We start from the raw sequence: 72,089 nt of genomic DNA on the forward strand, positions 1-72,089 counted from the left end.
ATCTTTCTCTCTCTGTCAAATAAATAAATAAAATTATAAAAAATCTAATCACACATAAGAAGATAAACACAACCTTAATTAATTCTACACTATGGAAATATACTATCTACATTTTTTCACAGAGTATAATAAAACCAAAAATTTAATGAAGATGTAAACAAAATGTATCTCAACCAGTTGGAAATCTAAAACCTCTATTTTTAAGACTTGAGGGAAAAAAATTAAAGTTTATAATTATAATTACATATTTACAGTAAATATGGTGGTCCATAAGGCTCTGGCCCATTCTACCTTGGACTTAAGCCATATACTCACAGTTTTAATGACTACCTACATGCAAAAGACCTACAGGCAGCTCACTAGCTCAGACCATTTCTCTTACCCCCAGACGTGAATATGCAAGCAACTTCCTCCCCTGTAGTGCCTACTTGGATCTCCCCAAATCCCTTCAAACTCAAAAGTCTTGAGAATGTTATCTTAGCCAAGTCAGCTATAAATCAAATTATACATAGTAAAAGTAGAGATGCCAAAGACTTCTCAGAGTACATTAAAATATACCTACAAAACATTTCATATGCTGCCAGGCAGATGGAGTACCAGCAATCCTAAAAAAAATTAAACTGGTATGAGTGGGATTAATAAATTAACATTAGCGGATTATTTGGTAACAAAGCAGATCCCAGTGACATCAAGTTTGGAAAAAATTCCTATAAGGAGCAAGGAAAGGAAAATGCGAATCTACACAAGTCTCACTCCCCATGTTTGTTTGTTTGTTTAAGATTTTATTTATTTATTTCACAGACAGAGATCACAAGTAGGCAGAGAGGCAGACAGAGAGAAGGGAGGAAGCAGGCTCCCCACTAAGCAGAGAGCCTGATGCACTCACTCCCCATGTTTTATCCATCACCAAGTTCTAGAGCTTGTTCTACTTCCATTAGCTTCTTGTTTCTCAAATATCCAGCCCATAAACTCACTTCTTGAAAGAACAAAGTGGAAGGACCCTGAAACGCTCTTTTGAGTTCCCATCTTATCAACAAATTTAGAAGCAAAGGAGCCCGTGTAGCCGGTATACCTTTCTGTTAATTACGGATTATGCTTCTCCTGCTCCTATCCAAGGTAAACCCTCTGCTTGTTCACTGGGTGCCCATAATTTTAACTCTCTGCCATGTATCCTTTCTCCCCATCTCTCTACTGAATCATTCTCTTCAGCATTCAAACATGTAATTTCTCCCACTTTAAAAGCTTTTTTCATCGGCAGAGGATATGAACAGACATTTCTGCAAAGAAGACATCCAGATGGCCAACAGACACATGAAAAACATGCTCCACATCACTCAGCATCATAGAAATACAAATCAAAACCACGATGAGATACCACCTCACACCAGTCAGAATGGCTAAAATTAACAAGTCAGGAGATGACAGATGCTGGCGAGGATGCGGAGAAAGGGGGACCCTCCTACACTGTTGGTGGGAATGCAAGCTGGTACAACCACTCTGGAAAACAGCATGGAGGTTCCTCAAAAAGTTGAAAATAGAGCTACCCTATGGCCCAGCAATTGCACTACTGGGTATTTACCCTACAGATACAAACGTAGTGATCCGAAGGGGCACATGCACCTGAATGTTTATAGCAGCAATGTTCACAATAGCCAACTATGGAAAGAACCTAGATGCTCATCAACAGATGAATGGATAAAGAAAATGTGGTATATATACACAATGGAATACTATGCAGCCATCAAAAGAAATGAAATCTTGCCATTTGCAACAACGTGGATGGAACTAGAGGGTATTATGCTTAGCGAAATAAATCAAGTGGAGAAAGACAACTATCATACGATCTCCCTGATATGAGGAAGTAGAGATGCAACATGGGGTGTTTGGGGGGTAGGAAAAGAATAAATGAAACAAGATGGGATTGGGAGGGAGACAAACCATAAGTGACTCTTTTTTTTTAATTAAATTAATTTATTTATTTTCAGAAAAACAGTAATCTCACAAAAGGGTTGCTGGGGGGAGGGGGCCCGGGAGAGGAGGGTGGGGTTATGGACTTTGGGGAGGATATGTGCCATGGTGAGTGCTGTGAAGTGTGTAAACCTGGCAATACACAGACCTGTACCACTGGGGATAAAAATATATTTTATGTTTATAAAAAAATTAAAAAATTTAATTAAAAAAAAAAAAGCTTTTTTCAGCCCTATTTCTCCCTCCAGGTAGCACCTCCATTTTGCTCCCTTTTATAGTAAAACTTTGCAGAAAAATTGTCTACTCTTTACACTGTCTGCAATTTCTTTACCACTTGAACCATTCCTCTAAGGCAAAATTTAGGAAGCAGAACAATATCCAGTAAAGAAGAATGAAAAGGATATGCTAGTGAAGTGGGAGGGGAATCAGGCCTGTGTGCTGTCCTAGAAACCAAAGAAAGAAAGTAATTCAAAAGGAAGAAAATAATAGCTTGATCCAAAAGCCTCTGAAAGGTAGAAATGACTTAGGACTGTGCTACCAGGGGATCCCATGGAGACAGGGACCCCAATGAAGGGGGTTCAGAAGAGAATGAGAAGTGAGGACAGAGAGTACTCAAGACCACCCAGGGACAGAGAATACTCAAGACCACCCAGGGGTTGACAATATGCTGGGAGAACTCATAGGACTCAGCACAGAATTGTACTCACATCTGTGAGTCACTGCAGTGAAGAAACAAAACAGAATCAGTGAAGGGAAAAGGTGGACACAGTGAAATCTGGAAGAAACCAGGCAGGAGCTTCCAAGGGTCCTCTCCCAGTAGAGTTACAAAGAATGCATTAAATACCCACAACACGAGTGAAGCTTTGCCAACCAGAGAAGCTCATGAGTGGCTTAAACTCAACTTCTTTTGAAGTCCGTCAGTGATTGATCATTGCACAAGGTTATTCTATTCAAACACAGACAGTGAAACGTGGAACTGTGTTACCTCCTTGTTTCCTAGGAATAAATCCATGTGACATTTTAGAAAAATAAACAATGGAAAGAGGAAATTGGCCAACAAAATGAAAGCTCAGCAAACAAAAAACAAAGAAAAAAGAAAAGAAATCCTACAAAGTGTTAGCATTAAAAGTGAAATTCAGAGTATAAAAGAAATCACTGTTATAAAAAAAGTTATAAAAGAAATTGCTGATATTCACACATCGACACTGCTGCCATTAGAGGGGAACTTAGTGATGGCCAACTTACAGACATGAATAGGGAATGTAGTTGTGGCAAAAGGATGAGAATGTACCAGGTTCAGTGATGTCAGCAAAATTCTTTCCATTAAAAAACCTCTCAGAGAGATATCTGAGGACCTAACAATGCAAAGGAAAAAGTGTTGGAAGAGAACCCACACTTAATAAGGAGTATCACAGGGGTGTCTGGGTTCCTGGGTCAGTTAAAAACCTGCCTTCAGCTCAGGTCATGTTCTCAAGGTCCTAGGATCGAGCGCAATTCCCCCTCTTCTTTTCCCTCTGCCCCACCCAATCATGCACATACATTCTCTAATAAATTTTTAAAAAATCTTTTATAAAAATTTATAAAAGGAGTATGCAATTCACCGAGGAAAGGGATGCTGACTCCATATTATATGATAAGAAGAAGCCAAGCCCTAAACTACTCTTGATAACTTTTTATTAAGAAATAAAACAACTTAAGTCCGATACAGCTAATGTATTATATTAGGGTCTTACATAGATATTAATTTTACTATTATTTTCATTTTTGAAGACACATACAACAGATAGTAAGACTTTGCACTGCTGGTTGTAGAGTTCCACCACCACGCAAGGCAAGGACTGCCTGTGTCTCCCTTGTTTATTCACTCTTTCTCTTTTCTTCTCTATCTCCGTTTCATATCAGTACATGTACTTTAACAAAAATGGTACCATAATGGTAACATTTTGAATCCTACTTTGTTGCTTCACATATATTATTTCCATGTCAACACATAGAAATATACACCATTTTTGCATTTACTGAATGCAAAATATTCCAGTGACTGGCTGTTTCAACATTCATATAATGATTCTACTCTTAAAAAACATATAAATTGTTGTTTTTGCTTTACCATTTTGAGGAGTGTACAATGTGCTTTCTGAAAGTAGAATTGCTAAATCAACGTAAGGCCAGGTGTTTTGTATTTAATAAGTTGGTAACATTATTGAACCAATTATTGAACTAAACAAGAAATTAAACTTCTGCTTTAAAAAAAAAAAAAGATGTTAAGTATCTCCATACCCAGTGTGGTCCTTGAACTCACAACCCCGAGATCAAGAGTCACAAACTCCAACAACTACGCCAGCCAGGTGCTCCTCAAGCTTATTTCCATATCAAAATGTTAAATTATAAACTTCAATATAAAAACTGCAACGTTAAGGAGTACATTCATAGTTTATTCTGTTGGGAAATGATGTCCTTGCTATCTGTATGAGGCTTGGTATGAGCATAGTAGTTTTTAATAACTGACAAAACTTGACTACTGGAAGTGTTCAAATTTCCCATTTTTTTCTGAATCCTCAGAAGGCCTGATAACATGAGACCTCTCATTCCCACATGGCAACTATAGAAAGGGGCTCAAAAGTAGCAGGTTCTTTTACAAAGGGGCAAATTTCATAGTCTCTAGCTCACCTTTTTTATTCATTTATATTGCCTGCCTACCTTTTGCTTGAGAAAGTAAATCAATCTTGAATTTCCTTATAAATTTATATTACTAGAGGAAAGAAATGAAAACTTATTATGGATTCCGATTAGCATATCCATTATACTTGAAAGGGACAGCAAATAATTTTATCACTCTTTTCAGACATTTTATTTCAGGGAATGATTTTTTCTTTAATATTGCTCTGTTATGTTCTTTTGGACTACCTGTCCAAATAGATAACCTAATGCCGAAACACTGTGAGTTAATGCACCATTTAGGGGTTACATAGATTTCCACTGAATTTTCCTCGGTCCTAATGGAAGCACTTATCAGACTTGGTGCCAGTGTGATCTGCTTTGTAGCTGAGAAACCTAGCCCTTTCATTTATCATCCCCACTAATTCTAGTCCACTTTTCTCTAAGAAAAGTCTCTAATCTATCTGAAGTCACTCTTAGTATTTGTGGGCAAATTTCAATGCCTTCTGAGAAGGGTTATATTCTTACACTCTAACTGTAAATGACTTGTTTCATAATTGACTTGCCTAACAACAAAATTCTCAAAATGTTTTAGATAAATAAGTAAGTTTACTTACTTACATCTCCTTCAAAACAACCATTGCCTAGCAAAGATGGGCACAGCATAGTGCTGGCTCAGCTGCTTCTGTAAAGATTCTAGAAGAACTGTACTTTTGAGTCTAATTCATTTTCAAACGAAAGGCATTTAGCTGGTTTTCCAGTAAAGGAATAGAATCTATTTTGGCAAAGAATAGAGACACAACAATTCAAGCTCAGAATGATACTTACCAGCTCCTTAAAAGAAAAGCTGACTAATCAGGGTCATTCATTCCTATCTTGAGGATATCAAAGTATATTGATTGATCCTTGATAAAAGTTTTTTTTTTTTTTAAATTCTGACTTACTATAGCTACTTGTTCACTGTCAGAGGTCTTTATCTTTCTCATCTTTATAGATGTAATACAGTGAATAGTTCCTTCCTCTGCCCAAAGTAAGCGCTCAGTAAATGCCAATCCACTGACTTACACAGAGCCTGACTGAATATTCTTCATGCTCCTACTGTGGGTAGGTATATCCATTTCATCCCTCAAGTCAATCACAATATTCACAATAGCATTAGTGACCTTCTGTCATATCCATCCTTCTCTCCCCACCTCTCCCTCTATGGCCCACAATCAGGAATTGTTCATCTCTCACTAGGACTCTTACAATATCACCCTTATAGTCCTCCCTGCCCCTGTGGTCATTCTAATATCAAATTCTGAACATACCACTCCCCTTTAAATTCTTCAGTGCCCTCCCCTCCCTACAAATGATAACCTTCAGGAATGCTCTAACACATGCCTACCTGTCTAACTTCATTTACCATTCCACCTATGATCCGATTATAAATTCCAGTGTTACTGGACAATCCAAACATGCTATCTCTTCAGACTCTTTCTTTACATAGGCTGTTTCCTTGGCCTGGAATGGGTACTTCTGTCTGAAGGCCTGGGTAACTCCGACTCATTCCTCTCAGCATCTAAGAGCCTTCTCTGAAACCGACCCTCCCTTCTCTAAAAGGACCTCACCTCATCTGGTACATACCTCCAATAGAATATTCCTCACATTGTAATAAAACTTGTTGGGAAGTGTTTCTCACCCCTACACTGTGAATTCCTCCAAGGGAGGCAGCTATCTCTTTTTTTCTTTGCATCCTTGGTACTTGTTACTGACAAGTTAAGGGAGGTGAGCACAAGGAAGGCATTCAATTCATTTTGACTGAATGGAAGAACGGACAACCCTGATTAGTCGTTTCCTTGAAAACTTCATTCATTCATTCATTCATTCATTTATTCATCCATTCATTGGGTGCTTGCTATAAATGAGTAGACTATTGTAATGGAAGCTTAATAAAATGAGGCCACTTCATTTGTCAGGGCCAGAGGCACTGAACGCCAAGTTAACCCACCTCAGAATTCTGCTTAGGGCCAACATGTCCCAATTATTAGGGTCATTATGTAAATATAATAAAGAGAATAATAATACACAAAGTACACGATAATTATGGCATCTCATATGTAACATCATTGAGGAGTTTATGAAGCACTCAGGTGTTTGCAAACTATTTATCACATTTTAAATCATTAGAAATATCTGAGAGGAGGGTTGGGTTCTGGATTATGATCATCTTCAATTTACTGACAACAGAACTTATTGTTCTAAATCACTGAATTTGGAGGTGGTTTTGTATAAAGCATTATTGTGATAATTCATGCAGTTAATAAAAAACTAGCACTAGATAAAATAATGAGCAAAATTTTGTTACTGTAGTCACCCTTTGCAGATATTGGCAGCCCTAAAAGACTTTAGGGGCCTAGGTATTTGAAGGCTGAACATATCCCACGTAAGGAGTCAGAATTCTCTTCATTTCCTAGGTATTATCCACCCTGAGTAGTTCTGTGACTTATCGGTGAAAGTTTAGATATACTTCTTTATGTCATGAATGGCTCATGATTTTATGACTTCCAAAGTATCCTTCCTAGTAGAAAAAATCATTTTTAATGAGAAAAAAAAATTTTTTGTAACATTTATTTTAGAGAGAGAGAGAGAGAGAACATAAGCAGGAGGGGCAGATGGAGAGACGGAAAGAATCTCAAGCAGACTCTGCACTGAACATGGAGCCCAATGCGGAGCTCAGTCTCAGGATCCTGAGGTCACGACATGAGCTGAAATCAAGAGTAAAATGCTTAACCAACAATGCCACCCAGGCGCCCCGAGAGGAAATATTTTCATAGCACATTATCCCACGCTAAGGTAAACTGCGATTTGAAGACTAGTTGTGACTGATGTGAACCGTTAGATGAGGGTACCCACTCATGGGAGCCAGGGGTATGTTAGAGGGAAATTGTCTATGTAAGTTTCTGGGTCAGAAATGGGATGGATGAAGGGGTAGGTAGAGGTCAGCGGTGGATGCTTTTTCCAAGATCTCTCTGGCTATCAAGTATAATGGCTCAAGAGAGAGAGAGGAAGGTCATGAGACATGAGCTGGGATGAGGGATTTGGCCACTTGGATCAAGGAGGTGATAGAAGTGGAAGCAGAGACAGTACTTTGAAGCCCAGATGACAAAGACTTTTATGATGGAACACAGACTCGGACTCTTGTGAATGAAACACAGCAGATGTTCTTCAGTCACCCTGGATTTTGATAGCATCTGAAGTACTGGGCAAAATCCCTCTTGGTAGAGACATAGTACCTACTTAAAAGGCTTGGCAACCATGGTACTGATTGAACCACCCACCACACACCTCTTGGACACCAAACACTAATGAACGGTCAGAGACAAAATCCAGAAGAAAGTCCCTCTGAGCTAAATGGACAGTTGGAAATAATTGCATGGCTCTGAAGTGGGTATTAAGACCCTGCGTTTATGTAGTTGGGGACAAGGGACAACAAAGCATATTTCAGTGTTAAAATCAGTGTTTAGGGGCGCCTGGGTGGCTCAGTCGTCAGGCGTCTGCTTTCGGCTCAGGTCATGATTCCAGGTCCTGGGATTGAGCTACGCATCTGGCTTCCGGCTTGGCGGGAAGCCTGCTTCTCCCTCTCCCACTCCCCCTGCTTGTGTTCCCTCTCTTTCTGTGTCTCTCTCTGTCAAATAAATAAATAACATCTTTAAAAATAAATAAATAAAATAAAATCAGTGTTTAACCTACAGGCTAGTGATAACAAGAGGCTCAGGTTCCAACTATTCGTATCTCCATGATGATACTGCACCTAAAGGAATGAATACGATGAAAAAGACGGATAATGTGACATTTTGGCGAGATTATGAAATGACGAGAACTCTCAAATGATGCTGGTGGGAGTATAAATTTGTACAACTACTGTTGGGTGATGTGTACCAGAGTTGAATATATACAAATCCTCTGACCCAGCAATCCCATATGTAGGTGCAAGTTCAACAGAAGCATGTACCTATGTTCATCAAAAGACATCTATAAGAAATTCACAGTACCACTGCTTCTAATACGAAAAAAGTAGACATGACCAAATGCCCACCAACGATCATATGGATGATTAAATTTTGAAATATTCATATACAGGATACAATACAATGATAAGGATGAACAATCTACCACCATACTTCATAGTCTGGATGGAGCTCACAAACTTAATATTGAGTGAAGAAAGACACAAAAGATATATACCATATGATTCCGCTTATGTAAAGTTCAAAAAGACAAAATAAACGAATGGTGTCAAAACAAAGGATAGTGTTAATCTGGGGTAAATGGGCAGTATTGTCCATAAGACATCTGAAGTAGGCCTTTCGGATGAGGGTTTGAGTGACGGTTGCATGGATATTTTGAAGTTGGGAAAATTTCCTTAGTTTCATACTAATGATTTGTATGCCTTTTTACATGTACTAGTTTGATAAAAATTTTAAATCTTGATATTAAGCATCGAGTCAAAGTAACATGATGTGATAAAAATTCAGTTTTGTTTGTTTGTTTACAAAGAGTCAAAACGGTCTTCATAGCTGAATCAGTAAATTACCATCTCTGAGTTTTAGCTTCCTCCTTTTAAAAGTGGGGGAAATGGTATCTGTTCTGTTCATAAGGTTGATTTAAAAGTCAAGTGAGTTAGTGGGCATGAAAAGAAACTTTGTAAATGGTGAAACTGTGTACACATGGAAGATATTCTTGTTGGAACAAAGCAAAAGGAGGTTTTAATTCTAATTTTTAAATGATTTTACACTGTTAAAGAATAACTCCCTTTGACAAATGATAGTAATTTTAAGTGTTTTGGATCAAGTTTTAAAAAGCAGGTTTGTCAATTATATAATGGTCTTTAATGTACCCAGATTGTTGCTTTTGTTTCAGAAAACAGAAAATTACATGATAGCTTGTAAATGGCACATTCAATTTCACACAGAGAATGTTTGAAAAGCGAAAGGTCCACATATAATGCAGGAACTCAAATTTAATGGCATCAAATGATACATAATTTGATTCAACTACATTTCCAGAAATTAATCACTGAGTGTCAGTATCCTTCCGTCCTTCATGACTTGGTTTGTCAAAAGAAAGCTGCCCTTTTTGCCATACCCTTACTAATGAGTAATAGTTGGTTCTCTGGATTTAGCATTTCAATCCTGCACTCAGCATCTGGCAACATTTTAGAAGGTCAGATTGCTACTCCCTTATTCAGTTTAGTAAAGTTTCATAAAACAAAATGAGCTGCCTTTCTATGCCTCCCAACGTGCTTAGCAACACCTTTAGAAATCAATGGAAACTTTGTCAATGTAAAATTTGGGAGTAAAGATTAGAAAAGGAAATTGGAAGGCATGACCTATAGCTTCTTTTCCCACTGATGTTGTTTCTCTAGATCAGAATATCTCAACAGGGTCATAACCGAACTTTTAAGATGGCTAATTCTTTGTGGGGTGGAAGGGTATTGTTCTGTACGTGGTAAAATGTTTAGCAGCATTCTTGATCTCGAACCACCTGAGGTTCCCTCCCTCCCCCAACAGTTCCCTCCCTCCCCCACATCGGTGACAAACAAAAACATCTCCAGCCACTGCAAATATCTTCAAGGAGGGAAGTGGGGGGCAAATTTTCCTCCAGTGTGCTTCTGATGGATATCAGCTAACACTGTAGTCTTCAGGTCTTCTCCAAGATGCCTAAACCTTTGTACAAGTTCTTCCAACCTTTCTAGAAACAGTCTAGAAGTAAAGTGCCTGCACCAAGGGTGTGTAAATAGCCTGGTAGTTTGGCAAACCCATGTTGTCCCATTGGCATAGTGGGTCACCATCTGGTATGAAGATTTTTTTTTTTTAAGATTTTATTTATTTATTTATTTGACAGAGAGAGATCACAAGTAGGCAGAGAGGTACGCAGACAGAGAGAGGAAGAAGCAGGCTCCCTGCTGAGCAGAGAGCCTGATGCGGAACTCGATCCCAGGACCCTGAGATCATGACCTGAGTCGAAGGCAGCGGCTTAATCCACTGAGCCACCTAGGCGCCCTAGATTTTTTTTTTTTTTAAGGTCTATTTATTTACTTAAGAGGAAGAAGGAGAGACTCTCCAGCAGACTCCCCACTGAGTGCAGAGCCCGGTGGCCTGGGGCTCCCTCTCAGGATCCCGAGATCATGACCTGAGCCAAAACCAAGAATCAGATGCTCAACTGACTCAGGAGCCTTTAGTATGTGTATCTTTAGAATATAACTTTATTGAGAGTATTGAATTCTGAGAGTATCAAAGAGGACAAGAAAATAGAAAACATGGGGAAGGAGGTATTAAAGGAAATGAAGATAAAATTCAGGTCTGCCTTGGAAGGGACTGTATGATGATGCCACTTTGTGTCCCTCTGTACCTGGTGCATACTGGTGCTACCCAGCTCTTATTTCCTTACATGTACTGGTTCAAGATGCCTGGCATACAACTGCCAGCAACTGATAGTTGTGTAGGGAATAGCTTCCCTGGGAGAAGCCCTCTATCTTGGATAGACTATATGGGTGGGTAATGATTCCAGCTCTCGTGTCCCTTGATGAATGGTAGTTAGTGGATAATGATCCCAGCTCCCTGGACTCTTGACTGGAATATCCCTGAGGCATGTGCTCTGTGCTGGGTCCCAGAGTTTTCCTTGCATGATTGAACTTCAGCCTGTAACTTGGCTGCTTCCCCTTCATTGTTTTTACTTTCCCACTTCACCACCAGCGTTTCCTTGGATCACCTCCAAATAAACTACTTGCACTTGAATCCTGTTTGGAGGTTTGGTTCTAAGGAAAATCAGAGCAAGGGGTGGGGGGTTGGGTGAGATACAGCTTTATGCTGTCATATTAAGTTCCAGAATATTTCAAATCCACAAAACTAACCTTGGGAGAATCAGAATCTATAAGGCCTCCCCTGGTCCAACTTATTTTATTAGAAAGTATAAGTTATCCAGCTTTATGAGGAGTTACACAGTAATAACCGTTTTTAAAAGGGCAAACAGCACAACATAAGTATGTGGTGTTTTCTTAGGCTATTTTTTGTCATTTACTCATGTAGGCACAAAATGTTGCATGGCAATTCAAAGCTCTATGAACTGTAATTTACTCTTATAAGGTTATAATCCAGTAACAAATAATTTATAATGCCTGTTTACAGGGAAAAAGAAAAAAGGTTTCCATAGGACTTTGAATCTCCACCAAAGAAGTAACCCCAGAGATGGAAACATAGTTGTTCTAGTTCTTAAAGCAGAGCCTAGTCATATACCCAACTGATGAAAAACGATGGCTTTTATCTCATGTCTGGGTTTATGAATCTCTCCATACATAACCCTTCAGGATATTTTCCTCAAAATTCAACCAGAAATGGTTTTATATGATGAACTGGGGAATGATTTTACATGATAAATTAAGGTCTCCATTGTAAGGAAATGCAGCGGATAATGCTTGTGTTAAGTACAAAAGTTAAATGGGTACTGAACAAGCAGGAAGTATTTACCAATATTATATGCATATGAACATTTTTATTTATTTAATCTTTCTGAAATCTGGTGGAGAATTTAGACAAAATATAGAGCATTTTAAACCTTTTTTGGAGGGTGCCTGGGTGGCTCAGTGGGTTAAAGCCTCTGTCTTCATGCTCCCAGGGTCCTAGGATGGAACCCCACATCTGGCTCTCTGCTCAGCAGGGGGCCTGCTTCCCTGTTTCTCTGCCTGCCTCTCTGCCTACTTGTATCTCTGTCGAATAAATACATAAAACCTTTAAAAAACAAAATAAAACAAACCAAAAAAAACCCCTTTTTTGGGAAAAAAACTTTTTTGAACTCAAGATAATGTAGTCTTTTAAACACATTATATCTGTTTACTGATTAATTGATCAAACATCCTATTTATTTACATTATTTATCCTACAATCATATTTTAAAAAGAGGCTTCAAAAAAGTGTAAAAATGACTAAACCACAAAGAAGAGTTCTAAAAGACAGATGCTAATAAAACTTAGAGAAAGAAAGATTTCATTTACAACAGGCAGAAATATTCAACCCCGCAGCCAAGATAAATTAAAAAATCACTGTAGAGTAAGAACTGGAAATGAAGAGAATAAAATATGATAGGACTAATCAAACAAAACACTAAACATGGCAGATTGAATGCACTAATGTCTGTATCCACATCCTTCGGGAGTGCCCTCCTGCACGGACTCTGGGCTTGCCCAGGTGCCTTGCGCTGGCCAATAAAACAGTGCCAACTTGATACAATCAGAGGCTTGAAAATCTGTTCTAGCTGAGACCATCCTAGATCAACCAGCCTCAGGCACCCCATCCACTAAATGTGGGTGCTTGAGAGAGCACGGACAAGATTAGCCAAGCCTGGCCCAGACACAGAACAGCCCAGACAGACGGGCAGACTTGGAAAAAACAAAGGTTGCATTTTTAAAGTCAGTAAGTCTTAGAGTGGTTTGTCACTGAAAAAAGTTAGATGTACCCAATATATTAGGTGCAGATGGTCAGTAATTGCTGGAATAGAAAACAAGATGGGAAATACTTGTCATGAATGTGCGTTAACTCTTATACTTGCAATAGGATACTGGACACAAGAGTTAAACATATCAAATAAATGTAGGCATCATAGAAAAGTTTTAAGACCCGGTTGTCAGAGGTGGTTTCTCTATGAGGACATTCACTAAATAAACACAATGTAGAAAATCCAGACAACATATACAGAAGTGCCACTGAGACCTAGGCTGTCCCACTAAAGTAGAATATAAGGTATAGAAATAATTATTTTAATATTCATATGACTTAACAAAACCTTGCTTAATGTATGTGTTTACTTCCTTCAAAACTGGATATAATGCTCTGTTAGAGGTTCATTTTTAAAGGAAAAAACCCCTCTGTAACCCAATACTGGATTTGTCATACTGTTTTTATTCATTGCTTATACAAAACAATTTATATGCATTTAATTTTTATGATTATAATTTGATATTTTAAATGTCACTCTGATATAAAGTTTAATATTCAACAATAAAGGTATAATTAAAATGTGTAAAAGTCAGCTAATTGGAAAGTTGTGTCAATCAATCACATTTTGTCAGTGGGATAAACTATTAGAAGGAGGTAAAGAATAACCAATGGGGCGCCTGGGTGGCTCAGTGGGTTAAGCCGCTGCCTTCGGCTCAGGTCATGATCTCAGGGTCCTGGGATCGAGCCCCGCATCGGGCTCTCTGCTCAGCAGGGAGTCTGCTTCCCTCTCTCTCTCTCTCTCTGCCTGCCTCTCCATCTACTTGTGATTTCTCTCTGTAAAATAAATAAAATAAAATCTTTAAAAAAAAAAAAAAAAAAAAAAAAAAAGTTTAAGAATAACCAATATTGTGCCATGTTATTAAATTTTGATTTTTCATGATCAAACATACTTATAGGAAGAAACATTTATATTACCATTCTCTCTACTGGTGATCAACATTCTACTTGTGATACTGAGCAAACTGAATTCATTTGAATAGCATTACTAAAAAATCATGGAGACTCTACTACATATGAATAGTGGAGAGCTAATTGTGTTTTAAGTCTAATTTTAAACCATTTAATGCTAGCACACTGGTTAAATTTTCAAGGCAACATTCCAGGGTTTGTAATTGAAAAAAAAAAAAAAAAAATCTGGCCCAGGATGTATTTTAACTTATTTCACATCTCCTATTATCATTATTATTCATCAGATGATAATTAACATCCATGGCTGGAGGCCATTCCTTTTGATTTTTATTAAAACTCTTCCTTTTCTACTATAGGGTTTTCTTTAATCCCAGATTAATTTATTTCCCATTCACCATGGCTAAGTTCCTGAAATGAATATATTCACAAATTCTCAAAATAAAATATCCTGAGTATTAACAGTTACTAAAATGCTAGGTTATGTCCCCCAAATCACTTGCTTTTGTAAATGCTGGAGTTGGTTCACCTTCTCCCATGGTGGAATATTTTGTTCTCAGCCAAAAGGAAAAAGGAGGGCACGTTATGACAGCACTGGTTACAGGACAAACATGATGGTCATCTTTGTCCACCTGTGTAATGGTTTCCAACTGAATCATTCCTGTCTTTTTATAAACCCAAACCCCCACCTTTTGTTATTTTCATTTTGGTTTTTATGTATTTTCCTAATAAATCTCTATTAGGTCAGGGAAAATTTATCTCAGTCTTTTTGTTTTTTAACTCTAAGGTTACATTCTCCCTTAAAGATAACAGGCTTGATAATAAAGAGAAAATAAAGAAAACTGGAGCTTTTACATCTTGAATGACCAGTAAATGTTTGCCCTACTCCACCATCTCTTTTTCTGGTAGCTCAGAAGTGAGTCAGTGGAATGTTATTTTAGTTGATATTTATCAACTTTGCTCAAAACAGTTTTAAAAGATGCCTGCTTCTCTACCCCTTAGGCTATGCAAAGTTGGGGGCCACAATGGAGACAGGTTTAGGAGAGTGAGTCCGCAGCATCAAGTTCCTGAACAAAATGTAATTGGCCCAATCATTCACATCCTTCCAAAGGAACTTGCCACATCCTACCTTAAATTACAGTTATGATTATTCATTTTTTCCTAGGCTTTCTGATAAATTCCCTGAGGGTAGGGATGTTGCCTAGTACATAGTAAGTGGCAGTATTTGTAGATTAAATGGAATATTTTATCCATTTTTTGCATGCTCCCAGTAGCTATGGGCCCGCCCCAAAAGGAATTTAATAAATACACTGAGTTCTTTATCATGTACCTACTCTGAGACTGGGAATTATTTCAAAAGTAACCTCCTCTTTGGTTTCTCCCTCCAAGTAGCAAGTAGAGTGAACCGAACTGAGGCTTGAGTTGGAATAAAAAGTTCAGATGTGAATTCATATCTCTGCTTTGCATGTTTGGTGTTTTAAAAAGTACAGCTAAGGGGTGGCACAGTCAGTGAAGCATCTGACTCTTGATTTCAGCCCAGGTCACAATCTCAGGGTCCAGCCTGAGTTGGGCTCTGAGCTGGACAGGGAGCCTGCTTAAGATGTTCTCTCTTTGGCTTCTCCTCCCTTCCCTACTTGTGCATGTGTGCGCATGTGCGTGCAGATGCATGGGCGCTCTCCCTCTCTCAAATAAAGTAAAAGTACACCTAAAGTCTATCTTTACTTAATAGCTCATTTGGCGTTTATTTGCAAAATTAAAATATTCATATGTATCACCTTTTAGCATGTCTGAGTTAGGAGGATCAAAATTTTGTTACTTCTTAAATTTATTACATTTAATATTATTACTCAGTGAACTGAGAAAATGCTTTTCAGTGCCAATATCCATCTTTTCTCCTCTTTTGGTTTTGCCTTTGCTATTCAATTCACAAGCAACAGTAGTTGCCACTAATTCAGACCCTAACATATGCTGCCTGTTTACCTACTTTCATTTAATTTTTCATAACCTCTCAAGTTAAAGATTAGCATCTCCATGTTTCAGATTCAGATGGTAATTGACTTATGTAATTTTCATAAACTTGCAAAGTATACTAGTCAGGGCCCTCCAGAAAAACAGAACAATTTGTCTGTCTACCTACCTACTTACCTATCAAAAGGGAGTGAACTGAGAGACTTATTTCAAGTCTCACAAGACTCACATGATTGTGGAGGATGGCAAGTCCAAAATCTGGAGGGTTGGCTGGCTCGGTGGAGACCCAAAGGAAGAATTGCAGTCTGCTGGCAGAATTCCTTCTTACTCAGGGGATGTCAGTACTTTTCTATTAGGGCCTTCAACCTTGTATGATGCCTACTTACATTATGGAGGACAATATACTTCACTCAAAGGCCACTGACTGAAATGTTTTCCTTACTTTGAAAAAATAGATTCCTGGAAACATCTAGGACATGTCTGATGAAATATCTCAGGGCTGTGGCATAGCCAAATTGACACATTAAAATTAACCATCATGATTCCATTCTGCAGATGAGCACAGTTAAGACTCAGAGATATTAGTCATTTGAACAATATCAAACGGTTTGTTATAGAATATTTGGGCTTTAGAAAAGGGGTTTTTGTTTCCCAAAGCCCATGTGTCTATACGCAAACACACACAGTCTCTCGAATTTAAGTTTTTCAATTGTGGGCAAGTAAGGGCCCAACCAGAGCCCAATTCCAGTTAGAAGAAACATTTAGTGACTGCGGCTAAGTATTTTAGAAGTCTAATTTATCCACTAATAAATACTTACCAAGGATGATGATCTAATCTAATGAAGTTGGTATCTTTTTTTTTTTTTTTTAAAGATTTTATTTATTTGTTAGAGAGAGAGATACAGAGCACAAGCACAGGCAGACAGAGTGGCAGGCTAGAGGCAGAGGGAGAAGCAGGCTCCCTGCCGAGCAAGGAGCCCGATGTGGGACTCGATCCCAAAACGCTGGGATCATGACCTGAGCCGAAGGCAGCCGCTTAACCAACTGAGCCACCCAGGCGTCCCTGAAGTTGGTATCTTTAATAAACTGCCCTGTATATGCAAAAAGGCAGTGACATAAGCTTAGGAATTCTCCTGTCCTTCACAATCTTTGAAAACTACTTCATGCTTTCTATGCCTGGTGCCAACACTGGAATTAGGACCCTACCACTTCCTACTAATATACACATTGTACGTCTCTAGTCTTTGTATTTCTAAATTCTGCATTTAATCAGACCTCACCTCTTCCCTTCCCACCATCTTTAGCATTTTTCAATCACCCACTGAAAAAAGGTAAGTTTGAGGTTAAGCATTAAAAATATTTTCCAGATGAATTTCAAGTGCCCTTTCAGCCATTCTATTTGCCCTTCATTATGAACAATACACTCTGGTTAAACTTGTCTCCATGGGGGGTGTGTGTGTGTGTTAAGTTTTTGCAACTTAATTCCCTTGTATTCACCTTTCTCTCTTGGTGAACTTCTGACGCCAGTTCTTTATTCTTCCAGGCTTCTCAATGAAGTTTTCGGCATCACCCCAACCCAGAAGCAACTCTCCTTTCCCAAACCACTTAAGAGTGCTGTATCTGTTCAAAGAGAAGGACGCAATCAGTGCAGGAAAAAGGAATTTCAAGCCAATGGTTGCCCGTTATCGGAGAATGCCCTGTATCCTGAACAAAAGCTCTGCAAAAGTAGGTGCTCAATAAGTGCTGAACACATGACTTGAAGGAACCAGAGAAAAAAACCCTGCGATCTGCGGGAAAAGGGTGAACTTGCCTCTCAGGGAGGAGGAATCCTACCCCTTTACCACTTTGCCCCCATTCCCAGTTCCAGGGTCACCGCCCTCTTCGCAACTGGACCCTAGGAAAGGACAGGCACTGCGCATGCCCCTTATCCAGGGCTGCCTCCAGGCGTGCGGCCTGCTTGGCCCCGCCCCCTCCCGGCGCTCGGGCGCGCGCGCGCGGCCCCGCGAAAGCGTGCCCTGCGTGCGGGTGCCCGCCAAAGCCCGCCGGGCGCTGGATCCCCGAGTGCCCGGGCCGGGGCCTGAGGAGTGGGCACCGGGCCGGGGCGTCGAGCGGCGAGTAGCGCAGGCGGCGGCTACGCCGGAGGTGACGAAGAGCGCGGACGGTGAGTGGAGGGCGCCGCGGGTGAGCTGGCAGGCGCCTCCGCGCGTGCGCAGCACCGGACCGCCCGGCCAGGGGCGCGCTCCCGACCCCGGGCCGAAGGTGCGGAGCGCTTCTGGGCCGGGACGGGACCGCGGGGCAGGCACCCTGCCGGGGGTTGTGGGGGCGCCGGGATCCCCAGCCTAGGCTGGAGAGACAGTGGCTGCACGAGCGGGCTTCCCGAGGGGTTCCAGGCGGGAAGGTGCGGGGCCCGCGTGGGGGGTCCCGGCGCCGTGGCCCGAGGGGCAGGGCCAGCTGCAGCCAAGGGGCTCCGGGGAGGGGCGAAGCTAGCCCGCCCGGGCTCCAGTTGACCACACGGCCGCCCGCAGAGTGCGCGACCCGCGGAGGTGGCGGAGGTCCAGGGAGGGGGCGCGGCTGGGCAGCACTGGCGCCGAGCAGGTGGCGGGGGCCGCGCCCCTGGGTCGGGGAGGCGCATGGTTGGAAACCGGAGCAAACTTCCCTGAGTAACTTTATTGAGGCGCTGCCAGCGGGGCCCGCACTGGGGGCTCCAGGGACGTACATCCCGGCCTTTCCCAGACCTGGTCGCCTCAGAACCTCGTCGAATGATGGTGGTCTTACGGGAGTTCTATTTCCTTCTGGTGCTGGAACTCGTCCTTCCAAATTCTGAGAAGCATTCGTGGTACATTCGCTCGAAAAATCGGTGTAAAAGTTTAGTGTTTGGGTCGGAAGGATGTTTGCTATCTTGGGAAGAAAAAGGTTATACTACCTAGTCTTTTTATCTCAAAGAAAGTACTGTTAAGAGCATGCTGGGGATTCCTGTTTGTCAAGAAACCTATTGTCCTGTGTGTGCTTGGAGAAAGCCAGCTAATTCTATTATTAGCCTTAAAAAGACAAAGGGAGATAATTGTGCCGCCTTTTTTCTCAATCTTTTTTTTTAAACACTCTACCACCTCGCCAAATCACGGACTATAGTAGTTTTCAAAATTGCCCGCAGAAGAGAATCACTGGAGAGTTTTAAAACTCTTCAGTTTAAATAGCACCCCAGACAAATTAAAACAATGTATATTTTAAAGATCCGTAGGTGTTTCTAATTTGCAACAGAGTTTGGGAAACGCTGGTTTAATAAAAGAAAGTCAAGATTTCAATTTTACCAAGTAGCATTCTGTTTGTAGTGGAGATAAAAGTCTAGCTTCAATTTCCAGAGACAGGAACTGACAAAGGGTATTTTGTTTCCCACCGGGTTGGGAGGGAAGTGTCTGATGGTTCAAACTTAAGTTTTAACTATACTGTGACTCCAGCGTCCAGGTCATTGTTCTCACTGATGTTTTGAATTTCATTTGGGGTCACGCAGCCCTCCTTCTCTGACCCCTGCCACAGCCAAGGAGTTTCATTGTCTTTTAACCTCTCAACCCACCCCCCTTTCTTTACCCTCTCCCGGTTCCCTTCTTTTAACCATCCCCCAACCTCTGGGAGAATCCCCCTCCCCCAGACTGTACTGGCTCTGAAGGGTTACTGCGGGTTCCTATAGCAACGAGTCCTCCAGGGGAAGTGGGCGGGTCCTCCTACCTTTGGGTTTCAGAATAGGACTCTTCCTTTTCCGAAGAATTTGAATCACCCTTTTCAGTTCTTGGCCTCCGCTCAGGTAAGGGTGAGCTCATACAGTTCCAGTTTTTCTTTCTAAGTGATTACAGAATTATTAATGCTGTTGTATGGGGTGATACAGCTCGCAGCTATGAGGAATATTCATTATCCAAGTCTTTGTGCAGAGAACTTGTTTAACAAAGTTCTAAAATGTAGTGGAGACGGTGTTTCTTTTTTAAACAGTTGTCTTTTGGGGGCACAGAAACCTAAATATTGTATATTTAATTTCTGCAAAGTCCTAAGGTATTTCAGAAATTTTAAAAGTGAAATATAATCCCACAGCCAAAAAAATCTTCTGGTAATTTGTGGCCAAAAAGCAAGAAAGAAGTCGTCATCAGCCTTAACTTGTTTTGTTCTTAGAAAGTGCTTTGCTTTGATTCTTTACAAAAAGTTAAATGACTTGTAGTGTTATACTTTAATAAAGGAAAGGTTTTTTTTTTTTTTAAATCTGCAAATTTGCCCACTCCTTTCCTTCCCAACATACACACATCCAAAGATAATTTTTGAAAATGTTCACTCTCAAAACAGGTATTCTAATTCCGGTTTGGATTGCAAGGAACTGTTGATGCAGCTCTGAACAAAGTAGTACAGAAATCTGTCATTTACATGTCTTAGGCTTTTGCTTTTTGAAACCTTTCAAACTTTTTACTGTGTAAATAATAATCAGAATTTGGTCCATCAATTCCAAAATGTTTTTAGTAGACCAGTGTTTCTGAGCATGCTTTGGGAGTTGAAGAGGTTTTCTCCTGCAACTATCTCCTGTCTTAGGTGCTAATTAAATATCCATTAACTGGACTATCAAGCAAATTCTGAAAGGATCATTTTTTCCCCCATCTTACTCAAAATAATGATGGAAATCTTTCTCATTTGATGTACCTTGTAGTTCAACAGTAATGCTTTGCTGCTAAGATCATAAACTCTCACCTCCTCTTTCCTTTTTTCATCACATTTCAAAATTGAGGCCTTCAAAGCACCTACATTTGAGAGAATCTGTTGGTTTTATGGCTTCTAAACATTTTGAAATAAAAAGAAATTGTCCCTGTTGTAGACATTTAGGGAATTACCCCCCCCAAATTAAAATCACATCATCAGAAATAAACTGTTCATGAAATGGTATGCATCCACTTTTGCCTTATTTGTCTGAATATTTTAAAATTGGCAATTTTAATTTCATCTGCAATTTTAAATACTGCCCTTTTTTTTTGTTAATGATTTCATTTATTTATTTGACAGATAGGGATCACAAGTAGGCAGAGAGGAAGGCAGAGAGAGAGAGAGAGAGAGAGAGGGGAGGAAGCAGGCTCCCTGCTGAGCAGAGAGCCCCATGTGGGGCTTGATCCCAGGACCTGGAGACCATGACCTGAGCCAAAGGCAGAGGCCCAACCCACTGAGCCACCCAGGTGCCCCTGGATGTAAGATTTCTAATGATGGATATGTCAAACTTTATTTAAGTAGTTTTCTGTTGTCTGACATTTCCTTTTTTTAGTAGTTGAAAAAAATGGTGTTAAATGCTATTGTAAATCCTACTTCCGCCACCTCAGATCTAAGTGGTCTTTATTAATTACCCAATTCATTTATTGGGTTTGCTTTATCTGTGGATTCAGGGTAATAACGGTGCCTGTAACATAGTTTTGGAAAGATGGAATGAGCCAAATAGAGGAAGGCCTTCAACAGAATCTGGCAAGAGAGTTAGTAGGCTCAGAAAGTTAAGAGCAGACTCGCAGGCAGAACTGGGATAAATGCCTATGCTTTGAATTCTTGGTATCTCAGACTTGCTTGGGCTAGATTTATAGCAGAATTCCTAGGGCAGAGGTGAACTCTTTTTAGGACTCTTAAGGCATGTTGCCAAACTGCTTATGCCAAGACGCATTGGTTCCCTTATGCATCTAATGGTTTCCTCACTGTGGCGGCATTCCAGTGTTTAATCTTTCCTAATTTTCTATAAAAATGTGGTCTTAACTTATACTCTTTGGTAACTAGTGAAATTAGTGATTTGCTTCTTGTTTTACCTTTGAAAGGTGTTTGTTCAGGTACTTTGCCCCCTTTACTCTTAACTGATGATTTTAAAAAATGATTTTAAATACCTGTTTCATATAAAGAGTATTATGCCTTTATCATATTTGCAGTGATTTATTTGTCTTTCTTATTTACTTCATGGTATTTTCCAAACAGCAAAATAATTTTATGTATTCAAGCTCTATCTTGTCCTTTATGATTTTTCCTTGTAAACATTTATGTTTGAAAAGTGTAGAGGTGAGGTAAATGTAACAGAAAATTTGGAAATATATTAGATTTTCACATTTAATTCTGTATTAATGTATGGATGTGAATTGTCTTATACCATCTCCTCACCAGCTGGTCAGTTCCACCAACAGCATTTGTTAAATAGTCCATCCTTTCCTTGTTGGTTGTGGTCTTTCCTTTATTACATATTAAGATATTGGCTAGCTTGGGTTTGCTTCTGTTTTAGGTCTTACTCAACTATGTGTTGATCTCTAAACTTAATGCCAATTCTTTTAAATTGTAGATTTAGAATACGTAGAAATACCTGGTAGAGCAAGTCAGGATACTCCTTAGAAAAACAATTACATTCATTTGTCCTTGCAGATAAAGATAATTATTTTATTATTCTTAAACTAATACTTGCACATAGTTTAAGTCTAAGAGTACCAAAAGGCTTACTGTAAAATAAATGGTTCCTTGCCCCTCTCTTTTCTACCTCTCCCCCATTCCCCTGAGTCTCCCTCCCCAGTGACAGCCTTTTGACTGTTTACTGTTTCTTCGGAATTGTTCACTGGAGCCTTTTGTAGGGTCTTTCCTCTTGGACTGCTCAGAGAGTGTGGTCTTCCAGCATCCTGAGCTGTGGAAAGGATCTAGCTGCCATGTTCCCGGAGGCATCTGGCAGGAGTCTCAGCATTCTCTTTGTATAGAGTCACTTTGGGGGAAGGTCCTGGGCTCTCACAGCCCAGAGACTTAACTGATTTATCTACTCTCCTATGAATCAGTCTCCAGTCTTACTGAGCTCTGGGACTGTCAGCCAGACCTTTGCAGCAAGTTAACTTGGAAGAGCATCCTGGGATGTAGGGCTCCATAACCAGCTTTTACTAACCTTATTTTAGCCTGACATCCTTTCTTCTCCAGTTTGAGTAAACTGGAGTACTTCTCAGTTTTCCTCACTTAAGGTGTAACATTTCATTCTTTTTAGGTGGGCTAAGTTGCTGCTTGTCTTATCTGCTTTCCCCTTTCCTGGTTTTGTTGCAGTTTTCCACTACAGTAACGAGTATTCTTGTTCTTTGGCAAGGACTGTCATCTACATGTAGTCACTGTCTCTCTTAAGAGACTTAGAAGTTTATCTAGACCTTCTAGCTCTCCTAGAAGAGTTTTTTTTGTTTTTGTTTTTTGTTTTGTTTCATTTACGTCATAACATGTCTTATTAGGGTTCTTCTTTGGTATTTATGTTTTTGTTGCTATTGTGATGAGTTCTTCAAATTGGCTACTGCTAGTATAAGATAGTCGTTGATTTTTGTATATTTATTTTATAGCTGGCTTTTACTCTAAGAGCTTTTACTCTAAGAGCAGTTTATTCTCTTGGGTTTCCTAGTTATATAATCAGTTGCCAATAATGACACTTGTTTCTACTTCTTTCTAATAATTATACTTTTTATTTTGGTTTTATGGCATGCTGCACTAATGTTAAGATTCCTAGAATATGATAAAATGATTCTGGAACATTATCAAATAGTATTGGTGGTAATGTGCAAACTTGTGTTGTTCTTTATTTAATAGGAAAAACAAGAGTGTGATAGTGGCTTTTGGTTTGTCATAATTCTTCACCAGGACAAAATATATATTTTATTTCCAATTTACCTAAAGGTTTTTTTGTTCTTTTTTTTTTTTAAGATTTCATTTATTCCTTTGACAGAGAGAGATTACAAGTAGACAGAGAGGCAGGCACAGAGAGAGAGAGAGAGGGGGAAGTAGGCTCCCTGCCGAGCAGAGAGCCCGATGCCGGACTCTATCCCAGGACCCTGAGATCGTGACCTGAGCCGAAGGCAGCGGCTCAACCCACTGAGCCACCCAGGCGCCCCTGTTCTGTTTTGTTAAATGATAGGAATTAAATTGCTGATTCAGTTATTCAATTACTGACAAATTACTGATAGAATTTATAGATTATCACTTTCTTTCTTTTTTTTTTTTGAATATTTGGAGTGAGAGCGAGCATAGGCAGACAGAGTGGCAGGCAGAGGCAGAGGGAGAAGCAGGCTCCCTGCCAAGCAAGGAACCCGATGTGGGACTCCATCCCAGGATGCTGGGATCATGACCTGAGCTGAAGGCAGCTGCTTAATCAACTGAGCGACCCAGGAGTCCCAGATTATCACTTTCTTAACAGTATTTCTTAACAGATCAACTGATTTGAGTCCCAAATATTAAATTGTAGTAAATCCTTTCTTATGGATAATTCTTTAGAAAAACATTCAGTTCATATGCAAATTGAAGTGATAACATCATATTCAATCCATACCGGCACTAGGACATTTTCACTTGATCTTAGCCAAAAGGCCAAGAAGCGATTACTAGGACATTTTCTAAAGAGATTCCAAGTTGCTAAACCTTCGGTTCTCATCTTCACCTGTTGGCAGCATTGATAAAATTGGTCGTTCTCTTTTTTTACATACATCACTTGATTTCAAGGACTCCACATGCTGCTGCTTTTCCTTGGCCACTGGTTTCACTTTTTCAGTCATTTTTTAAAATTTGCACTGCTTTTTTCTCACTAGCCTATTAATTTGGAATGCTTCGGGGCTCAGTTCCTGTAAGACTCTTGTCACAAACAGTTATAAGACTTCAGTAAAAAAGCATGTAGCTGCATAAGACTCCCAAATGTGTATTTCCAGAAAGTGCTCTGAAACTTCTGAAGCACATGTCAACTACTTTTTTGAAATCTTAAATACATAAAAGATACCTCAGTTTTAACAGGATTAAAGCTGAGTTTTTATTTTTCTTTACAAACCTGCTGTTCCTCCAGCCTGGCCCATTTTGGTGGGTGGTAGGTTCATTTCTCAGGTTATTCAAACTAAAACCCTTGGAATCATCCTTATTCTCTTCTTTCCACATCAAGGCTGTCGGCAGATCCTGCTCCCATATCTTCAAAATGTATCCACAATCCTGTTGTCCACATAAATCCAGGATCTCTGCCCCTTTCCCCACCTCTATCTACTCCTCACACCCTTGTCCAAGTTTCCAGCACCTCTTGACTGGATTATTACAGTGGCCCCTCTTTTTTTCATTCCTTAGCTTCCTTTTAATATGTTATCAGCATAATAACCAGAGTAATCTTTTTAAAACAGGAGTCAGGTTAAATTAAAACTGTGCTGTGGCTTTCCACCTTACTCAGATTAAAGTCTGTTTTCTCATAAAGCTTCACAAAGCCCAATACAAATCTGCCTACCACTAACTCTGCCCTTTTTCCCACTTCTCTCCCTCTCTTTCCCTCCATTCCAGTCATCTTTACCTCCTTGTTGATCCAGAAATATAATAGACTCATTCCCACTTTGAGGTCTTTGTGTTGGGTTTTCCCTCTGCCTGTAATATTTTCTCCCCAAGTATATTCATGGCCAGTTTCCTCACCTCCTTCCAGACTTTACCTGAATATCACTTTGTCAGTGTGGTCTGCCCCATTTGTAAGTGCATGTTAAGCTCTGTATCCCTCTTAGAGAGCTCTGCATTATTTTCTTTTTCTGTAGCATCTATTAACATTCTAAAATACTACCTGACTGGTTAATTGATTGATAGCGAATTGTCTCTTTCCCTACCCCTGCTAGGCTGTAAGTTCTTTGTGGGCAAATATTTTATGTCTGTTCATTAATTTGCCCCATGTGTCTGGTATGTAGGTGTTCAGTAAATATTTTTGAATGAATAAATGTAGTCTGCCTTATCTTTTTTTTTCTTTTTCAATAAATTTCTTATAAAGTAGTATAAACCTTGGCATCGTTGGGTCCAACATTAATTATTTAACATCCCACCAGCAAGGGAGAAGTTCTAGAACGTGGGATTTACAGTGGATGTAATAATATGTAGACTGGCTATGAGGATTAAGTTAGAGACTGTAAAGTGCTGAATTGTGCCAGTGTGTGGGGACAAGTTGCTTAACTGTCAGAAAAGCCCAGCGCTCTGCCTTGATTCGCATTTGAATGATGTGAATTAGGTTCTAGAACCTGCTCTCTGGATTTCAGCTTTTAACCAAGGGTACCCTGGCTTCACTTTGGAAACTTTTCAAAATCATGTCTCAGCTCCCTGGTAAATATCAGTGATACACTGTTACTAAATTTTTTAACCACTCCCTCAAAGTGGAATGCGACCATTTTTTTTCTCTTTTTGTGCTTGCTTGCTGTTAAGGACAACCTCCATCTCTTATGTTCCCTTTAAACTTTTTTCCTCCGCGGTTGCAATAAGTTCTTTCATAAAGTGATTTTGAAACCACTCAGAGCCACAGTACATGTTCAATTATGTAATTGAGCATGGTACTAAATCCACAAAATCCAGGCATCTCAGTCCTTTACCTTCAGCTTCCCAGACTGCAGTCTGCTGCAGTCATTTTAGAGTTTTGCTTACAGTGTTTCTAGAGTCTCCTCTTAGGTTCTTCAAATCCAGAGTATGGCAAAAACATCAGACTCCCTTCCCTTCTCTTTTGGTAGAGTAAGAGCTATGTGTATGGTTTGTCCTGTTGTAGTTGCTGTGCAAATAAGTGATGTCAAAACAAGAAAAAGATGATTTTTTTAGAGATCATATAAGCAACCAAAGAATAAACCAAAATGTATGTAATTCTAGAAATGCGTTAAGCTCAACAGCTATTACCTAAACACAAAATCTGTGACATTTTTAAGTTTGTGCTTTCTTTTCCTCTAGGCATGTATGGTTCCTTATTTTTTACCTCCTGAATTTTTCTGTAGTAGTATATGAGCAAGAGCAATCCCCATATTCAGTTAGAGGGTGTTAAGTGTTTTAGACATGATTACCGAACACATTTGGAATAGAATTTCTGAAGCACCACTGTTCTGAGTACATTTGCCTGAAAAGTTTGATTTGCCTTTGAAACTCAGATTAGCATTATATCTGGGTTTAGTTATTGTGAGGATTCATTCTTTTGCAAATATCACTGTTATAATTTATTTTATTTTGAACCCCAAACAGTGTTATTGGCCAAGTTGGAACAGAAAGCATTGACCTGTCTTCCTGCTGCTGAATCACAAAATAACCCTTAGATTAGGCTATTTATTAATTGAAAGCTCAGTTGGAGAATATACCTTGTTTTTATAGTTCTACACTTGGTTTGGGGACATATGTAGCAATTGTTTTCTTTGTAAAGTTATTTTTTTGTTTTGTTTTTTTCTTTTTTAAATTGCCACCTCTTTTTATATTCATCCAGTGTTTTTGGAAGTGGTAATCTTGCCTACCCAACATCAGCAAACATACCTGCTCTATAGTGAGGGACTAAATTTGTCCTTTCGGCATTATTGCACTTTAGGTCTCTGGATAGACAAGGGATTACCAAGGTCCTACTTACTTTCATATCTCTGTTCATGAAAAATGTAGTTAAAAAGTCAGGTATAGTAGTAAACTACATTTAGATGTGTTATTGGGGGGCTTTTTGGGGAATGATCTACATTCCTAGAAAGTCTAGAAAATGGTAAAATTTTTAATTAGTGTTACAGCAGGCTTCTCTTCCTGAAATAATATTATTGTCATCATTAAAAATCGTGAAAAGCTACTCAGAAGCACCTCTTGCTTAAGATGTAAGTTCAAGCTCCAAAGAGCTGTTGCCAGCTGTTGCTTTCTCTTGTATAGCCCTTCCCCCAGGCCCTGTCCCCTCTTCCCACAGGCCACATCCCTTCACCCCCATGTCCCCTCTCTCCCCATGTCCCCATGTCAGACACCCATTCTGGCAGGGGTGCATCCCAGAGCATCCCCACCCTTTCCATGGTTTCTTCTCTCTCCCTTTCCTGGGGCCTTAGGAGATAGGGTAAGTAAGTACTAGAAACTGACACCTGTTTGTTGGAGAGTGGGCAGTCAGCAGTGGAGGTAAGTGTGTGGTCCAGTCACTTCTGGTCCCTTCTGATCGTTCTTCAGCAGACTCCCCACCCCTCCCCCACATGGTTTCAACACATCTTTCAATATATAGAATTATTTATGTGAATTAGTGGGTTTTCTAGTTAATTTAGTACTACTCGACAGTATCTCTGTGGGACCTACAGCCTATACTTACCTGAGATACTGGGTTACTTTATTACCTATTTTTTCTTGTCAGTGTCATGAAAGACTCCTCAAAGTGCCAAATTTGATCCTGAACTCTTGCTAGCATACAGCTGCTGGCAGGTACTCAAAATCATCACAAGGCATTGATACATTCTGCGAAATGGGTGTTGGTTAGGGATGTCAATATATAATAGTGTCTGGCTTGAGTAATAGGAGAATCAGATGCTCAAGTTTGGGACAACCTGTATTTTGATTTTACTGTCTTTCTATAATAACATATAATTATTGGGTATCAAGTAATTATGAGGATTACAATTGTACCAACATACACAACCTCTAAAATCCTTTTATAAGTGAAGCTAAGAAAGTATTTGAACACCAGGTCTTCAGTAAGAAGTGTTTTTTTTTTTTTTCTTTTTTAAAGATTTTATTTTTAAGTACTCTTTATACCCAACAAGGGGCTCAGACTCACAACCCTGACATCAGGAGTTGCATGCTCCACCAACTGAGCCAGCCAGGTGCCCCAGTTAAGGCTGTTTTTAAATGAGAAATTACTGCTTGTAGATGAAGTATTTCCTTTGGACTTCAGCAAAGTCCTAACCTGAACTTTATTTCCAGCAAACTATTTTCTACTTAATATGTTACAAAGATTTTGGTTATTATGTAGAACCAAATATATTGTACTGTGTATACATAGTTCATAGGACTGTATTAAATAAGTGTGAGAGAGCCAGGTTTAACTAATTGTGTGTCTCTAAATGAAGGGAGAAAGTGAACAGCAAATTCTCTTTGTGTTGGCAGCCACGCTTACTTTGGGGGGACAGCAGAGGTTGCTACTTTTTCTTTTTGTATGTATGTATATATTTATTTGTTTATGCTATGTAAGTCACCATACAGTACATCATTAGGTTTTGATGTTGTGTTCCATGATTCATTGTTTGCATAACACCCAGTGCTCCATGCAGTACGTGCCCTCCTTAATACCCATCACCATCTTAACCCATTTCCTTACCCTCCCCATCTCCGAAACCCTCAGTTCGTTTCCCCAGAGTCCGTAGTCTCTCATGGTTTGGAAATCAGAGGGGAAGATGAACCATGGGGCTGCTACTTCTAATTCTTCTAAGGAAATGTGGTATAAGAGAAAGCAGATTATCAGGGAGAAACATCTACTTCATTCTTAGTGCTAAAATTTATGTGAAATTTCTAAGGACAGTTGTCAACTCAAAATCTGTTTAAATTTTTCTCATTTTAAGTCTTCTGAGAATTTTGTACCTCATGTTGTGTGAATTTTGTGAGGTTGGGGCAAAGCTAATAAGATACCATACAGGGTCATAGAACAAATAGAATATTAGTTCTTTGACTGCTGTTAATTTTTGTGGCAGTTTGTCTTGTTTCTCTTGTGTTCTCTATTCTACTTACCTAATGTGCAAAAAAAAAATTTCTTTTGGATTGAGTAGTTGAGAATTATGCTCTGGGAATTATTGTTTTCTAGAAGAATAAAACCAAAAGCCTGTGGTATTAAAAGAACCTTTGTTAAAAACCCCTTAAGGGCTGGGCACCTGGGTGGCTCAGTGGGTTGAGCCTCTGCTTTCAGCTCAGGTCATGATCTCAGGGTCCCTCAGGGCCCTGGGATTGAGCCCCCCAGTCGGGCTCTGCTCAGTAGGGAGCCTACTTCCCCCTTTCTGCCTGCCTCTCTGCCTATTTGTGACCTCTCTCTCTTTCTGTCAAACAAGTAAATAAAATTAAAGCAAAACAAAACAACACTTAAGAGCTGACCACAATTCATGCTTACAATAAAATCCAAACTCTTAATCCTTATAATGCTAGGCGGGTATCAGTGGTTTTCATACTTTTTGGTCTCAGGATTCTTATACTTCTATTTTGAGAAACACAGGGAAGTTTTGTTTATAGGGGTTTTCTCTCTTGTTATTTATTAGAGTAGAAATGAAAGCAAAGAAAAAAATTATGTATTATGTGTTTAAAAATAAATAAATTTGGGACTCTTGGGTGTCTTAGTCGATTAAGTGTCTGCCTTCGGCTCAGGTCATGATCCCAGGGTCCTGGGATCAATTTCTCCATCCGGGTCTTTGCTCATTGAGGAGCCCATTTCTCCCACTACCACTACCCCTGCTTGTGCATGCTCTCGCTCTCTGACAAATAAATAAAATCTTTTAAATAAATAAATGTATGTATGAATGTATGTTTGTATGACGGAAATCTCGTCTCCCAGACAGGTAGCTGGGAAAGGAATGATATTTTAATAGCCTTTTCAGATTATTATGAATATTCTTTGCTGCCTTGTCAAAATTTGAATGTTAGTTTTTTTAAAGGTTAATTGCCATGTGAAATCTGAAACTATCAGTGAACTTGTTGTACTTCTCTTACACTAAAGTCCATTGGTCTGTCTTGTACTTCAAATCGACCATTTTTTTCCCCTCTGCATGATTTTGTAATGTAATTGCACTATTAGAAAACATTGGTTCAGTGAGTTATGCAAATCTCTCAAATGTTATGTTTCATTATACAGTATTTTAAAACTACATTCATTTAATATCATCACCAATCTCATCAGAAACAGTCTTAAAGTAAGTGTTGGGAAGCTATCAAACTCAAACTCATGGTGGTATAATCAAGATTTCTGAAATTTTAATTTCCTTAAATATTAGAATTTTATCATTGGCAGTAGTTTTTTTTTTTAATTTGTTTTGTTTGAAGTGACACTCTCACTTTATTCATTTTTGAGAAGATGTCAGCTAGATATTTAAGTGTCATAAAGCATATTTGGCAACTTTTCTCCAGTACAATGGTATTCCATGAAGAAAGTGGCTCGTTCAGCTCTAACACAATTGTATGAGTTTTTTTTTTTCTCAAGGCAACCATTCTATCTCTGTTTCACTATATATGCTTTAAGGGTACTTCCCATTTCATCACAAAGAATATTAAAAAGATATGTGCTCAAGGGTCAAGGTTTAATTAAATCCAACAGTTTTTACTGCTGCATCTCCCAGAGATTCCCCCACGAAATAGTACTTTGACTATGGCAAAGGAAGGAACAGTAGCTAATCTCTATTCATCGAAGCTGTTTTACCACTGTTGCTAAATCCTCCAGTTCCCCAGGTGTGGGCAGGGAGGAATGGGGAGAGAAAGGCAATTTGACTTGTCCTTCAGTGCATGTTCCCTTTGGCTGTTCAGGAGCCGCTGGAGTGATCTTCACTTCAGGTGGCTTAGGAACCAGCAGCATCAGCAGTGATAAGAGTCGCAGAGCCAGGCTATGGACCAGTTCTTTAAGAGCTTCTGGAGCGAACTCTCCCTCTTCTGATTTGGAGCAGATGGCTCTTCTCATGAGGGCTTTTGGTTATGCATCACCACTACCAGATGTTATTAGGAGGTTTCAGAGGGCTGCAGTCACTTCTACCTACTTCAGATATTTCTTAACCGGTTCATTTCAAAACTGCTTAACATGCTTCATACCTTAAAGTCATGCATACTTTTAACAACAGGCACAGAACAACATATTTACCTTATCCCACCTTCCAAAAAAATAAATCTTATAGCCATTTTAAGTTACTTGGAAATCCAAGTTACTTTTATTTATTTATTTTTTTTTTTGCTAGTGCACAATTCAAACCATTGCTTTATAACAGTTTATTGACATTATCAACCCTACTTATGATTTTTAAAATCATTGCTGGTGGTAAGTTTCCTTTATTAACATGCAAGAGACTTTGCAGCCATGGAGAAGGTACTGTTACTACCGTCTTCATTTATTCTCACTCCAGTGTTGTAAGAGAATATATAGACAAGTTGAGAATTCTTTATTTTTGGTGGAACAGAAATCAAACACTATTTTAGTTCTTCTTGGTAAAGGATGATGTGGAAACACACATGTGTAAAAAGTGCACTTTTCTACTTGTGCTCATGCTCTGCAGTAATCCTGTTGTGACATTGCCCATGCGGGCACTGTGGTTTGTTTGCCACATAGGTGTGAGTTTCCAGACTGTTCATATACTGCACCCTGTACACACAAGCCTGTTTTATTACTTTGTTTGAAGATTGGGTGTGTCTAATGTAGTGGAAATTTATCCATTCAGTGTTAAGTATAGACAAAACGCATTTCAAAGCAAAAGTCTCTGTAATTATCTATTTTTTTAGATTATTCATATGACTGCTTTCTTCTTTTCATGTGAATTGCTGAGAATTTATTATCCCTTCCAGTTCATTAAATCACTAAAATTCTCTATTGGTGCTATAAATAAATATGCCAGACCATGAATTGAGACTAGTTGATAAAGGCAGCTTTGTCCTAGTAACTGGGTCTTGCTTGCATATTCTAACTTTGAATATGTGACTATCTGTACTACAATAAATTTTAGACTTCTGATGAAGAAAAGCCTTGGTTTAGGCACATGTGGGGACTTGCTTTAAGTAGAGCTTTAGCATTGTCAGTTGACCTAGCTGCAAGATGAATGCAATATTACAAGACCACATTTGTGCTTAGACATGTTCAAGAGAGCCTCGGAACACATTTAAAAGATGTCTAAGTTCTTTACCATTGTACCTCACATAAACCAGCTCAGGCAGCTAAAAACATCATAAACCTCAGTTTCAGACCATTTAAAACCCAGAATCAGTTGTACTCCATAAATGCACTGTAGGGTTCTAGATGGACTTGGATGTGTTGGACACGGTCCTCCCTGTTAGACAGTGATTGGAAGCCAGACGTGGGTGTGGTGCTGTTAGCTCTTATTGGGAGATGTGGAAATGGAGCCCTCAGAGAACTCCGACTCATTAGACCACGTAGGGCAGGAGGAAATGTGAGAGAGTGCTGCATGGAGAGTTTCTAAGCACCAGGAAATCTTCCTTGTTGAGGGGTTGGGGGGGTGCATTAGGAAGGATGGGTAGGCTTCTGGTAGGTAGATTTGCCAGGAAGAAGGAGCAGTGAGGATGGCAAGAGGCAACAGGCTCATTTGCAGTATGGGAACAGTCTTCTTTGCTAGGTGAGCTCATGAAGAGGACAAGATAAAGAGCTCACAGCCAGGTCATGGCAATTCAAAATGCATTGCAAACCATGTGAGAAGGGTGAGAGAGAATTTCTTTTCTTCCTGGATGGACTCTTGGTCTGCAGTCCTATCATGCTGGTGGAGCAGGAGAGACTGAGCCATCCTTGTTTCACATTGTACCTCTTCAGGAAGAGTGGCACAGAGTCGTTGGTTAAAACTTGGCCACACACCACCTACTAAATTTTCCTTTTTGTTTCCCTTTTGATGCTATCTTTTACATTAAAAATTTTTTTTAAGGATTTTTATTTATTTATTTGACAGACAAAGATCACAAGCAGTCAGAGAAGCAGGCAGAGAGATGAGGAAGCAGGCTCCCCGCTGAGCAGAGAGCCCAATGTGATGTGGGGCTTATCCCAGGACTCTGGGATCATGATCATGACCTGAGCCGGATCATGATCATGACCTGAGCCAAAGGCAGAGGCTTTAACCCACTGAGCCACCCAGGCACTCCTGTCTTTTACATTTTATGAGAGAGTTTTACCTTAAATGCTGATATCAACCAAGTCTCCTCTACTGAATTCCTGGTGGATCCATGGCCTTGCCGTGGCCAACTAGTAAAATGCTTATGCAGAACTCTAACGCCTGTAAATTGTGATCACCATTTTCAGAGACTGCTTTTCCTTTGGTTCCAGTTATCATCATTACCGTAGACCTTGAATAGGTGCATGTAGCTCTCAACTATGGTGAAATGGTAGTTCTGTTATTTAAAAAAAGTAACAATTGAATTACCACTCATTGAGGATATATTTAGGTTTGGATATTTATTAATCTTTAATCTGCTCTTTATACTTAAGGTACACACATAAATACTGTCTGCCTGTTGTTTTATGATGCAGAAATTAGGGAAACCCAAATTTAAAAACATTTTTATGAATACTTTTGACTTCCTAAGTGAGACTTATTTGAGCATTATTTTATGAGCAATTAAATTATCTTATTCTATACATCTGGGCAGTTCAAGTACTGACCTACTTACATAGTAGCTCTTAATTAAAAAAAGAAATGCTTGCTGAATATATATTAGAATTTGAATTTTCGCTTGAAATACCTTATTTTCTTAGTTCTGGCATATGCAGTGAAACTAAGTACAGAACCGTCTCAACTTTTATTCTGATGACGGCAGCATGAGGGATGGAAACAACAAGGGAGTACTTTATCAAGGCCAAATAATAATTTTCTGCAGCAAATGGAAGCCATCTCTGAATGTTACTTGGTGTTGATATAGTGAAGGTTTTGCCAGCCTTTATAGGACTGTGTACCTTTATATTGTGTCCTTCTCAACAGTCATGGAGCATTGTATACTTTAAAGCTAATTAAAAGTAGCATAAAACCTATTTTTTAAATTTGGATTTAGAACAGATTTTACTTTGAGTTTTTGCCAGAAGTTGGTTGCTATAATAATCTTTTGTCACAGGTTTCTAATTCTACTTGAATTTTTTGTTAGGAAACATTTTTGTGACTTAGTTTAGAACTGTTTGTGCCTTTTTCATTTTCATTTGATAGTCTCTACTCCAGAAAAGTTAGGTTAGAGATTGGGTGTGAAGATGCCTTGTATAACTTCACATGTATTTGTATTTTCCCATAGCACGATTTCTCTCAGTGGAGCAGATTTCTTATTTTTAGATCTTGCACTGTTTGCTTAATATAACTATATTTCATGCTAGTCACGTACATTGTAAAAGGGAAAGAAGGCATTTCATTATTAGAGATCCTTGTGGATGTGTTTATTATGATGACCAAATTGTAGGATTGGTAACTGTTTTTTTTCTACATGATTTTGTTAAAATAAGAAATAAAAGCCCCCACCCCCACCTCCCCTGGCCTTGCCTTTACTAAACCTATCCTGTTCACTTTACAGTGATAAAAAATTTTAACCTAAGTTAATGCATATCATTACTTAAGATGTTTTAGGACGTAGTTGGTGCATTGATAGGAGAGCAGTATTCATTTCTAAGCATTCTGTAGTGATAAAGGGCACAACATATATATTTAGATGACTTGTGTTTGGTAAACTTTTTTTCTTTAATCTTGTAGAGCTTTTTAAATAAGAGTTGTGGATGTTGGGAGAAATTGATCTGTGACATTTGTGCCATTTATACACTGTCTGGTGGTTTGAGCACATTTCCCATTGACCCATTCCATGTGCTTATTGGAAAAGGATGACTTGCCCAAATAGAGCAGGGATTCTTTAGTTTAGTTAACCCTTAATGAAGAAGGGTTTTGGCTTTTATCTTAATGATCTGATTGTAGAAATGTTTTTGGGTATTCTTACTATCAGGGAAAAAAACAGCACCTGCTAAAGTTAAAAAAAAAAAAGTTTTTCTTTGACTAGCAGACAATTTTCTTCTGTCAATGGAAGCCACCAACCAGCCTGGAGAAGGCAACAGCAAAGTTACTCCATTCTAGCATTTCCAGTGGAATTAATGTCCCCTGTTGGATCAGTACAGTCTCCCTTCTAGCCTTCTTAGAAGTGACTTTCTGAAGCCTGATTTTAGTTTTCTTTGGAAAAATTGTTTTTTAGGTACCTAGGTGAAAGTCATACATGTAATGGAATCATTGTATTATGATAATAATATTTCTGCCTCTTAAACTGACATTTTAATATAGATTCTATTTGTTTGAAAATAATTAAGGGGTCATTTAGCTCCAGGTTTAATCTATATATAGTGTTGTTATAAGTTAATCTTTGATTGACTGATAAAATATCCGTAGCGAATATTACCCAGAGAATTAATAGGCTTCCGTTAGTCAAGTTTATGTACATGTATAGTTGTGTGCCATGAGAAAGTGTTAGAAATGCATTGTATTAATACTGGAACTCTTACCAATGGAAATTCTTATTTTGGAATTTCCATCCAGACTTTCTACTGTATCATCGGTTATTGTTGTAGCAGTCTCAGTTGAGAACTATGATTATATACTTTATCAAATGACTATTTGATAAAAGCTCAATTATTCTAATGTAATTGAGTCAGAATTCTGAGCTGCCATCTTGCCTGATTAAGGGAGTAATTAACCAATCTAAAGAAGAGAGCCCTTTCTTTTTGTTGAATTATGTATGTTCGACCTTACGTCACTGATCGTAAGGAGCCATCAGTTGTAAGATATGCTATTATTTATGTACCAAGAAGAAAGGGAAGAAAAGGTCCTAGTACTTATACTCATGAGATGCCATCAATTATAAAATAACCCAATATCAGAGATGTTAAATGGGGGAGAGAGTAATAATTGATAAAATATGGCACATTTGTATGTACATAGTTTTTGTTGGGTATAGGTTATAATCATAATACGAAAATGTAAAGAAAACTGTATTAAATAAATCAGTATTCCTGCCACCCACACAGATTCTTTAATCCTAGAAAACTAGAATTGGAAAAAAAGAAGAGATTATGTAGTCAACATTTTTACACAAGAGGAAATTTCCTAGGAGATCATCTAGAGTATATAAAAATTAGCAATTTTTGTTTAGTATCCCATATGACATATGACAAGTGCATACGACAGAGCTTATAAGCATCAAATATCATGTTAAATACCATATGAAATTTTTTAAAGAATCATTTTTCCTGCCTTCAGAGAACAGTCACATTCAACCTTTGGGCATATTTCCCAAGATTTAAGTACAGTTTAATGTTAATGGGAACTCTGTGTGATGAAAAGGAAATGACTTAGTCAAACTATCCATGAGCTTCATCCTTCCAGCCAGCACTGAGGTATGCCACGCCCAGTTACTTGTGTTGCTTATCACACTTGGTGCCACAATTAAAACTATGTCATTGTTGAGAGAGGCCAAGTTGACTTGATAGTGTAGACATTACTCTGTGCTCCGTAGATAGACAGCTTGCAGCTTTGGGCTCTCAGAAAGGGGTACAGCAGAGCATCTGCTCTCAGTTTCAGTCAAGCAGAAAACGCCTAGAGTAGGGGTTTCAGGTGCAGGTTTGAGCATCAGGTGGGGACCTGATCACAGTATGCGACACACATCGTTAGTGATTGGATCTCACCTGCAAAATTCCAGCAAGATCCTCAGCAACCTCTTGGCCTGTGAGTAAGGCCAGAGCAAGCCTGCAGATGGGATGAAATGTCAGTAGTTTCAAAGCCTGAAAGATGAGCCATTTTAATCTTTGGGTTTTGTTGTTTTGGAAGATTGTATCACAAATATTTCCCGCTTTGGGTATAATTGTTACTAATAGTGAAAGCTTACCTTTGCAAAGTGTTTTCAACTTTTATCAAAATGTTTTCACAAACATGTAATCTTGCCTTCACAGTAAACCTGAGAGGGTTGAATGGGTATAATTATCCCATTTGGCAGATGAATAAAATAAGGCTCATGGATATTAAGTAACCTCTTAAGGTCACTTTTTGTTGGCTGTCGGTCTTTTTCACTATACCATGCTGCCAGTGCTTGACTCCATATTTATTTCTAAATTTAGAAAGCATCTAGCCTATTTTGCAGCAGCTCTTGCTGTCTTAAAAACTGCCAACATTTTGTTGCTTACCTGTTTTACTTCCTTAATCACAAACATAACTTCTGCTCAGTATGGAAAAGTAAACAAAAGCAAAACACTATTCCATCGTGATTACCAGGTTAAATTAAAATTATTCTCCTCTCTGATGGTCTGTTAGTAATTTTTGGAAGTGATACTCATTTCCACAGTCTACCCTGACTTGTTTAAGCCTCAGTTAACCTTGCTCTGTAGCTGTTTAGGTATCTTGTGGTAAACCATACACAAGTCCAGACAAGAACTTCAAAATCAGAGCAAGTTAAACAAGACTTGCCAGCATTGTTAGTTGTTGACATAGGATTTGTTAGTATAAATCACAAGTGCCCGGTTTTTCCAACTTTGGTTTTACCTGGCAAGCCCCTTCTGTTCTTGAGCAGCTTCCTCATGGCTGTTAGGCATTTACGTTCCTTCCTGTTACAGTTCCTCTCCATGTCTTTCCAGAAAGTGTCCTAGAATTCTTCCTGCAGGGTGCAGAGTATATATGTCCACGGTTTTCTTATCTGTACATTTTGCATATATTTTTTTCTTCTAAAGTAGATTAGAAGTATGAAGATAAAGCATTATGTAAAAATATGGGGTAATTAACTGTGGATGGAAATTAGAGTCAGTGGAACAGACAAAATTAGGCAGCCAATCTGGAAATCTGCATTCTAGTCCAGACATCGCCCCACTGCTTAACCATTCACAAATCCCTTCTGGACGCCTAGTCCCTTTATCTGTTGACAGAGTTGTATTAAATAATTTCTAGATTCCCTTTCTTTTCCGAACCTCATTCAAGTCCCCGCGCTGAATATACAGGATTCTACTAAATAAAGAGGGATTCCTGGCAGACCTTCCAGTGGTGAAAAAGATGATCTAAGTGAGCTTAAATTCAGCTGATAATCTTGTTGTTATTGGAAATTGAATGAAAAGAGATAAAGGTGGTTGAACTTTCTGATAATTGTAGAAATAATCAGAAACCCACAGTGACTAGCTAACCACTTAAGTTTGGTTCTTGGTCTTGCTCACTATTGTGTGACAGTCACCAGCATGCTGTAAGATCATCATGTTGAATTTTAAGTGCAGGTTTTCCCTACTATTCAAAGTACAATGTACCTGTGAAACCTTTTGTAAGCCAAAATGGCATAAAGAAGCAATTACCATTAGTTTATTAGGGAAAATTTTTGAGTTTTCCCAGACCCGAAAAACAGCCTCTCTTTGGCTTTTCTGATACTTTAGGACCTATCTTCCTAATGGGTGCACAAAGTAAACCAAAGTAAAGCATAGATGCTATGGTAATGGGATGGCAGCTTGATGCTGAGTGTAGTTCCTGAGAAAGGAGCTTGGTGGTGCCACTTTTCTCAGGATGTGTGCTGCCTCCACTGCAAAACACGCTGAATGCTATTTTTGCTTTTTCCTTTTTTTCGTGAAAGCAAAAATTCTTTGGGTTTCCTTTAGCTAGTGGAAACATATATTAATGTAGGTCTTTCATAAAAGCAAAGTGCATAACATGAACTTTCAGAAAGTGAGGGATACATATGTACTTTCATAAAAGATCAATGGGCTTCTTAATCCATTTACTTCATTAGGGCAGATTAACCATGTCTCATAACAGCTTCAAAATTCAGGAAGTCTGGGACGGGATGCCTGGGAGGCCCAGTCAGTCAGGCGTCTCCTTCAGCTCAGGTCATGATCCCAGGGTCCTGAGACAGAGTCCCTCATCCATCCTCCTTGCTCAGAGAGGAGTCTGCTTCTATCTGTCCCTCTGCCTTCTTCCCCTGCTTGTGCTGTCTCGCTCGCTCGCTCTCAGGCAATAAATTAAAAAAAAAAAAAAAAATTCAGGAGGCATAAGAAAAAATACAATGCTAGTTGAAAAGAATTATTAGAATGAAATACAAAAATACATTGGGGTTGGTATCCTTTATTTATCCACCCTCAACCTAATGGGGGATGTTTTTGCATTGCAGATTCAATAGATGGAATTTTAACTCTATGCTTAATTTTGGGGGGGGGAGAAACCATAATTTGTATTTAATGAAATAGCCTATAGATACGTAAGCAGAGAAGAAAATGATATAAAGGGCGCCTGGGTGGCTCAGTGGGTTAAGCCGCTGCCTTCGGCTCAGGTCATGATCTCAGGGTCCTGGGATCGAGTCCCGCATCGGGCTCTCTGCTCAGCAGGGAACCTGCTTCTTTCTCTCTCTCTCTCTCTGCCTGCCTCACAGTGTACTTGTAATTTCTCTCTGTCAAATAAATAAATAAAATCTTTTAAAAAAAATGATATAAATATTTTGTGTATTCAAATCAATCATAAATCTTCATAGTATTTCATTGTGTTCTGGGTCATGGATTACCCTGAAAGACAGATGATAACTGTGGCTCTTCTTCCCAGAAAAATAAATGCACACTCCCAGTTGTGCATGCCATTTGTTGATGCAACCATTGCCTTCTTCCCCTTAGTCCCAAGTTCTTGATAGGAAAGTTACCCTGGAAAGTTAAACCTTGAAAGCTATTAGAAATCATCTAAACTAGTACTACTTAAACTGTGCTTGTGAAATCAGTGGAATGAATCAAGACCAACATTAAAAAGAAAAGAGAAAAATAGGATAGAAAATATCTGTGCTATCATAACGGGCTAAGAGTTCTGTTTTGTGAACCATCTTTCCATTTATGGGCGCATATGGTGGCGTGCACGTGTGCTAGTACTCAGTCCAGATATAAAATGCATTTCTTAACTGAGGATTGAAGGTAAAGATTGAGAAACACTCAGCTGTTCTAGAGAACCTGTTCATATTGTAGCTGAGGAACTTGATGCCCTTAAAGGCTTAATGATTTGTCAGACTCCCCTCCCCTTCAACACACACGTACAATCAATTTTTGGTGGTTGAGCCAGTACTGAACCACATTACTCGATTGCTAGTTTTGCTGTTCCACAATACTAAGTTTTCAAAATAGAATTGTGAAGTAGATTATTTCAAAATATTAAGTGGTCATCTGTTTCACACTTGGCATTCTTTAATCCTTTATTTTTCCCACTGAAATGACCTCTGTCATTGTCCTATAAAATAATCATGAGCATGAGCTGCTTTTCCAGAGTTTGAAAAATATTTTGAGGCCTTTCTGTTGGTTTTCCACACACCTGAATCCTAGAATTCTGACACTTAGGGCCTAATCAGAAGAATTTTAGAATAAGACACCAAGGTTAAGTTTTATGACCAAACCAAATTAATCATTTTGAATTATTTCTACATTCAGTTGATAACTAAATGCAAAATGTGGCTCCAACTTTTGATACTGGATCACTGGGAGACCTTGTAGCCTTCTTTATTTTAATCTAACAGGAGGCTTTCTCAAACTTGAATGTCATACAGGTTGCCTAGAGGGTCTTGTTAAAATGCACTTCTGGGGGCGCCGGGGTGGCTCAGTGGGTTAAAACCTCTGCCTTCAGCTCACATGATCCCAGGGTCCTGGGATGGAGCCCCTCATTGGGCTCTCTGCTTGGCAAGAAGCCTGCTTCTTCCTCTCTCTCTCTCTCTCTCTCTCTCTCTATTTGCCTCTCTGCCTACTTATGATCTCTGTCAAATAAGTAAAATCTTAAAAAAAAAAATGCACTTCTCATCCAGAATCTGGAGGAGTTTCTGGATTTCTAACAGACTGTCTGGAGGTGCTGCTGCTTCTAGTAGCAAGGGCTTGATGTTACCTTTTAAACCATGGTAGGAAAATAAAGCTTTCAAGAAGCTTTCCATGTCTTGATTTTTATTAACATTTTCATGCTTTTCAAATGGGCTACAAAAATTAAAATGTCATTTAAATTTTAATTGTATTACTTTTTGTATTTAAGAACATAACTTTAAAAGAGCCATACTTATCAACCCCCACATTATATGAGTGACAGTGGCCCTCTTTGCAGCGTTGTTCTAGGGGATTCAGAATGAGCAGTGCTTCGTGTAACTAGAATGTTCAGGCTTTTCCACAGAACTTAATTTTCCAAATACCCAAAACCTTGAATTTCAAGAAGAACATTTTCTAAAATATTATATAATTTTCTTAAGCTACTGTGTGCACTTGTTGTTCTAATGATGTAAGAGCAGTGGTTGTTCAAGGTTTTCTTGGAAAAAGGTATTGAACTGCATGTGAAATGAATAAAAGCCACAACGCCTTCTTAAGTTCTTACATCTGCTTTTTGTGCTTTGACTATTTTGTCTGTACCGATGACAATTATTAGTAGTAAAGCAGCTCATTTCCCTTTGCAATCTAATTGGTTGCTATCTGACCTGAAAGTCAGGTATGTTTGGACTAATCCTGGTCAGAAGGACCTCCCTGTTGTGGGGGCTTTCTAAGGAGGCTGGTGTCTGGAAGTTCAGTAGCAGTTGAGCAGGAGAGAAATCTTTTGGTTTTATCCATATCCTGGGTAATTAGCTCAAATAGAACACATGTGCTCCTTCTTTATACCTTTCACTGCATGCTTTTTAAAAACTGGTCTCTAGATCTCTCTCTCTGTAACATTGTGTGATTTGAAAGGATGGGTAGCCCTGTGATTGGGAACACACAATAATTGTAATAAATAAGCAGCACTTCAGGGTCCTTCTAAAATGGGGATGAATAACCTTGTGGAAAGACCGTCGGTTCTCTTACACAGTCAGTCCTGTCCTAGCTTTGCAGTTTTAAGAGTCATAATGAAGACAATAAAGAGGATATTCCTTGGCTCAGTGTCACGATTTAGGGTCCAGGGATTAAAAGTTTGATTTCAGTGTGTTCTCTTCAGCAGATTATTAGTTATAATAACCATCACAGTGCATTCGTAGAGCCCTCGCTTGGTCAGGCAGTCATTATTCTGAAGACTCCTGTGCTATAAGCAGGACTGTGGCCATGAAGACTGCCTTAGGTGAAGGGCTGGGGGGACGGGGAGCAAATGGCTGCTGCACTTGAAACAAATGAGAGTAATCCAGGTATATAAGGGTGAGATTCAGTCTCCTCACTAGTCCGTCTTTAGAACAAACACCTGCACCCGTAGCAGGTGTTTTTTCTTGCTCATCAAAGGCTAGAAATTGTTGGGGGATTCACATGCATGAAAACCACATACGTAGTAGTATATATTCTTCTGATTCAAAGGAGGGAGAACCTGTTTGCATTTTTAACTGAGCAGCATCAGAACATTTATCATTTTGAATAGCCTTATTACTGGTTTTGTGTTAGAAGTTGTGGATTATATTCTTTAAAATCATGACAAGTTAAATGTAGCCATAACATTTAGGCTGGATTTTGAGATCCTGAGCAGGGCCCATCTGACCTATTTTTAGTGAATTATAATTTTAAATGCCGATTAGCAGATTTGTGTAATTTGAATCTTACTTTTTATGTCTAAAATCTGTCTGTTTCAGTGTGGCTAAACCTACTGGTATAATCTTAGTCTAATTTAAAAGTATTTTCCGGTCTGGGACTCCTGTCAAAGATCGTCATAGGAACTAGAAAATGTTGGGAGGTAAAACGAACACATGACCTCATCTCTCTTATTTTGCACTAGACTATAACTTGCATTCAAAGAGACTGCAAAAAGAAAAACAACATTCCTTTCCATTAAGCTGTAATAAGTGTGTTATTTAGTATGGTTTTGCTGTAATAATCCCTTTTAGAGGGAAGAAAGGAGGATTTTGTTTGAAGTATTTGAAACTAAATGCTGCCGGGATAAAGATTTTACTAGAAATACAGAGTAGATATCAGTCCCTACCCTTTGTTAATTGATCCTGCTTGTTTAGCTGGGGAAATAAAAAATGTACATCTACTGAAGAGAAGTCTGTGAGCACAAACTGTTCCTTTCCTGTTTGCAGATCTATTTCATAGGTTGTTTATTTTATTTAAATATACAGTAATACAGGAGACAACAGAATGCAACTGCTGTTCCTTTAATATCAGAGCTATGCACGTTACAATAGGTGTCACTGTTTTGCTTGGTCCAATCATGATTGGTGACTTCAGCTATTGGCTCCGAGCACTGGCTGTCTGACTCCATCTGCAGGGCTGTAATACCTACTCTCCTCCGATCCATTCACCACACAACTTCAGCCGGCTGAACAGACTCGCACGGCTCCAGCACATCTTGCTAACCTAATTCAGAAAACAAGCACTACGGCTCTCTGCCTGTCATCTTCGCTCAGTCTAGCATTTTTCAGGTGATCTAGGAAACTGGGTTATTTTTATGAGCAAATAAGAGAAATAGGAATCATGATGGAGATGTATTTTGCAGACCCAGTACTGGATAAAACTTAAAGCCAGTTTCTATTCAACATAGTGAAAAGGTCACCTTGTCCGGCTGAGAAAAGAAGCAAAATAACAGCTTGTTGGTTTCTGTTAACATCTTGGCTCGTGCCAGCCTCTGTCCCTCGATGTGCGCACCAGTTTGGGATATCTAGCTGTAAAGAGAGACATACTGTACTCATGGTAGATGACAAGGAAAAGAACATGAAATGTCTCACCTTCTTCTTGATGCTTCCAGAGACGGTAAAGAATAGGTCCAAGAAAAGCTCAAAGAAGACAAATACTGGCGGTGGCGGTGGCGGCGGCGGCAGCAGCAGCAGCAGCAGCAACAGCAAGTTGCCCCCAGTTTGTTATGAAATAATTACCTTGAAGACTAAAAAGAAGAAGAAGATGGCTGCTGATATATTCCCTCGTAAAAAACCAGCCAACTCCAGCAGCACCACTGTCCAACAGTACCACCAGCAGAATCTCAGTAACAACAACCTCATTCCAGCCCCAAACTGGCAGGGTCTCTATCCCACCATTAGAGAAAGGTAAGTTCCCAGCCAGCATATTTACTTTAAAAGTTTTCCTGTGTTGAAGTTTCTGTTTTGCACAACCTGTAATGTATTTTAACATAAATCTGTGTTTCCTCTTTTCCCAGAAGCTTTATTGGTAATGGAAAACTGCCTTGTATCTTTTCCAAAACAGTACAGCTGTTTTCCTCTTAGATAAAAATGTTTTCGCAAGCTGTAACATTTAAGTGACAGGCTTGTGTCCACGGACCATGGAAGGTTTGAAGATAGAAGCCTCTTTTTTGTCCTTAATCTAATGAAAAGTTTGGATTACTTTTTGGGTTTTTGTTTTGTTTTGTTTTGTTTTAACTCTAGTTACTTCTCATGTGTTTGCAATGATCACAAACAGTTGTTTAGTTGGAATCTTTATTTGTAGTTTAACCCTGAAATTACTAAACTGTTGCTTAGCTTGTGATTTTTTCATGGGTTTTGTATGTTGGGGAGGGGTATTAAAAATGCTGGCTGCTGTACATTAATGAATTGCCTCTGTTTGTAGAAATGCGGTGATGTTCAATAATGATTTGATGGCAGATGTACATTTTGTGGTTGGGCCACCAGGTGGGACTCAGCGGTTGCCAGGACACAAAGTAAGCAACAGCTGCATTACTGGTTTAGTCCTGAGATTTACAAAGAGGGACCCTCTTCATAAGCCTGAAACTTGGTTGGGGTGGGCAGCTTGCCGATGGCAGGCAGTGCGTGTTTCAGCCATCACAGAGAAGGCAAAGCCTCTCCAAAGGGTCTTGGCCACGCTTAATTTTTTTTTCTTTGTTTCTTTCTACCCTGCTTTACATCCCACACAAAAACATGCCCTCTCAACTTTCCAGTCCTGGGAAGTTGTTGCGACAGGTTAGGAAAGTCATGTTTACTCTTCCCCTAGAAATTGGTTCTGTAAGCTTTTATTTGATTTATTTATTTTGTAATGAGGGAACTTAGACATTAATCTCTTAAAGCCTTGAGGTAATTAGCAGCATAAAGACTGGCTTGCTTGAGCATCTATCTTCTGCTTTCACAGCAAGATACACACTGTACCTTGGCTTTGAAGAAAGAGCAGGTGTAGGTGCTCCATGTCCACCAAACCTGATTGTTCAGAGTTGTTTTTCTGGACTGATTTGCTGAAAATGCTTTCAGTTTAGTGCATGAAATAAGATTTCCCTTTCTCCACAGTATGTTTTAGCTGTTGGGAGCTCTGTGTTCCATGCAATGTTTTACGGAGAACTTGCTGAGGACAAAGATGAAATCCGTATACCAGATGTCGAACCTGCTGCTTTTCTCGCTATGCTGAAGTAAGCATCGTTCATTTGTTTAGAAAGAGTTTGTTTATGCTCTGTTTGTACTCTGCTGGTTTCTCAGTTAAATATAAGAAAAGGAGACTGATGAAGAAAGAGGGTGCTGCTTACCTTGTAAATGTTTTTGGAGAAAACTTACGTGCATTTTCAGGGGAAAGCATGTGGAACTGTGCAGGCATCTATAATACACCTTGGCATGGGATTTGGGAGCAAGTGACATGGATAGTGATTTGATTTTTAACGACTCACAGTCAAAGAAAAATCACTTTCTCGTGTAGGATTATCTGATTGCGCATGTTCTCTCTGACAGCATTGTGTATGAAGAAGTGTCCAAAGACATAAATTATATTTTTGTTTCACAAATTTTGTTTCACAATTTGAAGTACCACTAGTTAAGAGATTTCTCAGTTTTTTAGGAGTTCCTGTTTCCTCTTGGTAAATGTAAAAGTTACTGTGTTAAAATAATCTGGTCTTTGCCTATATGTACATGTGCATACCCTTATATAAAATCAGATACCATTTCTCAAAAGATAAAGCATTTGCATTTGATGGTAGAGGAGACATTTTGAGAGAGATGAATAGTTTTCTGTAGTTTTATATGTATTTTAACAGGAAAACTTTAATTAATAATATACAAATGTGAAGCTGTAAGATATATGCTTATTTAAAAAATAGTTTTTTGTCTCATGGGTCTTTTTTAAACTCCATTTCGTGTTGACTAGCTAAATAGTCTACTCCTCTGATGTGCACTGCTGCTGGACAGTGATAGTCTACTCTGTGATTAACCTGTAGTGATTATTTTAAATAACGTTTTATGATTTTTGTTAAATCCTTCTTCTAGCACACCAAGTTCAAGGTTTTCTACTTCTGTGGGGATTTAGGTTCCCTGGAAAAAACATCTTTGTTTAAAAAATATCATTCTGTGTGTCAACAAGTTGGATGATAATTGGACGATAACCCCACAAATGGTTAAAAGGTTGCAATATATTTATTGTCTGCTCCTATTGAAAAATACGTACTGCAGTTAGCTGTAGAAAAAGTATTCAATTCTTTATTTATGTTGTAGTTTTGAAATCTAATTGCTTCTGACTGAAACTTTCACAGTGGGAAATAGGGAAATTAAAGATAAGTGAGCATGTGAAGTATCAAAAGGTAAACTAACTCATCACTTTTAAGCAACCAACACTCAGTGACCTTTCTAATCTTTTAGAGATAAATGTACAGAAACCAATTTTAGCTTTGTTTTTTTGTTTTGTTTTGTTTTCTTTTCTTTTTCGATCACGTCAGCTTTGTGTACTTGACATTTCGGTCTCAGAGGAGAACGCTATCACTAGTTCAGCATTGGGACTGCACTGCAGTCCAGTGGAGTGTTGTGTTGTTTCAGCCAGAGAGATTCATGGTGAGGAAACACGAGTAAGAATTACAGAACTACATTTCGCCTGAGTCATTTGAGTCGCATCTTTTCTTACAAATATATCACCTAGAATATATCTCAATACAGGTTTTTAAAATTATACATGTAGCCCAACAGCAGTGGTAAGAATCAGAAGTGTAGTAAGGTGCTGTTTGCTGTCGGGCCATAGTTGATCAGGACTGCACTGTTGCCAGGGCTGGTGGAGGCCAGGTTTTCCAGACAGCTGTGTTGTATGGCTGAGGAGTCCGTATTCCTAGAAAGGGAGTCATCAAGAGAAAGGGAAGACCGCTCACTTGACAGTTCCAGGGTCAGAGCAGCACTGAGCTTCCAGTATTTTGTGAGTGCGTCTTGGCCAGTGGTATATGGCTCAGCCTATCAGAAGAGAAAGAGCTTCCTGGGAGCAAAAATGAAGGTTTCATTTGTGATTGTGGACATTTTTCTTCTTGTTATCACTGTGGGCTTTTTAACTTCCTTTGCAAAAGCCATTGCTAATCTTTTGTTACATGTGTTTAGTTACTATAGTAACTAAAGTAAAACTTCACAGCAAGTAGCTAAACACCTTAGCTTTGACTGGAAAAAATTAAAAGTTAAGTTTTATCACTATGTATTTTTCACCCATATGTAGTTCTCACTGAACTCTTGTACTCATCCGTGGCTATCTAAAAGAAGCAGGTGATTTTTGCTTTTATGTACCATCTTGGGAGACTGCCACCATCTCCCCAAATCACCAAGGAGTGTTTTATCTCCTGACATAGAGATACTTCACAGAATCATAAAAATAGTGCATATTTGGGCTTTCTTGCTTTTGTCTTTTAATTAAATATATTCAGAAATAGTACATTCTTTAATTCTGAAGGTAGAAGAAATGTATGGGGGAGAGAAGAAAGAATTTAGAGTTTAAAAAAAAAATCCAGAGGCAAAACCTATGTTGTATCTGGAAGATAATGTTGAAATCCATATATGATAGTGTATTTAGAACTACTTGAAAAATATCTTTCTTAATCTCAGGTTTTATTTTGTGTTTAGGAAAAATTCAGGTCTTGGTTAAAAGAATTAAGATGTAAATCATTGCTAACGTGGTATTAAAGGCATTTGTTCCTTTTTTTTTTTTTTAAGATTTTATTTATTTATTTGACAGAGATCACAAGGAGGCAGAGAGGAGGGCAGTGGGGGGAAGGGGGGAGCAGGCTCCCTGCTGAGCACAGAGCCCCATGCAGGCCTCAGTCCCAGGACCCTGGGATCATGACCTGAGCTGAAGGCAGAGGCTTTAACCCACTGAGCCACCCAGGTACCCCTAAAGGCATTTGTTTCTATCTGAATATATGAAAATTTAAAAAATAAAACTATGTATATGTATTTATGCATATAGAAAGAGAGCTTTTGAAACATAAGATTATTCTTTTTTAAAAGATTTTATTTATTTATTTGAATGAGAGAGAGAATATGAGGGGAGTAGGGAGTGACAGACTCCCTTCTCAGCAGGGAGCCAGGACATGGGGCTTTCCAGGCTCAATCTCAGGACCCCTGGATCACGACCCGAGCCAAAGACAGATGTTTAACTGACTGAGCCACCCAGGCACTCCAGAGATTATTATTTGATTAAATATAATATGGCATATTTAATAGAAATTTTGTCCTTTTTTGGTTGTTTTTTGCTAATACTAACTCCGATACACAGTTTTTTGTGTTTTGGTTTTTTTTTTCTTTTTCTTTTTTCCAAACAGTTCTAGTATCTTCTCTTTTTTGAGAAGACGTTGAATGCAGGTTATAAAGTAAAAGCTAGAATGGTAATACAAAGTAAATGTCTTTAATTATACAAACTTACTGCTGAGTTGAAATATTAGTAATTTATGAATATACTTCAGATGTTTCTTTAATCCCTAATCATTTTTGTAATAACAGTCACATAAGATGATTTTCTTGGAACTAACTTGAAAGTAGTTGCATCTTTTCTTGCTAGACACGCTCATTTTGTGAAAGTTCCATTTATGTGCTGGGTGCTCTCTTTCAGATACATCTATTGTGATGAAATTGACTTGGCTGCTGACACAGTGCTGGCCACTCTTTACGCTGCCAAAAAGTACATCGTCCCTCACCTCGCCAGAGCCTGCGTTAATTTCCTGGAGACCAGCCTGAGCGCCAAGAACGCCTGTGTGCTCCTCTCCCAGAGCTGTCTGTTTGAGGAGCCAGACCTGACCCAGCGTTGCTGGGAGGTGATCGATGCCCAGGCCGAGTTAGCTCTCAAGTCTGAGGGATTCTGCGATATCGACTTCCAAACTCTAGAAAGTATCCTCCGCAGGGAAACTCTGAATGCCAAAGAAATTGTGGTTTTTGAGGCAGCACTCAACTGGGCCGAAGTGGAATGCCAGCGACAAGATCTGGCTCTGAGCATTGAGAATAAGCGCAAGGTCCTGGGAAAGGCACTGTACTTGATCCGCATCCCCACGATGGCCCTGGATGATTTTGCAAATGGTGCTGCCCAGTCTGGAGTTCTGACTCTCAATGAGACCAACGACATTTTCCTCTGGTACACTGCAGCCAAAAAACCCGAGCTGCAGTTTGTGAGTAAAGCCCGCAAGGGCCTCGTCCCCCAGCGCTGTCACCGTTTCCAGTCCTGTGCCTATCGGAGCAACCAGTGGCGTTACCGGGGCCGCTGTGACAGCATCCAGTTTGCGGTTGATAAGAGAGTGTTCATTGCCGGCTTTGGGCTCTACGGCTCCAGCTGCGGCTCTGCAGAGTACAGCGCCAAGATCGAACTCAAGCGGCAGGGCGTCGTTCTAGGGCAGAACTTGAGCAAGTACTTCTCAGACGGCTCCAGCAATACCTTCCCTGTGTGGTTCGAGTACCCGGTGCAGATTGAGCCGGACACCTTCTACACAGCCAGCGTGATACTGGACGGCAATGAACTCAGCTACTTCGGACAGGAAGGCATGACGGAAGTTCAGTGTGGCAAGGTGACTGTCCAGTTCCAGTGCTCCTCGGATAGCACCAATGGCACTGGGGTGCAGGGCGGGCAGATCCCTGAACTCATATTCTATGCTTGAAAACCTCTCCCGAAGCGGTGTGAGCTCTGAGGTGCACATCTGGTTCCCACTTGCTTGATGCTTAGTTCATCTGCAGAGATGTGATCAGCGCAGGTAATTCGTAATGAATGAAGCTATAGGCAGTTTCTCATTTCTTTCAACCTTTTAATTATGTACAGGCAAAAACGCGGCATTCAGCTTCTAACTATATGCTTAAAAGAGCCAAGTTCTTATCAAGACTTTGTGGTTTTTAGAGTTACGTCTATACACCTGGAGAGAATTTGTGCTCTTTTCCAACTGCCCCACTGACCTCCCAGTTTTGTCTCTCTTAAAACTTTCTAGATCACCTTGAATTTCCTTTAGGGTTTTATTTTGACAAATAGAAATAAAGACTTTAAAATGATAATCGAAAGAGTTATTTTTAAAGAGAACCCTTATTCCCCGCCCCCCCCCTGCAAATTACAGGTAAACCTCAGTGCACAATTTTGGAAGAAGTTTTCCTTCGTAATAAGTAATAATTTAGAAAGTAGGCAATAGTTATGTTTAGCTCTTATTTTACTTCATTTTAAATATTTTACTCTGGGCATTATTTTTTTCTTAAATCCTAAATTCATACGGTTGTTAAATGTTAAACACTGCAAAGTATCCATGTAAAATAGGAGAACAGGAAATTGGATATTTGCTTAGGCTATGACTTCTACTACAACCAGGTTTTTATTCTTTTAGTTTAGGAGACAAGCCTGCAATACAGACACGTCTTTTAGAACTAACTAAATTACACATTTTTATTGTCAATAGGGAAAAATCACAGGCCTATTAATTTAAACTAAAACAGCTTATAAAGGAAACCTAAAAAAGTCCCATTCTACCAATAGTTTATTCAATGGCATAATAGAATACACCGTTTGAAAAAGCCAGTCTCTTCCCCACTTTGCTTTTGATCCCCACTGTTTGCTTGTTTTTATGTTATACTGTATGGAATCTTTAATCCCTTTTTCCCATGAAAAGAGGACCAAACAATTCTTCAGATGTATGGAATAACCACTAGTTTTGTAGCACTACATGTTAATATAATAAGATACTTTTATTCATTGATTTTTCTTTTTTTTTAATTCCAAAATACACTTTACCTGATCTGCTTTGACCACATACTATCTTCTTCGTTAATTATAGTTATGTCCTGTTCCTAGACTGCTAGAATTTGGCCTTTGGCCATTGTAAAGTGCCAATATACGCCTGCAGGGTTTTTAAAAAAAAAAAAAAAAAATGTCTGGAGCGATACACTTGATGGTACCTAATATTCACTGCATCAGCATCACATCCAGCCCTCTTATTTGTACATGGTTCGTGCAAACAAAGGAGGGAAAAGCTCATCTCAAAATTCTCCTTCAGTGATGGCTTGTGATGGTTTAGTGCCTGTGACCCTGGTAGTGTCCAATTTGTTCACTTCCAGTTAAAGTATCCATGTGTTTCTGGGCAGTTTTTCTGCTCACTGTGATCCTGAGATGGCTTCCCCCACCACCCAGAGTGTGGTCCCTGGCCACCTCCTTCTCCTGCTCTGCAGGTCCCTAGCTGACTTGTCTGGAGCCAGGGGTTAGTCCTGGGGTGGGCGGGTGTGTGCGCGTTGTGGGCGTCTGTGCGCGTCCATGTGCATGCAAGTGTGTTTGCCGACTCAGGAATTGTCTCCTCCCTGCCTGGCCAGTAAGAGGTGGGACAGAAATGGTCCCCCTGCTGGCCCTAGCAAGGCCCTGGGAAGTGACTACCCTTAACTGATTCACTGTGCTTCTGGGCCACCTTTTCCCCCATAGACTTGGGCTTGTTGCTTTTGGCCAGCTTCCCTGGTGGAGGAGAACACTGGATTATGGGAAATGTTTTAATCATGTTTGCCATTACCTATGGCTGTTAGCATAGGTGATCAAAAGCTGTTACTGGTGATTATAGATGAGTACTCCCAGGACAACTTTCCAAAATTACCTAACAATTATTTCTTGTTAGGAAGATGACAGAGAGTAGTTATGGCAAAGTATCTATGAAATAAAGGTTATGTTTTCAATTTAAAAAATACTTCTGTAAAGGATTTTGCTTTTAAATTATGATTAAACATTTCGGTAACTCATAGCTGCCATGCAAATTGGTAGGCTGTATACCTGGTTAGAAGGCACTCATTTTTAAGCCAGAGGAGAAGAAACTTGATTTAGCACTAATGTCATCATCTCAGATTGTTGAAGTGGGTGTGTTGAGTGAAGATTGTTCATTCGGTAACATTCACTGTCAGTGTTCTTGTTAGCAAGATGCCCTCCACGTGGGTAGGGAACTGCTGTGGGGGGAAAGCTGGAGGAGATCCTGTACACTGGGGGTATGAGAGCTTGGTTTTATGTTAATTACCATTAGCTAAAAAAGAAAAGACACATCTACCACCTGATTGGCTGGTGCTGAGAGCTGTGGGTTAAATTTGAAAACTGTATTTAGAATAAGAAATTTTGTATTTTAAATCCTATTCTCCCTTTTGCATTTTCAACAACATGGAATGAAAGCTAATGTGCTTGCTTTATTTTCTTCGGTAATCTCGAATTTTGTAGCTTTTAAAACTAGAAACCATTGTTCTGACAAGGCAGGCAACTCTAGTGTATAAACACAACTTTATTAAACAGAATATACTGTAGATGCTTTTCCCAATATATCTGGCAGTCTTTGTTGTTGTTCATACTGGGGATAAAGGGGAACTAGGCTAGCGGTTCTAATGTAACATTCTTTAAGCATATCTTAATATAGTATTTAAGTAAATGGTCTAATTTCTACATAATTATTGCACTGAACTGTCTTTTTTTTTTTTTTAAGGTGTTAAAATAAGCTCGGCTAATTCAAGACACTGGTCACTTGTGCATCAGAGTGCTTGAATTTAGTAGCTTACAGCATTATTTATGAAGGAAAAATATATAAATATGAAGTACCTCATGTTGAATGTTATTGTACTGTATTTTTAATGTAACAGTGCAGATCTTGTTAGACACATGAATGTGTATAATCATGTTAAAAGCAAATAAAAATAAAATTGGTTCATAGATTTGTTTTCCTTAGCATTTTTGTAGGTCCCTTGAAACAGTAAAAAATCCATTCTGGCACTTTTGGTGCCACTACATTTTACAGAGATGGTTTTGCAGGAGTATTTGTTTGCTAAGTATTCACATATCTTTGATCCCTAAAGATGTAAAAATTTGAGGCAAAAGCATAAGAGAACAATGAATATGTTAATCAATTTCATTGTTCAAAGCCTGACTGTGACGGTAATGAGAGGAAGTGAATGGGTGCGTTTATATTCCCTATATGGAACCCATGCTTTGCTGGCATTCTGATGCTATAGTTGCTCACATGTCTGTGGATCTGGCTGTACTTAGGGGGTGTGGATACATCCAGCTTTAGATGTAACCCGTGCTGCTTGTTCCTGCTGTGTTATAATAGCTTAAGTCTCTGAATGAAAAAAATAAATATCTTATGGGAATTTTGAATATAATTTTTATGTGTTCAATGAGTTTTCCATTATATTTGCCCATATTGAGTAATATGTACACACACATATGCACACATACTTGTACATAATTCATATACATGTACATATATTTTTTTCTCTGCAGTTTTCTGTTGGTTTTATACTAGAGTTTATCATGAAACCCTATATATTTGTCTAATCACTTTATCTGCTCAGCTTCTGTAGCATACCTACTCAGAGGATTTTTGGAATTATTCCAGAGAATTAAAAAAAACTGGAAATTTCTTTCTAATCAGCTTAATTACAGATACAACTTAAATTGCAGAGGTCTTTAATCCAGGAAAGTCAGCTGTTTTCTCTGTTGCTAGTTAAACTTAATCCCCATATGCTTGTTTTCAATATCCCAAAACAGTTGGAGATGATACTCTTTCTTTGTTGGCATCCAGGATCAACATGTCATGGAAATTATATTCTTTTCCCTGTGGGCTCTTGCCTACAAAAGCCATGAACTTAAACTTAGGAAAAAACAGAAACTGAGGAACTAAGTCATATGAAATGTGGAGGCCAAAACAAGCAAGTGGCCCTGAAAACCTGTGCTTACGCTAAGTGTTTATTAGAATAGGACTCTGGGTGCCTTTGAGATGTGTCAGTGAAAGTTGACTACACTTTCAATTTCCAGTTAATACATTTCAACATTTTTTTCTGAGTCATTTACATTTATTGACCAACTACTCCCTTTGGTCAACACTTCATTGAGTGTTATCCTCCATTTTAAAAAATATATCATCTAACAAAACTAAAAACTGGGGAAATGTTTCTAAAAATTTCCTCACTTATCTCTATAACCACTGTAAGTACTGGTGAAAAGACCTTCTCTATCAAGATACTGTCCTATGGGTGAGATGGAAGTATTTGTGAGGAAAGGTTGAAGATGGTGGTTGACCCTGTCACGCACCAAGCCACACCTTTGGGTGGCACTGCACCTTTGGGTGCAGTTCTCATGTGGGCATCTCTCCTCTGCTGCCTCTTTTAAGCCTTTTTAAGGAGGGAGTGAGGCAGGGGAAGTAAAATTGCCACCAATGCCAACCCTAACTATCCTATGACCCTTGTTTTCTATCTGCTTGTTCATGCTGATGTCCATCGGATGGCCGTTTTACTAGCAGATGCTATTTTATACTCTGCCATCTATAGAGTCCTTAACCTCAAGATAAATAGTTAAACAAAACACCTGCTCTTTACTTTGTTTAACCTATACTTTAAACATTTCTGGGTACTGATGGGATTCAAGTTATCTGTTCAACTACCAACCCTTCAGTGTTCATTTATCCCAGCTACTTTCTCTTTAAGGTGGTTTGGTAGTAACGAGTCCAACTGCTATGAAGGAAGGAGGGCCTGTGTGTTAGACTTCAAGAACGGTGTCTTTTTTTTTTTTTTTTTCCCCCTTTGTGGAACAATAGTACTGAAAATTATTTCAAAATTCAGGAATTTTTTGTTGTTGTTGTTTATTTATGATGGTGAGCAGTTTATATCTAACAAGCTATGTCTTACATCAGTTTGTTTTAGAGGAGTAAAATTACACCTGAAAAAAGTTGAAAAACAAGTCCTACAAGTAGCCTTCTTAATTTTAGCATGAAGTGCTGCAAGAAAGCTTTCCAAGCAGCAGATAGCATAAAGACTGTTGCGAGAAACCAGAGAATCTGAGATATTTTGATATGTAGCAGTCTTTACCGTAGCTGTGCAATTTGCATTTTTCTTCCTAAACTACTATATTCAAAAAATAGTCAAAGAGGACAATTTAAGGAAAGCTACAAATAATCTTTCAGAGCTTGAAACAGAGGGTACCACCTTCTGCTGTACAGTAGAATACGTAAAAATGTACTTTTGAGAGAGACTCTGTTCATTTTTGTGCTTCTCTTGATCAGCCCTAAACTTCAGATTTTAAACTTTAAATATTTCAGTGCCCCTTAGAATAGTGCCAAAACAAACAGTACACCTGAGTCCTAGCCAATTCAAAATTAAAGACAAATTCCAATTCCAAGAATACTTGGAGGCATTGGTGGACTCCGTGTTTCCTAGATCAAAGACCTAAGGTTTAATGAATCAATGGATTAACCCAATGTTTGTTCACCCATTGATCATTTATTGATCCTTTGCTTTATCCCAGTCAGTAAGAGAGATCCTGGGGAGTCAGAGACCCAGTAATGTGGTATGTGCTCTCAGAAGATCCAGGGCAGTGCTGTAATGCCGTTAGCATGCAGAAGAATCATGATTTGCCAAGCTCTATCTCCAGAAAATCTGATTGGGTGGGTCTGAGGTGGAGCCTGAGAAACTGCACATCAACAGGCTTCCATAGGCTGCTGCCGCCATCTGTCCTTCCCATTTTGAGGGGCCCATACAGGGTAGGAGAGGAATACCTCGTCTCCTCCTAGTGCAAGCATGGCAGAAGGCATCCAGATCAGTGGAAGAAGAGGTAATGTTGAGATGGGTTTTGAAGGATGCATTAGAATTATCTAGTGAAGAGGTTGGCGATGCCAACCGAGGGAGCGGGGGGAGCAAAGGGAATCCCAGAGAGAAACAGAGCAGCAAACAGCTCAGTGTGGCTTAAGCAAAGGAACATGTGGAGGAACGAGGCCACTTACTCTGCACCAACTATGGAGCCAGCTAACGAACTGGACCACCAGTACACAAAGCATATCATCTGCTAGGCTGAATATCTGGCTTTTATCACAGAATGAGCCAGTGACATGAAAGAGATTTGAGATAGAGCAGAAAACAGCTTTTCATTACAGGAACATCTTTCTGAACTCTGGGAAGTATAAACTGGGTCAGAAGTAATTAGGGCTGGGCTGTGAGTAATGCAAATGAAGACCAAAGGGGGCCAGGAAATGTTTTTTTGTTTTTGTTTTTGTTTTTAGTACGTTATGTTAGTTACCACACAGTACATCATTAGTTTTTGATGTGTTTCATATTTTATTGTTTGCATATAACACCCAGTGCTCCGTGCAATCCATACCCTCTTTAATTCCCATCACTAGGCTCATCCATCCCTCCACCGCCCTCCCCTCTGAAACCCTCAGTTTGTTTCTTGGAGTTCACAGTCTCTCATGGTTCATCTTCCCCTCCAATTTCTCCCCCTTCTTTTTTCCCTTCCTTCTCCTAATGTTGTCCTTGCTATTCCTTATGTTCCTCAAATAAGTGAAAGCATATGATAATTGACTTTCTCTGCTTGGCTTATTTCACTTAGCATAATCTCCTCCAGTTCTGTCCATGTTGATACAAAAGTTGGGTATTCGTCCTTTTAATGGCTGAGTAATACTCCATTGTGTATATGTATAGACCATATCTTCTTGATCCATTCGTCTGTTGAAGGGCATCTTGGTTCTTTCCATAGTTTGGCGACTGTGGCCATTGCTGCTATGAACATGGGGGTACGGATGGCACTTCTTTTCACTACATCTTTATCTTTGGGGTAAATACCCAGTAGTGCAATTGCTGGATATAGGGTAGTTCTATTTTTAATTTTTTGAGGAACCTCCCCATTGTTTTCCAAAGTGGCTTCACCAACTTGCATTCCCACAAACAGTGGGGCCAGGGAATGGAGAGAATGGCAAAGATTCTAGAAATGTGGAAGGGTGGTCCCCAGTGTGCATTGGTTGTAGCATTCAGTTAAAGGAGGGCTTGGTGAAGAAGGAATGCCTTGCCTTGCATTTCTCCTCAAGGAGAACAAAAGTTTGCTTTGTTTTGTTTTGTTTTGTTTTGCTCTACCTTCCTCTGTAGAGGAGGAACCACCCTTGATTCTAAGATTCTTTTAGGAAGAAGGGAAAAACAGCAAACATCGTATACTGGTTAAGAATACCGCTGAGCAAGGCTACAGGGCTCTGGCTGTGTGTGACTCCAGGCAAGTCACTTAACCTCTCTGAACCTCAGTTTGCTCAAGAAAGAGGGCAGTAATAACAGGGATTTCCTCAAACAGGAAGTGCCATGTAAGTGTTAAGTAAAACCAAATGTGAAAGGCCACAAATTAAGTGTATGCCATCTTCCTCATCTATGCCCTTATGAGAACAAGCTTACTTGCAGTTGACACAGACTTAACAAGTCGCCAGTGCAGACAGTTCAAAAGCATCACACTGTTACCGCTCTTATAAGTCAATAGTTAAGACCTAAGGAACATTATAGAGTTTACAAAGAGTTGTATTATTGAGGAATTCTCTCCTGGTTTAACTAGATTTCTTATAAGTATTTCTGTTTGGTCATGATAATGAAAGATAAATGATGTGGTGGATTCTAGCCCCTTGGATAGGATTCCTCAGAAAACTTGTCTGTAAAGACTGACTGAGAGTACATTACACGTGTGTTTGACACCCTTTGAAGACATTTTCCAATAGGAGTCTATCTGCGGGTAAAAGAAATACCCCTGTACGGGTTCTGCTAGAGTAAAAAATAAGCTCTTTATTCTTGGCTGACAGTCTTAGACAATTTTGGGTATCACCCCTTCTCCAGATGTTTGGAAAGTGAAATCAGTTTAAGTATTGACATTATTTGCTGTATGTTGAAAGCAGGTTTGACCTTTGGTTTGAGGGATGTGAACATCCCAGGGGGCAATTGAATGGCTAATTGTCTTTATTGAAGTAAGCACAGGTGTCCCCCAAGCCCTGGCCGCTCTGAGTTTACTTGTTCTTGCTGGCTCTTCGGCTCCTTTCCACTGCCTTCCCCTCTGCAGACTTACCTCCTTGAACCAAAGCTATGGCCTCCATGGACAAGGCCTTGACATCATCGAATTTCCCATCCCTTGTTCAAGGCTGGATTCTCTGTTTTGCAAAATAAACCATTAGGAGCCTCACACCCCCAGAGATTCTCATTCTGGGGCCACTTATATCTGAAGCTCAGGGCAGGTGTGTGGAGACCCTGATTCACATGACAGATTGGGAATCCCTGGTATAGACACACCTCCTGGAACCTTTCCTCACACTTGCGTGGATATCTAGCTTCAGCACCTTGGTCCTTGCTGACAAGCCTGGCAACTTGCACTCTCAGAAATCAGTCTCATGCTTATGCCTGAACCCATGAAGCTTGGAACTGGCCCCAAGAAAAACCAGGGTCAGAATTAGTGGATGAGATAAACCAAGGATTCTGATTCTCCGACTTCTTGACCCTGATGTCTGCTTGTTATTTTTGCTCTGGTCAGCCTCCCTGTGTCCCCCCAGCCCTCTGTCTGTACCTCGAAAGCCCAGAGATCCATTTTGTTCAGTGTTGCCCTGGTCCTAACTCCAATCCAGTTGACCATGTCACCTGCCAGCGTTCTGATCACCATTATTAACCAACCGGTCTTGGTGCCTGGGTGTGTTTGGGATCCCAGTTCTGAGCCCCATCTCTGTAACCATGTCACTTCCTTCAGACATGTCCTGGCCTATGCATTCAACCTGTAGGGTCTCCTCTCCCAGGTGGATACTACTAGCCAGGCTCTTTGATTGCCCCCACTCTCAGTTCTTTTCTGACCTCTGTGGCAGCTTCCCGTTGCTCGGGTAATGTTTAACAAACACAAAAACTCAGGAGCACACAGCAATACATTTAGACACTGGTGCCTAAGAACAGCTGTGGGTTGTCTTGGCAGCTCTGCATCCTGGATCAGTCTCACTCACGTGTGGCTGTTGGCTGCCTTTCACTGTGGCAACTTTGATCTGATGGTCTCTCATCCTCCAGCAAGCTAGTCTGGGCATGGTTTCATGGCAGTGTCCAGGGCACAAGAAAATCACCTGCAACAGGAAGAAACATGCCTGGCCTCTTGAGGCTTGGGCTCAGAACTTGTGCCCCATCACTTCTGCATTCTGTTGGCCAGAAGCAGTCCCAAGACCACCCAGAAGAAAGTGGTGGTCAATTGGATTCTACCTCTTTACTGGGATGAGCTTCAAAGTCACATAGGAAGGGATGTGAATAAAAAGAAGAGTATCGTATTGGACCAGTCATGTCATCAGTGTTGGAGGTCCCCACATGTAGTATAGACACTGTGCTCCTTTGTAACCTGGAACCCAGAGTCAGTGCCCCTCAAAGTTACCCACAAAGAATCTGCAAGCCCCCAAAGCATTAATTAACATGAAGATTTTATAGGGGAGAGGAGGAGGAATCTTTCTCATACTCATAGCATAAACTTCCCAAGTATCCATTTGGCAAATGTCCTCACCACATAGTTGGTTGGTTCTGCTAACAAGTTGCTTCTTGGTCCCAATCCTCCAGGCACAACTATATCTTCTCACCCTCTAGCTTTAGCTCCTCAAACCAGAGCCTTCACTTGGAGTACTGGACAACTCGTTAGATGTGATATTGTCTCCTAAGTCACTTCCACTCTCATACACCTCCCCATTAACATTGCTGTACAATTTAACTCAGAACACCAGGCCCTAGTAAAGCAGGAGTAGACAGTGGAGATGGATAAGAAGGAGCATTTCCCTTGTGTGTTTCTTCATTATCATTAACAGCAGCACTCCTAGGAAATTTTACATGGTCTATGGGCTTCTTCCAGGTACAGGAAGATGGGGAGAGACTGTGTCGGCGCTCAGAGAGTCAGGAAGGAAAGTGTAGGTTGATACAACAATTTAGCCATCCCTTGGGGCCAGGAGGGACTGGAGAAAGAAAGAGGTTTGGATGGAACACAAAGAAAAGATGAGGTCTCAGGTAAGCAGGAAGTCTCCCCTGCTTTTCTACCTGGAGCCTCTCTCCCATTTCTCATCTCTTTGGGAATTCCGGACCTGGGACCTACCCGCAGTGTTTGATCTGGGAACGTTCAGCAGGTAGGACAGTTGAGGGTGAGTCTACCAGCCAGAAGTTTGGGCATATCACTTATACTCCTCTAATACCCGTTTGCCAAGGGCTCGCTTAATCTCTCTGTACATTGTGACCATATCACCAAGGCCTCATCAATGGAACTAGTTGCTTACGTGACCTTCCCAGCACTGCCTTGTCACCTCACGTGCATATTTGTAAGTCAGCTGTTTGCTGCCACTGGTCTTTGGGGGAATATGACCAATGCCCCTGATGCCGCTTCCATTCCTTTCTTCTCTGAAGAATGCCTTCCTCACTAGTGCTCCTGGAGGAAAGCCCTGGCCACTTTGTCTCTGTGTCTGTTCCACAGTACAGAAAGTTTTAACTACCAGAGGGTCCCAGATCCTTCCATACTGAGGTGGCATGCTTGGTTACCACTAGTGACCACTCGGAATCTTGACTGCTGAAAGACTTGCTGAATCCGTCCACTCCTTCCCCAAATTTCAGATTTACTTGCCAAATAGGTTTATCAGAAAGCAAGAGAGAAGCAGCTCATGCCATTCCATTTGTTTAGGCTTCCAGCCTTTACTTACTTTATATAAAGAATTGCTGAAATAGGACAATTGTGATAGGCTTTAAGTATTTTCATATCTACCCATAAAAGGGTATTGTTGCCCTTATAAAAATTCCATGACCGTAGACATAATTTGGGCAAGAGGTAACATTCAGTGTGAATGGGAGTCCTGTCACATGGTGGCATGCTATGCCCCCCGCCCACACACACAGGCTGGGTGAAGTCTGCCCCCATGTGGGTAGGTGCTCTTGCCTTGCATGCATTCCTCCTTCCTTTCCTACCCTTCTTGTCTCACTGGCCTCATTCCTTGCTGCTCACTGGATTCTAGCTATAGCTTTTGAATGTGAACAATCTGTCCCATTTCCTGCCCACCATCCCCACATTCACTGCTGAAGATGTTAAAAGGCAAGGGAATTTTCTCTTCCAGAACTGCGTTCACCTCTCCCAGCTAAAAGACCACTTCACAAGAGGTGGGAGAATAGGTAGGAATGAGGCCGGTGGAAGAGCCCCGAGGTGCCATGTTTGTCACAGTAATGAGAATGGGTGGGAACAAAGAGGTGAATGCCACCTGCCACCTGATCCCTGACCCATGGACAAGAAAAGACAAGTGGCTCTTTACACCCTGAATAAATAAAATGTGCCAGTGGTCAGGTTTTGCATTGTGTCTGCCATTTACACATGCGTTGTGCAGCCTTCCCAAACTCCCCCTAAGATGTCCTGGTTAGAAAAACAAATTGCTGCATGCGTCCAGAATGCAGTCTTTCATAGGTCATTATCAGAGCAGGTCTCTAGTCAATACCATGCCTGATTGGGAGCAGCTCTCAGAATCATTTAGTTTTTCTTGTCAAGGGAAGCTTTTTAACTGCTTCCTGCTGTCCTGTCATTTTGTGCTAACCCCAAAAGGCAATGTTAAATTGATGTCATCTTTCCAATTTCTCCCAAGAAGCATTTTCCTTTCTGGTTAACAATGGAAACATTTGTGCAATAATCAAGGGAGAAAAGTGGCCAAACATGAATGCTACGAAAACCCCTAAGTGGGTTGAATACATTTATTTATCTGTGCATCCCATCGTTTGGGAGGAGACAAAGAAGGATGAATCTCATTCAGGTAGTAAGATAAGTGAAAAAAAATAAAGAAGTAAAATAAAAACAAGTCCAAACTAAGAAGAAACTCATTGCCATCAGTCAAGAGAAGCATTCGATTTGAAGCTATTGTAGAATTACCACCAAACTAAAAATTGAAGGGAATATTGATAATCATGGACCTGGCTGAGGCATACATGGGTTTCACTGTACAATCTCTATTTGCATAGGTTTAAAAATTCCCACAATAAAAAATTACTTTAATTGTGATAGGAATTGGATCATTGAGCTCATACATGTCAGGTAGGTCCTGGACAGAGGCCATTTCCTTCTATATTTATATTTGCAGTGCTAGTGGGGCCCATTCCCATAACTTATAGTTGAAAGCATGTTTGAAAGTAAACTCTGTTTGAGACATACACGAGGACAAAGGGTTCTCTGTGATCGACCAACCTCTGGATTTGTATAAACATAGACTAAGGTTTTCACAAATGCTGGACGTCTGAATTTTAGAATTTAAATTATGCATCTGCTTAAATGCAAGGATTGACAGGTATGCTTAGCTGCTTAAATCAAGACTCCTACTTCATAAGATTCCTAATTAAATGGGAAAGGCATTCTAAATTTTTGATCTTTGTTAATCATATCTGGGAGAAGCCTGGAAGTTTAGATCATGAATTAATTAGGACATTCTTACAGTTCCCCTGGTGGCAACATAATCTAATTTTAGCAAATTTTAATTGCAAGTGCAGAAAGGGTTTATGTGGATTGGAGTGGAGTCTGAGATATTCTAGCTTCTGGAAGTAACACCACCGTCCCCTCTATCTCAGCCTCTATCTCTAATTTAACCATGCCTGATCCTAACAGTTATAGGGCCCAGGCAATGGTACAAATGGTGACCTATATATTATGTGTCTAAATTTTAAAAGTTATGTATCAAGCTAACAAATGCTAAATAAAATGTGTTCTAGCATTTCTTTTTTTTTTTTTTTTAAGAGAGAGAGAGAGCAAGGTGGGTGGGACAGAAGGAGAAGGAGAGAGAGAACCTTAAGTAGGTTCAGGGCCCAGCCTGAAGCCTAACATGGGGTCAATCTCACAACCCTAAGATTATGACCTGAGCTAATCAAGAGTCTGACACTTAAACAAATGAGTCACCCAGGCACCCCTCTAGCATTGTCTCTTGACAAATATGACTCCAAAAGAACGTGGGAGACCACGTTCAGATTTCAAACTCTTGGCTTCTTAGAGTTCTCTACTGGGGAATGTTGGTGATTGAGAGGACTCTAACTTGTGGGTCCCTATCTGTAGTTCATATCCTTTCCTTGATTTTTTGTCTCCTTAGCCCATACATTCAACTTTCTTCATCCTAATCCAGCAGCAAAGAGCTATGCCTTAGCCACACTTGGAGCCTACCACACACTGGTGGTATGTCTGTCCTCGTGAGGAAATATCCTTGAAGGTCATGAGGACAGAGAATTCCAGGATCCCAGATACTGCATGATGCAGAGATTGAGGCATTGGTTCTAGATAGGCATGTCCCCTTGACTGATTTGCATGTGTTAATGAAATCCATGGAAAAGAACTTTATCTGCTTCTCCTCCATCAGGCCCTAAATGTTGGCTCGGTAATTTTTCCTCTCACACCCAGGGCTCAGTAATCTTTCCTTTCATACTTTCTTCCTGAGTGATCTCATTGGTTCCATGACTTTATATCCCTCATTCATTCATCCAACAAATATAACATTTCTAGGTACTAGGGATACAGTAGCATATAAAACAGAAGACAAAAATCTGTGTCACAGAGCCCACTTTCTAATGAGTGATGATAAGGAAGATGTAGCAGTTTTAATCATGATCCTAAATTCTTTGGCATTCCATCTAATGCAAAGTGGAGTCAAAGTCTACTACTTTGAACTCTGTTGGGCCATAGATCATAGTGAAATGATGCTGTGTGACTTCCAAGGCTAGGTCATCAAAGGCCCTGACACTGGTCACTGGAAATGCTCACTCCTGGAGCTCTGCATGGTCACATAGGGATTAGATTACCTTGAGACCACCATGCTGGAGAGGTCACATGTTGGTATTCTGGTCGACATTCTCAGCTGAGTCAGTCCTTCAGCCAAGGCATAAGACAGGAGAAGGAAGCTACCTTGGAAGTAGATCCTCCCAGCCCAGCTGTTTCTGTCTCAGCCATTTACATCACTCCCAACTGAGGCCCTATTTGAGAACAGGGAGGTTCTGTCCTTACTGTGCATTTTCCAAAACTCATCCATGATATCTGTGAACGGAATAAAGTGGTTATTGTTCACTCCACTAAGATTTGGGTCAAGATGTACAGTGACTTCTTTTTTTCTTTTTTTAAAGATTTTATTTATTTATTTGACAGAGATCACAAGTAGGCAGAGAGGCAGGCAGAGAGAGAGGAGGAAGCAGGCTCCCTGCTGAGCAGAGAGCAGATATGGGGCTCGATCCCAGGACCCTGGGATCACGACCTGAGCCGAAGGCAGAGGCTTTAACCCACTGAGCCACCCAGGCGCCCCTGTACAGTGACTTCTGAATGTATGTCTCCAGCCCAGAACTGAGTTCCAGGTTTGCATGTTCAGCTGCCTTCTCACAACTCCACTTGGATTTCTAAGTGGACATCTGAAAATATCCACTTCCAAAATGAAAGTCTTCATTGCTGCCCCTCCCTCTCAACAACAAACAAACAAACAAAAACAATTCATCTTCCTAGTCTTAGTAAAAGTCACGACCTCCAGTCCGAATGCTTAAGACATGGTCATCCTGGATTCTTTTTCCATCATTTCTCACATCTAATCCGTTAGCAAATCCTGCTGCTTCGATGTTGAAAATAGATCTCTCATCTGTCTATTTCCCCTCAACTCTGTTGCCTGTACGCTAGCCCTGATCACCGCTTTCTCTCACCTGGAACAGCCTTCTACCTCATTCCCGGCATCCAAACCTAGCCATTCTAGTCTGTTTTCCAAACAGCAGCCAGGGAGATCTTCAAAAACATAAATTAGGGTTTCCAGGCCAGGATAGTCAGTGAGTGATGACCTCAGTGCTTTCTAACCACCACGCCTCACCCCTACCACCCAGTTCTCTAAACAGCTAATAGTGAGAATGTTATCTATTCCAAGTGAAAAAAATGGAAACAACAAAACTAGGATTAAATACAGAATAAGCAAGTCCAGGAAAAAGAAATGGAATGACACACATAATCACACACATACACACCCACACATGGGATGGGAGCTCCAGTCTTGCAGATTTCAAGTCTCAAGGCAAGCAGGAGGTCCTGGAAAGGCACATTTGCTCCATGACATATTTCTTCTAAGGAGACCCCTGCTTGAAGTATAGGCTGGATGTGGTCTTCCAAAGTCCTAAAATGAGGTGGAAAATGACCACCCCACTACTGCCTCTGATTATAGCTCCTGACAAAGTCATGGGGGAGAGGATGACACAGATACCTCCTGGAGATCAAGAGCTGAGCCAAGCCACCACTGGCTCTGTACCACCATCTGAGATCGAGTTCTGACTTGTGCGAGTGGAGATCCAGGTGGAGGCAACTGTAGTGTAGACAGTGAGAGTTACACATGAAAGGAAAAATGCGTGTGTTGAGGGAGAATCTCCCATTTTAAATAAGCCTGTAAACTAAAAGCCCCCTGTCCAAGAAATAATCCAGGGCTAAGAAGGACAATAAAATAAGACATTAGAATATAAGCTCATTCTTAGGAGATCTGTGTATTAGTTCAGTTATTGCTTGTAAAAATAAAACAACAAACAAACAAAAACAAAAACAAAACAAAACAAAACACCCCAGAACTCAGTTGCTTTAAACAGTTTTATAAAATATTTCCCAAAGAACTTTCAGTATTAAGATCTCTCTATCAAATAGATAGATCTACTTGCACTAGAAAGAGAATAAGAATTTATGAGCCACAATCAAGTTCAAACATACAGAGATACATCCGATAGACCTGAAGGGTGGGATGCTTGAGGTCAGATTGCGGGAAGTGGCATTGGGGTCAAGAGGGAAAACAAAATCACTCTAACGAAGGTTAGTGTTCATTCTCAGTAGTGGGAATGGGCTGGGAGAGGGGACCAAAAGTGTTACATTAGTGTGAAAGTTCTAACTGGTGTGGGTTCCTCTGCACCATGGTAAGGAGGGAGATTTAGCCTAAAATGGGAAAATACATTTCACTAAGGGACTGTGCATCTTCATCCACTTGTGAGCACAGACACACCCATGCGTGCATGCACACGTGAGCAGAAAGAGAATTCCTTCCAATTAGCTGGAGATTTCAACACCCAAATTCATGGAGTGTGTGGTACTTCTGGGAAGGCTCTTCAACACCACGGCATCTGGAGGCATCTGGGGGTAGAGTTTCAGATGCAGTAACATCAACAGCAGTAGATTCAGATAGGAAAGGTGCCCAGGAGAGGTTCCCATAGAAATATCTGTGTGGACTAGTGAACTAGGAGAGGTAAAACTGTAGGTAACGGAAATGGAGGTTGCAAGGAATAAAACATGAGACAAATAAAACCAGGCTCTTCCAACCCTGGTGACTGCTAGAGAAATACCAGGAAAGGGGTAGGCTGAGATCCTGCCATTTGGCTGTGGTAGTCAATGAACCTATGGACGTTAGGAGAAACTACTGAAGTAGCATTCCCTGGGAGCAGCAAGCTGGGGGGCAAGAGGAAGTTCAGATGATATAAAAGACTGATCTGGAAGGAAATAGTTCTCTGAGCACTAACTTGTAGATCTAAATCTGCAAAATTATTTGTGGCAGTCAGCCTCCAAGATGGCTTCCACTGATCCCCGGGTCCTGCTATTCACAGCACTGTGGGGTTCTGCACACATTGCACAGGCTGTCCTGTGAAGCCAATAGGCTGTCACACAGATAATGGTGCTGCTAGGTAATAATCTTAGCTGCTAGGTCATAAAATACGTCATAGCTTCTGGGATACATTTTTGGATCATTCACACTATGCCCAGCCATGGGTCATGTGAGAACGACACTCGAACCAGGCCATGGAGATTCCCAAATGGTGTGGAATCAAAGGGTCTTGACAATAGCCTTGTGAGTGGGCCATCCCGAAGCAGATCCCCCAGGCCCCGTCCAGCTTTTAGCTGACTACAGCCTGTGCACATCTTGACTTCACCAGTTTAGAGACCCCAAACCAGAACAGCCCTGTTAAGCTGCACTGAGATTTCTGACCCACAAAAACTGCACAGGATAATAAATGCTTATAGTTCTTTAAGCCTTCACATTTTAGGGTAATTTTTTATGCCCCGAGAGAGAGCGAATACAAAGTTGGCACCAGAAATGAAGTCAGACAACAGATCGTTTAAAGATTTTAAGAATGTGTCTTCTCATAGATTCTATGGCTATAGTATTCTCATGGGCTCCGTCCCCTCTAGACTGCTTGACTTAGCCAAGTTTCACATGACTGACGAAGGCTGGCCTGGGCTTGTAAACAGGAGGGTGACAGGAATCCAAGAGAGAAAGAAAAAACACACAAGCATTTTTCAAGCCTGGACTTGAGTCAAATTTGCTACTGTCCTGTTGGTCAAAGAGAATCACATGTCTAAGCGCAGAATCACCTGGGAGGCTGATACTCAAGAGCATGCGTGAGGCAGTTGTGATAAACAGGGGCTATTCATACAGTTAATGTACCACAACAATCCAGGAAGGTTGCTTTAAATATGTCAAGTTATAGGAATATTTTCAAGATGACGTCCCCCTTGGTCACATGCCCTTGTTTTCCACAGCTCTTTAATCTAACCCAATTTTCCTTGAGTTTTAACGAATGGTTTCTTAAATGTACACAAAATTTTCAGTGTTAACGTCTCCCCAGTGTATCCGGCTGGTTTTCACACAAAATATCTCTTGTTTGCAGTTACCTTCTTTTATTGGTTGCCAGAGGCTTCCCCTAAGCTTTGATAGTCTATCTAATAATAAAACATGACGGCTTACAAATACTATTTTTTAAGTGTCATTAAAATTGGGGTTTTAAGGGGCACCCGGGTGGCTCAGTGGGTTGAAGCCTCTGCCTTCGGCTCAGGTCATGATCCCAGGGTCCTGGGATCGAGCCCCGCATCGGGCTCTCTGCTCAGCAGGGAGCCTGCTTCCTCCTCTCTCTCTTTGCCTGCCTCTCTGCCTACTTGTGATCTCTGTCTGTCAAATAAATAAATAAAATCTTAAAAAAAAAATTGGGGTTTTAAAGAACTGCAGATCACTTCATCAAGCACCTATATTCCTTGGTTCTTTTCCTTACAAAAGCAGAAGGGAGATTCAAAAATAAATAAATGAATAAAAATGAAAAATGCAGGGGTACCTAGGTGGCTCAGTCAGTTTAGCAGCTGCCTTCGGCCCCGGTCATGATCCTAGGGTCTGGGATTGAGTCCCAGGTTGGGCTTCCTGCTTGGCAGGAGTCTGCTTCTCCCTCTCTCTCCTCTCCCTTGAGCCTGCTTATGCTCTCTCTCTCTCTTTCATTCATTCTCTCTCAAATAAATAATAAATAATAATAATAAAATGCAAAGCATGGGGGTTGCCTGGATGGCTCTGTTGGTTAAGTGTCTGCCTTTGGTGCTCAGGTTATGATGCCTGGGGTTGAGTTTCCCATCTGGCTCTTTGTTCAGCACTCAGTGGAGAGCCTGCTTCTCCCTCTCCCTCTATTCCTCCCCCCACCCCCACTTGTGTTCTCTGTCAAATAAATAAAATCTTAAAAAAAAAAAAAAAGAAAGAAAGAAAGAATGAAAAAATGCAGAGCATGGGATGTTTGTTAGCAGAAACCCATGATTATCTTTACCCCTGATTGAATACTCCCTTTCCCTTAGTAGTAGCTCTTTGATCTTTGAAGTCTAACTGCCGTTACTGATTTTATATTCGATGGTTCTTTTGCAATATTTCTATCTGTTGGTTAGTATGTTTCTATGGCATATGGTTTTTCTTATTTCTATTTTTTTTTTTTTAAGATTTTATCCATTTGACAGAGAGAGATCACAAGTAGAGAGAGAGAGAGAGGAAGGAGCAGGCTCCCTGCCTAGCAGAAAGCCGGATGCGGGACTCGATCCCAGGACTCTGAGATCATGACCTGAGCTGAAGGCAGAGGCTTAACCCACTGAGCCACCCAAGCAGCCCTCTTATTTCTTTTTTTTAAGGATGATTTTCATCCCTTTCCAGTTGCATTTCAGAAAGACTTTAGACCATGAAATTTTAACAGCATTTTTAAGCAAAACTTGGTGTACTAACTTACCTCCAAACAGAGTTACAAAGTGGTTTCATTACCCTGTGTGTATTGTAGGAGGAATCCCTTGTTGTAGAAAGCACCTGGAGAAAAAGCTGTATGAGTTATGGTCCTGCAGTGGACACTCATGGGAAAAAGTGCCCTACTTTGTGCTGTCAGCTCTCTTCTTTGAAGGCTTTCTGAGCTTAAAAGCGCGGGGTTTAATCTATTAATATATTTCACATGGAGTGCGTGAGACCATTAGTGCTTAATACATTGACTTCGGTGGATCTGACCTTGTGGTTTTGAGAATTTTAAGGAAATTTCAGGGAAGTTCGTGATTTGTAATTTTGTTGCGGCAGGACTTTTAATCTGAATGTGCTGTGAAGGGTAAGAGGCTCCACCAACGGGGCCACCTCATCATACTCATCTCATTCCACCATAACCCAGCTGGGAAGTCTTTTGCAGTGATGCACACAGATATGTTGTTTGCTCCTAAGACATTCACCCTACCTTATTCTTCTCCACTTCCTAATAGTTCATGTGTTCTTTCAAGTTTCTCCTTCTGCTTCCCCATGACAACTCAATGTGAGCCTTGATTGGGTTAGATCCAACCATTGTCATTGGTTTAGGAATGACCATGTGGCTTAAAACAATGTAATCAAGGCAACATTAGAAAATCTGGGCACCTTTTAGCTCTTGCTATGTAACATCCACCCCCAAAATTCAGAGTTGCTTTTAGCTCTACAAGTCAGCTGTATGGTTTCTCTGATCTCATTTGGGCTTATCTCTGTGTGTGTGGTCCGCTTCAGGTCTGCACGTGGCTTTGCTACTCCAGGGTGGGCTCTCCAATGTGTGTGGAGTTAGGCTGGCTGGAGGTTAATGTAGGTCAGGCTCAACCGAGATAGCTTGCTCCTGCTCCATGTGGTCTTTCATCGCCCACTGGGATAGCCAAAGTTTGTTCTTAGAGCAGGATTCCAAGTGAGAGGGAAAATGTGCTACTCGTTTGAGGCCCAAGCCCCAAACTGGCACCTTGTTACTTCTACCTTATTCTATCGGCAAAAGAGCCATGAGACCAGCCCATGTTCAGAGGGTGGAGACACAGACTCCATGTTGAGGGGAACTGTAAGCTCACAGTTGACAAAGGCATGGTATCTGTCTGGGAGGCGGAGAACTGGGGCCATTTTTACCATCCATTTCCCAGGGTCAGGGTGAAATGTCAAGACCAAGACTCTCTTTGTCTCACTTCTGGATATGAACAAGGAATGGCTGGAAGCCCCTAGAGCTACTTGCAGCCTTCTTGTTATCACGAGAGAAGCCAGTGTGAGGATGAGGACAGCATACAAGGGAACACAGAACCATAAGAATTGCAGAAGAAATGTGTCCCAACTCTCATGATCCTGTGGACATCTGGATCAATCCACCACCCCCTGGACTTCAGAGATGCATAAGCCAGTAAATGCTGATGTCATTCCAGCCTGTGTGATTGGAATTTTCTTGTTGGAGAAATTCAACTGCAATTCAACAGAACAATACTTTGCTTCTCTTTTAAAATTGTACCTCCTCCCCAAAAGTCAGCTGCTAGTGCTTTGATGAAAAGAATGCATAGATATGTAGGAGACAGTTCTTAGTCAGAAAATCAAAGTTAACTATAAATTAAAGAGCAAAATATCTTACTCAACAGAAGTTCACATCTATAACTTTAATCCTATATTTATGGAATACTCAGGAGTCTGAATGGGTCACTTAAAATTTTCAGTTATAATTTACTGTCTCTCATGGAAAAAATTACATGTTTTAGTAGACAGTTACTCAGGCTGTTTTTTTTTTTTTAAATTATGTCTTTTGAAATGCTCTCTCAGTTTATTTTCTATTTCTGCCACAGTTTTCTTGGCCTTTGTGTTCTATGGCTTATGTTAAAAATACTATCGGTATATTGATTATGCTTTTCTTAAACTAAACACAATCCTTCATGATTTCAACAAAAATTTTTAAGGGGCATTGAACTCACATCCTCCTTAGCCAATTTGAGAATTAATAGCTTTAATAGCATTTGAAGATTGGTGGATTCATGAAGAGCCTTGGGACATATCTCACTCAAGTGTTGAATGTCTATTTACCGTTCATTTAAACAGTAAGTGGATATATAAAGTTTAGGGTGGTCACCACTGGCTAGATGATGTATTAATAATTTTGAGTTCCAGGGGAAAGAACCCTGAGAAGAAGCCCAGGGATATAGCTTCTGGACCCAGTTGTGCTCCTGAATTGCCATGAAGCATTAGACAAGTAACATAAGGACTTCCTAGGAGAGATCCCTTGTTGATTAAATCAGAAGCACTCTTCACCTTCATCTACAGGTCATAACCAGACTTCAGCAAGTTCAAGTGAAGAATAAGAAGGAGCATATTTGATTGACTTGAACTCAAGATGCACGAGGTTGAGAGTATGGGATTAGTATCAACAGAAGCGTGAAATCCTGTGATCCAACTCGGAAGGTGCAGGGTGTCATTTTCATTCCACTGTGATGGGAAATCAAACGTGGATGGAAATATTCTCAAAGAGCATGGGAAATAATACAGAAACTCAGATCGGCCCTACTTCTCAGGAGGGAAAATTAGTTTGATCGAAAAACTATCCCAAATGTTGCATTCAGTTTGTGTTAAGCACCGTTGAGAAAGTTGCCAATGTTTCAAAGACAAAGGACTAAGAACAAAGAATGTCTGATAATCTCCACATTAGCTTAATAATTTACAAGTGTCTGCCTAAGCAGGCTGACCATGTACAGCTGTGTAGCTA

General features: G+C 40.0%; 1 protein-coding gene across 5 annotated transcripts; it reads left to right on the top strand.

The window, feature by feature from the left end:
• Positions 1-18,035: 18,035 nt before the first annotated feature.
• Positions 18,036-53,672, top strand: BTBD3 (BTB domain containing 3). 5 transcript variants are annotated; one of them, XM_032351418.1, is made up of 5 exons: positions 18,036-18,195; positions 44,123-44,417; positions 44,935-45,025; positions 45,603-45,721; positions 49,150-53,672. In XM_032351418.1, the coding sequence occupies exons 2-5, from the start codon at positions 44,275-44,277 to the stop codon at positions 50,180-50,182; spliced, it is 1,386 nt and encodes a 461-aa protein (XP_032207309.1). In that variant the 5' UTR covers positions 18,036-18,195; positions 44,123-44,274; the 3' UTR covers positions 50,183-53,672. The 5 variants fall into 5 exon arrangements, with proteins under 5 accessions (XP_032207309.1, XP_032207311.1, XP_032207313.1 ...); XM_032351422.1 differs by lacking the exon at positions 18,036-18,195 and adding an exon at positions 18,221-18,293; XM_032351419.1 differs by lacking the exon at positions 18,036-18,195 and having other exon boundaries at positions 41,677-44,417.
• The last annotated feature ends 18,417 nt before the right edge of the window (positions 53,673-72,089 follow it).

Source organism: Mustela erminea, chromosome 7 (genome assembly GCF_009829155.1).
Source record: "Mustela erminea isolate mMusErm1 chromosome 7, mMusErm1.Pri, whole genome shotgun sequence".
NCBI classification, from domain to species: Eukaryota; Metazoa; Chordata; class Mammalia; order Carnivora; family Mustelidae; genus Mustela; species Mustela erminea.

Excerpts from the sequence above, each read along its gene's own strand:
- BTBD3 (XM_032351419.1), top strand. The coding sequence starts at position 44,065 with ATGGTAGATGACAAGGAAAAGAACATGAAATGTCTCACCTTCTTCTTG. Across the intron at positions 45,026-45,602 it reads AGCGGTTGCCAGGACACAAA|TATGTTTTAGCTGTTGGGAG; the intron begins GTAAGCAACAGC and ends CTTTCTCCACAG. Across the intron at positions 45,722-49,149 it reads GCTTTTCTCGCTATGCTGAA|ATACATCTATTGTGATGAAA; the intron begins GTAAGCATCGTT and ends GCTCTCTTTCAG.